The sequence below is a fragment of the Bactrocera dorsalis genome, chromosome 1, assembly GCF_023373825.1.
Source record: "Bactrocera dorsalis isolate Fly_Bdor chromosome 1, ASM2337382v1, whole genome shotgun sequence".
In the NCBI taxonomy this organism is placed as follows: Eukaryota; Metazoa; Arthropoda; class Insecta; order Diptera; family Tephritidae; genus Bactrocera; species Bactrocera dorsalis.
In genome coordinates, this window is record NC_064303.1 from 60,469,084 (window position 1) to 60,541,172 (window position 72,089).

General features: G+C 40.0%; 1 protein-coding gene and 2 long non-coding RNA genes across 3 annotated transcripts; all 3 read right to left on the bottom strand.

Moving 5' to 3' along the window:
• Positions 1-24,932: 24,932 nt before the first annotated feature.
• Positions 24,933-26,636, bottom strand: LOC125775716 (uncharacterized). Its single transcript, XR_007421323.1, has 2 exons — positions 25,891-26,636; positions 24,933-25,815 (listed from the first exon to the last, which is right to left on the bottom strand). It is a non-coding gene; the product is annotated as an uncharacterized LOC125775716 (long non-coding RNA).
• Positions 26,637-27,779: 1,143 nt separating this feature from the next.
• Positions 27,780-31,280, bottom strand: LOC125777805 (uncharacterized). The gene is made up of 3 exons (XM_049453514.1): positions 30,011-31,280; positions 28,261-29,885; positions 27,780-27,812 (listed from the first exon to the last, which is right to left on the bottom strand). Exons 1-3 carry the CDS (start codon positions 31,278-31,280, stop codon positions 27,780-27,782), a joined length of 2,928 nt encoding a protein of 975 aa, XP_049309471.1.
• Positions 31,281-61,970: 30,690 nt separating this feature from the next.
• On the bottom strand, positions 61,971-64,883 carry LOC125775682 (uncharacterized). Its single transcript, XR_007421284.1, has 2 exons — positions 62,847-64,883; positions 61,971-62,785 (listed from the first exon to the last, which is right to left on the bottom strand). It is a non-coding gene; the product is annotated as an uncharacterized LOC125775682 (long non-coding RNA).
• Between the last annotated feature and the right edge of the window lie 7,206 nt (positions 64,884-72,089).

A 72,089-nucleotide genomic window follows, 5' to 3' on the forward strand; every position in this document is an offset into this window, starting at 1 on the left:
GAATTTGTCTGTACATTTTCTCTACATCCCCATTAAAAACGTATTTAAACATGCGCCAATTTAATATTAACAGCATAAGATCAGGTTGTAAGGTTGGGCCAGTATATAGTACGTCGTTTAGTGATTTGCCTGAGCTCGTACACTTTGAGGCATTGAAAACCACTCGTACTTTTGTTTTGAGTTTTTCAGGTCGTATTACCTCGTGATGTGGCAGATAAAAAGATAAATATCTACCATTAGATACTTTTTCATATGGTACAGCTTCTTCCATATGGTTGAGGTCTAGATATTCATCCATCACATTATCATATGCTGATTTAAGCTCACTTTTTTTCATCAGGCTTTTTTCCAGGCTTAGAAATTGTTGGATTGCTGATATTCTAGAGTGGCCATAGCTCTGGTTTCAGGAAAAGTTGGTTTGAATGGTAGTCGCACAACATAACGACCATTTTCGTTTCTTGTTGTTGTGGACTTATAATAGGTTTCGCATGCCTGGTCTTCTTCTGAGAGTTGAGTAGTCTGAGGTAATTCTTCTACTTCCCAGAATTTTTTGAGTTCATCATTTAAATATTCGTTTGAAATATTTTCAACTTCAGTTGTAAAAGAATTAATTTTTTCTGTGACTTGGCCACTTAATATCCACCCAAAGATTGTATTTTGGGCTAACAATTTATTGGATATTTTTTCTATACCTTCAAGAATTATTTGAGGTATTAAGTCACTACCTAATAACAAATCGATTTGTGATGGGGTATGGCAGTTGGGATCTGCTAATTTGAGATATGAGCATTTTTCCCATTGCTTTTTATCTACTTCACAGCTTGGAAGCAAATTTGTGAGTTGCGGTAGAACGATGGCTTGTGCATCTATTCTTATATCCGCGTTTGAGGAGACTATAGTAATTGGGCAAATTTTGTTTGAATTTTGTATAATTCTTCCGCCCATTCCTGAAATTTGGAAATTTAAATTTTTGACAGGCAATTTCAGCCGATTTTGAGCTTTAGATGATATAAAGGATCTTTGAGAACCTTGATCTACTAATGCTCTTAATTTGAATAATTCTCCTCTATGTTCAATAGCGATGACCGCAGTGGGTAAAAGAATTTTGCTTTCATTCTCTGAATGAAGAGCTTGAATTTTTGCTGCTTTGGAGCAACATGGTTGTTCTTCCCTTTTTTCGGGATTTGAGATTTCGGGATTATCGCTTTTGGTTGTAGTGACTAACCCGGTGGTTTTATGAAATTGATTTTGCATCATATTTTGAAAATTTGTAATATGAAGCAATGAGTGATGTCTTCGTTGACAGTACACACAACTAAATTTGCTTTCACAGCCTTTTGTCGTATGAGCATTCGACAGACAGTTGATGCAAAGTTTATGTTGTCTGACAAGATTGTTTCTGTCAGAAACGGATAATTTTTTAAATTTCTAGCAAGATCTTATGTTATGACCTCCCTTACAAATTTCACAATGGTTGCCATTTATTTGTTTGGTTTGACACGAAAGTGTGACTTCTATTAACGTGTCTATTGTATTGCATATTATTGCTGGCTTGAGGTTTAAACAAGTTTTTACTTGAGTCATTTTGATGACTTTTTAGATTTATAATTTTTTTGTCTATTCGCTCAGCTATCTCGTATTGAGCAGTGAGGAATGCTTTCATCTGTCGCCAGGTGGGCATTATTTTTCTTTCCACTAGAGATTGTTCCCATCGTAGCAAAGCAGCATCAGGCAGTGTTTCTGCTGTTATAGAGAATACCTATACAAATACGGACATGACGACGAAACAAATTGCTCCTTCTGCAGCAACAGCAATGAAAATGCACTACATATCTTTTTTTTCTGCCCAAAATATGAAAAGGAAAGACTAGAAATAGAGAGTGTGATAAACGATCGCGTGACCCCGGAGAATATAGTGGCTTACATGATCGAATCGAAGGTGGTCTGGAACAGAATAAGAGCGTGGGCAGCTATAGCTATGCAAGAGTTAAGAAAGAAAGAGTGGCAACGCAGCGACAACAGAAGGATGAATCGGAATTAGAGCGAAAATGTGTGAATGAAGAGCCGATTGTCTAAGCTTGGTCCCACGATGTAATGCTTAACGGCAGTTCCGTGGGCCAAACACAAGCAAAGACGACGGAGTTCAGGGTTTAGTACGTAGGCGTATTGTGTCGCAAGTCCTGCTTGGGCGTGCGGCCAATACGAATCGTGCATATCGGTCCGGAAAAATGACGATATCGTTGAAGATTCCCCCTCCGAAAAAAAAAAAAAAAAAAAACGCTCATCACACAACACAACATTCAGCACAAAACTTGCATCATCATACGCACAACCCTACGCAACAAACCAACTACACTACACCCACCATACGTTATCGTTTTCACCACCAAACCGATAAAAAAGGATTGGCGAGCTCGGGGTGGAATTAATTCGCTTTTTTACGCCCGTACCGAAGAGACACGTCTCGCCAATTCGTGCACCGCCTCGCCCATTTGAACACCAGACACACGTCCCACCAATTCGTGCATCGTCGATCTGCCAGTTTTAAACTGCATAAAGGTCTAATCCAACGTTGGAATCCCCCATCCGGTCGCGTGTGTGTGTGTGCCGTGAACAGTGTGTGAAAGTGAACAGTGTTCAAGGAATTATACCTAGCTAATTATACGTGTAAATTTGAATTTAAATTCTGAAGTCTCGCCCGCAAAGGGAAATACATCCAAATAAAAAATGCTACATTGGTTTTTATACATCTTTCACATAATATTTAATTAGACCCACAAAAGCATACATAATCCAAGGGTAAGTATTCCCCACAAACGAAGTGCAGCGAACAATTGGTCCTTCGTGCCGCTCAGAAAGACACCTAAGTTAAACACCACAAAAAAAAAGAAAAAAAAGATAAGAAAATTAATATTAACAAATAGCATAAAACGGGCGCGGTATAACACCAAACAAAGGTCAATAACCTCAAAATACATAAGCGGGCGCGGTTAATACAAATTAACTAACTAAAGAAACTAAAACGAAAGTGAAGTGACAATAGAAACAATAATGAAAAGTGCTGTTAAAAGAAATACATATATGTATAAAAGAATGCTCAAAGTGCAGTGCTGAAAAACCAAGAAATACATACATAAATATATAAAAGAATGTTCAAAGTGCAGTGCAGTGCTAAAAGAACAAGAAAAATACGTACATACATACATAACGTATAAGTGACAAAACCCCAAAAACATACGTCAGAACAAACAAGGAGTACAAGCAACGTGGGAACAGACTACAAATCCAACACGGAAAACTTCAAAAAGGAAACAAAAACCAAAAAGAGGAAAACGACTAAGGAGAACACAAAGTATTGCCCAAAACCCCTTGACGGAAGAAAAAGTGAGTCCATTCCAATTTGATTTTTTATAAAATTATGTATGCGCATATGTATGCTTGATATACAGTTGAAGCTGTAAGACGGCATACAGCTATTTAGAAATAACCCAACTTTTCTATACGAAAAATCGGTTAGACAGTTCGGTATATACATATGTATGTATAGGTACCGAAATAATTGAAAAAATTGCGGTACCTGCCTGTCGCTTATTTTGTGTTTGCAAACACACTGTAATTTTTCAAAATCAAAAAAAAAAAAAAAATTTTTCCTTCCAAGTCAAGTATTATTACTTGCATATCCTGGTGATACCCCTTGGGCTAAAAAAGCAACAAGCAGGATCGCCTATAATAAATAAACAAAGGCGGGCAAAAAAAAGAACATGCAAATACATACATTTGTACACAAATAAGTAAAGGTACTCGATCGTGTAAGAGATACATACATACATATGGGCATATACATACATACAAAAATTTATGGGCAATCGAACTTTCCGCGCCAAATTTTATATGCCGTAATTAATATACATATATTCATGGACATATGGTACATACATAAATCGACTGTAAAAATTTTTTGAAAAACTGTTGTTACATAACTACCTGCCTTCAAGCTTACTTCGTGTCTCCAAACACACTACAAAAAATACCCATTGTGCTAACAAAGCAACAAGCAGGATCGCTTTAAAAATAAGCAAAGGCAGAAGAAAAAAAAATATAACAACAACATAACAGTGGATATTGTGTATGTACATATGTGCACATATGTATATCGCGATCTAACTACATATTTCGCGGTTATCTCTCTTACGTTTTCTTTCGACCTTAATATATACCAACATACCAATATAAAGGCTACAAATACATACGTACCTACATACAAGTAACAATATATAGAAAATATTTATTACTAAGGTCAACGAACTTAAACAAAAAAAAGGGAAAGGCGTCAAAACGGAACATATAAAAATCATCAAATTACATGTACATGGAGGATATCCGTATTCAAACATTGGAAAATAAAAAAAAGGAGAAAAAAAACATATTTACGTATGCGCATTTTTACATATATACATGCTTATGGTATATACATACATATGTATGTGCATACATCGTGTAAATATCGAAATTTCTTTTTCGCGCTCCTTTGGACTAACGTATGCAGATTAACGAAACATTTGCATACATACTTGCTTACTTAAATGTTGACATATTTACAAACATATAAAAATTTTATACTTATTTAGTATTATTATTCCGCACTTTTCCCTATATTGCACATTCGTATTATATACATACATATGCATGTACATATGTATGTGACAAGTGTACGAAACTATAAGGAAAACGAAAGCTCAAACAAACATTAAGCATAACTAACTATATGCATATAATATATACATACGTTTATTTTGCGTCATTATTAATTTCTTTCCTTTTGCGTTCTTATCACCAAAGATAGACGTACTAAGGAATAATATACAAATTAATCGCGAGTATATCGCAGATACTTTTAACCAATACACGGTAAGAAAAAAAAATAAAATAATTATATACAAATATTTTTTGATTTGACTATTTATGCGGTGAATACGTGTTCGAAAATTTATATAATTCAATTAATTAATAATAAAAGATTCAATTCTATTATTCTTCTCATTTTTAATTACACATTTGCTCCTATTATCAATTTTTTAATTGTATTTTAAAGCAAAACAATTTTAAGCTCAAAGCTTACAATTTAATTCTATAAATGCAATCTGATAAATCTAAAGAGGTTAAACCAAGAACACCTCAATTACTGGAAATTCCAAAAATGGCTGATGATGATAAATCACAAAGCACACCTGCAGAAGCTATACGCTCGAAGCAGAGTATAAAACAAAAAAGATCAAAAGATCAGACAATATCTAGATTCATCACTGAAAGTGACAGTTTTATAAGATATTGTACAAGATTTCAAGCTTCCCCTATTACTGACATCACAGAATCAGTTTTGAATATAAAACTAGAAAGTGTGAACAATCTCTGGGGTCGCCTTCTGGCAGCGTACGATACAGTACTAGATACTGACGACGCAGAACTCCCAGAAAACGCAAAAGCTTAGGCGACAGCCAAGTGCGATAACTGCCGCGATCAGTATGAGTTAACAAAGGGAATGAAAACTGAACAAATAAGTTTAGTAAGGCCAAGTAGAGCCACTACTCCCCCTCCCAGAGTAGTTACAACACCAAAAGAAGACCTAGATAAAGGCATGTATCTCAAAGTACCAGCTTGTGATACTGAAGTTTTTAATGGATGTTATGATCAATGGCCGTCCTTCCGGGACATGTTCACTGCCGTCTATATAAACCATCCTAAACTCTCACAAGCACAAAAGTTCTACCATCTAAGGTACAAAACAAAAGGGGAAGCAGGCAGTATCGTCAAGCGATTCGCTTTAAATGACGAAAATTTTAAGCTGGCTTGGGAAGCACTAGTCGAAAGATACGAAAATGAAAGGGTTATGATAGAAAACCCAATAAAAACTTTATTGCATTTGCCAAAAATTCAACAAGAAACTAGCCAGGAGTTTCAAAACCTATACTCGACAGTGACCAATTGTTTATCTGTGTTAAAAACACAAAATATCTCCACAGAATCGTGGGACCCTATGATAGTAACCATTTGCGCAGAAACACTGCCTGATGCTGCTTTGCTACGATGGGAACAATCTCTAGTGGAAAGAAAAATAATGCCCACCTGGCAACAGATGAAAGCATTCCTCACTGCTCAATACGAGATAGCTGAGCGAATAGACAAAAAAATTATAAATCTAAAAAGTCATCAAAATGACTCAAGTAAAAACTTGTTTAAACCTCAAGCCAGCAATAATATGCAATACAATAGACACGTTAATAGAAGTCACACTTTCGTGTCAAACCAAACAAATAAATGGCAACCATTGTGAAATTTGTAAGGGAGGTCATAACATAAGATCTTGCGAGAAATTTAAAAAATTGTCCGTTTCTGACAGAAACAATCTTGTCAGACAATATAAACTTTGCATCAACTGTCTGTCGAATGCTCATACGACAAAAGACTGTGAAAGCAAATTTAGTTGTGTGTACTGTCAACGAAGACATCACTCATTGCTTCATATTACAAATTTTCAAAATATGATGCAAAATCAATTTCATAAAACCACCGGGTTAGTCACTACAACCAAAAGCGATAATCCCGAAATCTCAAATCCCGAAAAAAGGGAAGAACAACCATGTTGCTCTAAAGCAGCAAAAATTCAAGCTCTTCATTCAGAGAATGAAAGCAAAATTCTTTTACCCACTGCGGTCATCGCTATTGAACATAGAGGAGAATTATTCAAATTAAGAGCATTAGTAGATCAAGGTTCTCAAAGATTCTTTATATCATCTAAAGCTCAAAATCGGCTGAAATTGCCTGTCAAAAATTTAAATTTCCAAATTTCAGGAATGGGCGGAAGAATTATACAAAATTCAAACAAAATTTGCCCAATTACTATAGTCTCCTCAAACGCGGATATAAGAATAGATGCACAAGCCATCGTTCTACCGCAACCCACAAATTTGCTTCCAAGCTGTGAAGTAGGTAAAAAGCAATGGGAAAAATGCTCATATCTCAAATTAGCAGATCCCAACTGCCATACCCCATCACAAATCGATTTGTTATTAGGTAGTGACTTAATACCTCAAATAATTCTTGAAGGTATAGAAAAAATATCCAATAAATTGTTAGCCCAAAATACAATCTTTGGGTGGATATTAAGTGGCCAAGTCACAGAAAAAATTAATTCTTTTACAACTGAAGTTGAAAATATTTCAAACGAATATTTAAATGATGAACTCAAAAAATTCTGGGAAGTAGAAGAATTACCTCAGACTACTCAACTCTCAGAAGAAGACCAGGCATGCGAAACCTATTATAAGTCCACAACAACAAGAAACGAAAATGGTCGTTATGTTGTGCGACTACCATTCAAACCAACTTTTCCTGAAACCAGAGCTATGGCCACTCTAGAATATCAGCAATCCAACAATTTCTAAGCCTGGAAAAAAGCCTGATGAAAAAAAGTGAGCTTAAATCAGCATATGATAATGTGATGGATGAATATCTAGACCTCAACCATATGGAAGAAGGTGTACCATATGAAAAAGTATCTAAAGGTAGATATTTATCTTTTTATCTGCCACATCACGGGGTAATACGACCTGAAAAACTCAAAACAAAAGTACGAGTGGTTTTCAATGCCTCAAAGTGTACGAGCTCAGGCAAATCACTAAACGACGTACTATATACTGGCCCAACCTTACAACCTGATCTTATGCTGTTAATATTAAATTGGCGCATGTTTAAATACGTTTTTAATGGGAATGTAGAGAAAATGTACAGACAAATTCTAGTACATAAAGATGACCAAGATTTCCAGCGAATAGTCTTCCGTAAATCGAGTAATAGTCCAATCAGCGACTACAAACTTAAAACCGTCACCTTTGGCATCAATTGCGCTATTTGGCGATCAGGACACTGCATGAAGTGGCAAAAACGTGTGAAACAAATATGCCCTTAGCAACAGGTAGCCACAGTCTGTCCTTAGCGTGCGAATCACTATCTCAAGTGATCAAAGCACTAAATTCAGCGGGATTCCCCTTAAAGAAAATTACATCAAATAATCCCGAAATAATAAAAAACATAAAAAAGGAGACTTATTAGATACAAATTTCCTTAAATTTGAAATGGCCAGTACAACAAAAACCCTAGGGATTCAATGGAATGCGATAACAGACCAATTTTCATATACAATTGAGTCAATATCCGCAATGTCCGCCATAACCAAACGCCTAATACTTTCCTCGGTGGCAAAACTTTTCGACCCCGCAGGATGGCTTTCGCCAATAATGATACAAGCAAAAATCCTCATTCAAGAATTGTGGCAAGATGGCACTGAATGGGATGAACAGGTAAAACCTATACGTTTAACAAAATGGGTACAATTTGCTAACAATTTGCATACTATAGCAGAAATTCGAATCCCTCGATGGATAAATTAACACAGATTTACACGATTTCTGTGATGCCTCTGAAAAGGCTTATTGCGCAACAGTTTACGTACGCACACAGTACGATAACAAAATATCTGCACACCTCTTGGTAGCCAAAGCCAAAGTTGCACCTTTGAAGACACTCAGTCTGCACGGCTTGAACTGAATGGTGCTCTTCTGTTAGCAAAATTAATTTCAATAGTTCAAACCCATCTGAAATTAACCGATCATAAAACATATCTTTGGTCAGACTCAGAAATAGTTTTAGCATGGCTAGAAAAACCACCCTATTGCTGGAAGACCTATGTATCTAACCGAATATCCCAAATTCTAGACTTAGTTGGCCCAGCAAAATGGCAACATGTTGCAAGTGCGGATAACCCAGCGGATCTTGGGACAAGAGGTTGCAAGCCACTGCACCTCACCAGCACTACACTCTGGTGGAATGGTCCAACATGGCTAACAGAATCACAAGAATTCTGGCCAAAGTCTCCCGCTCGTAATATAATACCTCCGGAAAGTCGGAAAATTGAAAATTTTCATATTACTCCCGAAGAGGATGATATTCTCCACCGATTTTCTTCATTTCCTAGAGCACTAAGAGTAGTCGCTTACATGCACAAATTCACTCAAAGACTTAAACAAAAAATGAAAGGGATACCAAATGATCCTTGCGTGCAACTAACGCATACCGATTTGCAACATGCCAAAGTTAGTCTCATTACCTACACCCAAACTCGCTATTTCAGTCGAGAGAAAGCAAAGTTGGTCGAAAGACGACCACTCGAAAAGGGAAGCCTTCTTCTCGTGTTAAATCCATTCTTGGACGCTAAGGGATTAATAAGGGCAAATGGAAGATTAGCGAACTCCAGCCTTAGTTATAACGAACGACATCCCATTATAATACCTGAGAAATCCCGTTTTACTCATTTATTCCTAATATACCTTCACCAGCTTACACTACATGGTGAGCATCGCTTGATGCAGCAAATGGTCCGACAAGAATTTTATATACCGCGACTAAAGCCACAACTTAAAAATACGATTTTTATGTGTAAACAATGTACCTCGTACAAACATAAAATGCGTACGCAGATCATGGCAGCTTTACCACCTGAACGCTGCAATTATGCTCTACCTTTTACTATTACTGGGGTTGATTTTGCTGGACCTTTCCAGATAAAGGCCTCAATGTTTGATCATCTACATTTAGAAAAGGGTATGTGGCTGTTTTTGTATGTTTTACGACAAAGGCAGTACACCTCGAGCTTTGTTCAGATCTGACAACTGCGGCTTTCCTCGCAGCATTCGCACGCTTTTTCGGACGACGCGTATTTCCCTCAAAGATTATGAGCGACAATGGGAAAAATTTTATCGGAGCTCAAAGAGCCACCGAGAAAGAGTACATAAACTTTATGAAAGAAGTTTCCCCTGAAATAGTTAAAAAATATGCACCTCAAGGGATCAATTGGCAGTTTATACCTCCATGTTCTCCACACATGGGCGGACTTTGGGAATCAGCAGTCAAAAGCTTTAAGTCCCATTTAAAGAAAACGGCTGGTAATCATAAATTTAATTATCAGGAGTTTACTACACTACTCACCCGTATCGAAGCCGTATTAAATTCAAGACCTATATCACCACTCTCGCAAGATCCCTCCGATTTCACAGCTCTTACACCTGGACATTTCCTTAGAGCTCCCCTTCTCGCCATACCTGAGACAGAAGGAGACTCACTCACTTTAATAAATCGATGGGAAAGAATCAAGATTCTCCATCATGAATTCAGCCACAGATGGAAGGAGAACTATCTTAAAGATCTTCATAAGAGATATCGATGGAAAACGATCCAGAAGGAACCTAGTACAGGCGAATGCGTCATCATACAGGACGAATCCCTCCCCCCAACCGATTGGCGACTAGGTCGCATTGAAAAGGTACATCGGGGACGAGATGGTCATATAAGAGTAGTAGATGTGCGAACACAAACTGGCCTACTAACTCGACCATTAGTGAAATTGTGTTTTCTTCCCAATACCGAAGAACCGATTACCGAACACAAGCGAACGCAAACGCATACATAAAGTCAAACAATAAGTCATTAAAAATACACCGTTTTACAATCCGTACGTACAAACCAAAAGCATAATGAACGCGGTTAATAATAAACATTAAAATCCGTATATACATAATATATAATACAAAAATACACATATCTATATATACACATATATATAATGAGTAGCTTACTCCATACTACTAGCAAAACCATATTTAATATCCCTATTGCTATTCCATAAGAAATGGACGTAGAGGACATACGCAAGAATCCCCAGTCGGTGAGGTCCGCCGTCACCGCAAATACTGCATCCGCTACACCCGTCGCTGCACCAAGGAGACAACAATCATCCGTTCCACCAGTCAGGGAAGCAGGCGAGGAGCACTTCGAGGAATATGTACCGCCACGATGTAGCCTATGCCATCGACCCCATTTCTTAAAGAAGTGTACGATCTTCAAGACAATGACGCCCGCTCAGCGCCAACAAATCGCTAGAGCCCACGGCCACTGCATGACATGCTTGGCAGACACACACGCTACCTCGGAGTGCATGTCAGACGGGTCGTGTCAGTACTGTCACCGACCGCATCATACACTGTTTCACCGTTTTCCTCGACGCTCTGATCATTCAACGCACGCCAGTCACCGGCTTGGTCAACCGCGGCACAATCAACATAGAGATCAGGTTCAACACCGAAGAGCCCATCGCTCTTAGCCATCCCGTGGTGCACGTTCGCATACACCACCACATCATAACCATCGCAACCCGCGAAGGTCGACGGGTTTCAGCGCTGTAGTGAGCACCCTACAGAAACTGCAGCGGCTTCTAGGCAATTAATTCGCCTAGGGGGCCGGGATGTCTATGCGACTTCATGGCATCTCACCCTTCAACACAAAATTCATCACACCACACAACATTCAGCGCACATAACATTTGTCACACAACTCACACTCATCACACCACACAACATCCAGCACACATAACATTTGTCACACAACTCACACTCATCACACAACACAACATTCAGCACAAAACTTGCATCATCATACGCACAACCCTACGCAACAAACCAACCACACTACACCCACCATACGTTATCGTTTTCACCACCAAACCGATAAAAAAGGATTGGCGAGCTTGGGGTGGAATTAATTCGCTTTTTTACGCCCTTACCGAAGAGACACGTCTCGCCAATTCGTGCACCGCCTCGCCATTTTGAACACAAGACACACGTCTCGCCAATTCGTGCACCGCCTCGCCCATTTGAACACCAGACACACGTCCCGCCAATTCGTGCATCGTCGATCTGCCAGTTTTGAACTGCATAAAGGTCTAATCCAACGTTGGAATCCCCCTTTTTTTTTCGGAGGGGGAATCTTCAAAGATATCGTCATTTTTCCGGACGATATGCACGATTCGCATTGGCCGCACGCCCAAGCAGGACTTGCGACACAATACGCCTACGTACTAAACCCTGAACTCCGTCGTCTTTGCTTGTGTTTGTCCCACGGAACTGCCGTTAGGCATTACATCGTGGGACCAAGCTTAGCCAATCGGCTCTTCATTCACACACTTTCGCTCTAATTCCGATTCACCCTTCTGTTGTGGCTGCGTTGCCACTCTTTCTTTCTTAGCTCTTGCATAGCTATAGCTGCCCACGCTCTCATTTTGTTCCAGACCTCCTTCGATTCGATCATGTAATCCTCTATATTATCCGGAGTCACGCGATCGTTTATCACACTCTCTATTTCTTGTCTTTCCTTTTCATATTTTGGGCAGGAAAAGAAGATATGTAATGCATTTTCATTGCTGTTGCTGCAGAAGGAGCAATTTGTTTCGTCGTCATGTCCGTATTTGTATAGATATTCTCTATAACATCCATGACCTGTTAAAAACTGGGTAAGGTAAAAATCAGTTTCCCCGTGTTTCCGTTCTATCCATGGTTGTATGCTTCTAATAAGCCTGTGCGTCCATCTCCCCGTAGTTGCTTCGTCCCATCGTTTCTGCTATTCGTTTAGGCTCCTTTGTCTCTCCTGCTTCCGCTCTTCATTCGTTAGGCGATCGCCAGTGCTTTTCGATTTGTCGAATATCCGCTTTATTTCCATGGCCATTATGTCTGGTGGCATGAGGCCTGATATGACTCTAGCCGCCTGGTGTGATACAGTGCGGTAGGCACATGCAACTCTGATTGCATTCAGCCGTACTATCGATTTCGCCTTTTCTGCGTATGTTTTCTGTTGCGGCATACATAAGTATAGACTGACTCACTTTGACCAGGAGGACTCGTCTATTTTGACTTGGCCCACCAATGTTAGCCATTATCCTGGTTAGAGCCGCCGTCACCTTAGATGCTTTTTCACAGGCTTTGTCTATATGCGTCTTGTAGCTTAACCTCGAGTCTATCATCACTCCTAGATATCTCAAGGATTGCTGTGTGGTAATGTTATATCCGTCAATATTGAGAGTGGCTACCTCTAGTTTCTTTCTGCTTGTGATTAGTACTGCTTCCGTCTTTTGGCCAGCTAGTTGAAGTTTTGTTATCATGAGCCATTCTTTGATTTTTTCCGCTGCATGATTGCACAGGCGCTCTATTTCGTGAATTTCCTTCGTTACCACAGTCACCGCGATGTCATCCGCGTATCCGATTATTTGCACCTGCTTAGGTAATGGAAGGCGCAGCACTACATCATATAATATATTCCACAGAAGTGGGCATAGGACTGAGCCTTGTCGAACTCCGCCCGTCACCCTATAACGTTGTGGTCTTTCGTCTGTGTCGTATATCAGGACCCTGTCCGACAGGTAGTTGGAGATGATCTTCAGCAAATAGGGTGGTGCTTTCTTTAGCTGAAGAGCTCTTATTATATTCGGCCAGTAGGCTGAATTAAAGGCATTCTTAACATCCAATGTTACTACCGCACAATACTCTTTGGAGCCATACATCCATCTGGTTCCTTCTATAGCTTTACCTGCGATGTCCGTAAGTTTTTTAATCGCGTCAATTGTTGACCTATGTCTGGGAAATCCATATTGATTATCGGCCAGTCCCGGTTGCTCTTTTTCGAGATGTTGCTCCAGTCGTACGCTTATTATTCGTTCTAGTATTTTCCCCACTGTGTCTAGCATGCATACTGGTCGGTACGAGTTTGGTTCTCCAGGCGGTTTGTTTGGTTTTTGTATTAGCACCAAACGTTGCATTTTCCAAATTTTTGGAAATAAGCCCTCTCGTAAGCACTTTGCGAACAGTCTTGTGAACGGGTCAGTCCTGTGTTTAATGGCTATCTTTAGGGCCTTGTTAGGTATGCCGTCCAGCCCTGATGCCTTGCTATTGTCGAACCTTTCTGCTGCCTCTAAAACCTCTTTGTCAGTGACTGATGTAGGTATTGTTCCGGTTTCTTCTAAACGATATTGCTCTGACGGTTGCGCGGGAAAGAGGGTTTCTACTACAGTCTTTAGTAATTTGGGACAGGTTGGGGCTTGGCCTTTGTGGCCCCGGACTTTTGTCATCACTATCCTGTAGGCATCACCCCATGGATTTTCGTCAAGTTTATTGCACAGCTCTTTGAAGCAGGAGGCCTTTCTTCTTTTGATAGTTTTTTTGAGGTCATTTCGCTTCCTCTTAAAGCATTCCTGTAGCACTACGTAGTTCGTCGATTGTCGCCTTCTTTGTCATAGACGCCTTGCTTTGTGACATTCGCTTCATAGCACTTCAATTTGGTCATTCCACCAGTATACAGATTTTCTGTGCTTGCCTTGTCTTTTCCTGCACATAGCGGCATCACATGCCTTGCTGATGTTTCGTATTAATTGTTCCGCCTGTTGTTCCGTTTCCGCAGCAGCGTTGTTCGGGTTGTTATCTAATGTCAGCTTGAATACCTCTTCATGAAGGGTGTCGACTTTCCAGCCTCTGGTTTGGGCTTTCCTTGATGGACAGAACTCTTTTACCGGCGTGGGGTTGTCTATTTCTATTAAGAGGGCCAGGTGGTCACTGTGCGTGTATAAGGTGCTTACCTGCCAGTTAATCTTCCGCACCAGGGAGCTACTGGCAAAAGCTATGTCAATTACGGAACCGCGTCCGTTCTTTTCGAAGGTGTTCTTGTTGCCAGTATTTAACAGCACAATGTCAAGTGTTGAGAACGCCTTTAGGAGCGCATCTCCTCTCCTATTTGTGTGGGTGCTGCCCTATTCTATTGCCCACGCATTGAAGTCTCCTGCCACAATGTTCGTTGTTGTATTTGCGATGTCTCGTACTAGATTATCTAGAATTCTTTCGTATTCGTTTTGTTGGACGCTCGGTGGTATGTAGCAGCTGTAAAAGTTTATGCCACAGATTTTTTCACGTGTGTAGTAGGCTTGACCTTATAGTGGCTTGCTTTGGAATGGCTTGCACCCGCAGGCCCACACGGCAGCTTTTTTTGTTTGGTCGGAGCTCCAATTTTCAGTACCCAGATTTCTGTACTGCTCGCTTAGTATTGCTATGTCCACTTTTTGTTCAATCACCGTTTGCGTAAGTAACTCTTGCGCTGCTTCGCAGTGGTTGAGGTTAAGTTGCAAGACTCTCATGTTTTCGCTTTTTTGCACGCTTCAATGTACATATGACATTTTTTGCTTCCAATTTGGTGGTCTGTGCTCTCTCGACCATTTTTTTTACACGCGTCCCAGGATGGTTTTTTATCGCATGCCTTCGCAAAGTGCCCCTTTTCTCCACATTTAAGGCAGCACTGGCTTCTGTCAGCTGGGTTGCTACAACGTTTCGTTTGGTGTCCGTATTTCAAGCACCTATAGCACTTCTTAAGGGTCGGTCTCTCCCTAATCCGGCAAACAACCCATCCTATTTTAATTTTCCTCGCGTCAAGTAGGAATCTCGCCTGGTGAGTAGGGAGGCTTAGCACGGCTGTTTGCGTGCCCGCATATGCCGCTCTGATGCTTTTTACTGATGCGTTATCAATGTTGTCTAGCTCCTTTATTTGTGCACGTATAGCACTGCAGATGTCGTCTTCAGAGGTTATTTCATCTAGGTCTCGAATCTCTATCGTTGTTTTGTGAGTAAGTGCTTTAATTTTTGCCTGGTTCCCCAGAACTTTACCTATCTCGTTTGTGAAGTCGCTTGTATTTTCCTTTTGCTCTTTTAACTCTAGCAGTATTTTGCCTTTGGCCGTCTTTCTAATTCGGGTTACATTTTCACCCAGCTTCTTGAGAGCATCTTCTTTCCTAACTGCCCTGAGAATGTCGCTGTAGGTCATATCCCCTGTTCGCGCAATTATGATGGCATCGGGTCGTCGCGGATGCTTATATGTCGTCCTCTTCTTCCGTTTTACCTCGATCCAGTCATCCTTTGGAGCACCTACGGAAGGCTTATCTGTTTTTCCCTCTTTAGGTTGCATTGACTCCTCTGGGGAGTGGGGTCCGTCTTTTGGCCTGCTTTTCATCACGGGGTCTTTTTGGTGTTACCTCCGTGGTCGGGGGCATATTCAAAAAGTTTCTCCTTTCTTTCAATTTTGTGTGCTCACTCTGGGCTTTTCCATAAAGTACTCCTATGTTACTAAGGAGGTCCCTTATGTTATTGTTGATGGTCCGCTGTGGTGGACCCATCATTTCCGTTAGCTTCTTGATCTCTTCTCCTAGTTCTCTCATGTAGTCTACACATGAGAGTGTTTGCTTAGCCTGTGGTGTGCTATCTTGAAAGGCTGGTGGTGACGATCTTGCCCTCGCCGGCTTTTCAACACACAGCGCGTTTGTGGGCGATCTACCTAGCCTCGGTGCGCGTTTAAAGGATCTATATCCGTACTTGGTGTTCCCTGAGAGGAGCTTATATCTAGCTCCCTGCTAACTCCATTATTTTTAACTTTATGTCCGCTACTCAACAGAGCGGTATAGATGTTGCTACTGTTATCACTCCTGCTCGTAGCGTTGGTTGTATTATTTGTATTATTTCTCGAAAAATTATTCATTTTCTTCTGTTTAGTTTTACCAGCGCATCGTGTGCAGGGGGGCGGGCCGAAATAGACAGGAACGGGTATACCCTTGGCGTCTTTGCACCTACCCCAGTTCCCTGAGGCCTGTCCTTCGCTTAACCGGTCCCGGAAAACACGGACGGACCAGCGCTCGCCCGGGGCAACGCAGGCTACTAATCCTACGCCCAATGCACACTTCTTGACCAGAGCCCGAAGGGGCTGGTTACAGGCAAACAACGTGGCTAACACCTCGGCAGAGCAAGCTCACATCACCCTTTTCACATTAGCAATCGAACCTAACCTGGTGAACAGACGCTGACCAGGGAGCCGCCCACTATGAGTCCGTCGCGCCTGGGTTTTTTTATTACTCATCACGCATATGCATGGTGAGGGAGACACATATTTCTAAGAGGCGGTGTCGGTTCGCCACCGTCACAGGAGCTTCAACGGATCTGCTAGCTTTTATTCCGCATCCTCCACTCCTGTCGCTCATCGTCGGGGATTGCTTATTCGTTTAAACTTATTTCGCAACTAACCTGCTACTACAGGCCGTCCGGCTATCCGCGACCTGCCGACCCCCCCGGTAGCTTAGAGCCCAGCTAGAGAGCCCAAATTCGATAGAATAGAATAGAACACTCCGTCCGGGTGGTGAAAACGATAACGTATGGTGGGTGTAGTGTGGTTGGTTTGTTGCGTAGGGTTGTGCGTATGATGATGCAAGTTTTGTGCTGAATGTTGTGTTGTGTGATGAGTGTGAGTTGTGTGACAAATGTCATGTGTGCTGGATGTTGTGTGGTGTGATGAGTGTGAGTTGTTTTTTTTTTTTTTTTTTTTTTTTATAGTAGGGGGAAGCATCGAAAGCCGGAGTGCGGAACTTTAATCCGCTAAACCTAACCTACTCCCAACTCAGGACTCTCCCACGGAACCACCGATTAAGTATTACTTCGTGGGAGGGACAGGACATTTAAGTCGCCTCTATTGTGCGGACTAACGGACGCCTAACTTGTTCAAAAAATCTCAGTTTTGTCATTATGGATGCTGACGCTTCGCTGACAGCTTTCCAATTATCAGTCGACTGACACATGAGTGTCGTTAAATTATCGACCGTAAAACTACCACCTAGTGTGGTTTTTAGCTTTTCCTTGTATTCAAAAAACGAGGGCAATACAATAATACATGCTCAGGGTCTTCTATATACCCTGCACATGTCGAACAATTCGGACTGATGTCGTTGTGGAAAAGGTAGCTTCTAAAGCATCCTTGTCCGCTAAGCATTTGGGTCAGATAAAAGTCTAGGTCCCCATGTCGTCTGTCTATCCACGAGTGGATGTCAGGTATCAGTCGGTGGGTCCAACGCCCTTTGGATGAGGAATTCCGCCGCTCCTGCCACATTTTAATGCTTTTGTTCCTCTCCTCTGTCTTTGCCGATACTGTTTTAGGCGCCGATAGATGATATAAACGCTCGAGTTCATCTCCCTGGATGTCAATGGGCGGCATGCTGGCTAATACTTCAGCAGCGTCGGTAGATGTAGTCCGGAGCGCACTTATTACTCGAATTGCAGAAAGCCTATGCACTGCAATTATTTGTTTAGCATATGCTTTTATATCCATTGCCTGTATCCATACTGGTGCTGCATACAGTATTACGGAGCTCATTGCTTTCGCTATCAGGAATCGCCGGCTGGAACGCACACAGCCTGTATTGGTCATCATTCTCGATAGCGCATTGTAAATTTTGTTTGCTTTACTGGATGTATATTCCAGGTGTTCTTTAAATTTTAATTTAGAATCTAATATTACTCCCAGATACTTCAGTTGCGGCTGCGAAGTAATATCGCACTCCCCTATGGAGAGCTCTGTTTGTTCTTCTACCTTCCTGGTGCTTATGAGCAAAACTTCAGTTTTTTGCTCCGCCAGCTCCAGACTCACAGATGAGAACCAATGGCGTAGGCCATTTAAGCACTCATTGCATTTGTTTCTTAGGTCGGCTAATTGTTTGGCCACTGCTACCACCATGAGATCGTCCGCATACGCTATTAGTTTCACGTCTGTTGGTTGCTGTCTTTTTAGCACCCCGTCGTACATGAGGTTCCATAATAGTGGGCCTAACACTGACCCTTGGGGTACTCCACTCGAAATAGAGTAGCTCTTGGTACCTTCGTCTATATCAAAAAGTAGCCTTCTGTTTTTAAAATAGCTCAATATAATGTTTATGAGGTATTCAGGGGCGTGTATTTCATCCAGGGCTTCGATTATGTGTGCCCATTTTGCCGAGTTGAACGCGTTCTTGACATCCAGGGTAATCATCGCGCAGTACTTTTTTGTGCCACCTTTCCATCTTTTGCCACTTACTGCACATTTCGCAGTATCAACGACTTCTCGTAGTGCGTCAATAGTGGATCTCTTTTTTATAAAGCCGTATTGTCTCTCTGATAATCCGCCGGCTTTCTGGATTGCTAACTCCAGGCGGTTTCTTATTATATTTTCGTACACTTTACCCATTGTGTCGAGCATACACAGTGGTCGGTACGATGAGGGTTCTTCCGGTGGTTTCTTTGGTTTTGGGGGCAGAACCAATCGCTGTATTTTCCATACGTCGGGGAACACCTCTTCCTTTATACACGTGTTGTACATTTTAGCGAACAGTTGGGGTTTTGAGCTTATAGCTTCCTTCAGGGCCCTGTTGGGTATCCCATCCAACCCAGGCGCTTTGGCGTTTTTGATTTTCCTTGCTATTGCCAACAGTTCGTCTTCCGTGACTAACGGGGGTGACTCTACAGCTTCCTTTCGTCGTTTGGCATATGAAATCCGGTCGTGTTTCGGGAATAGTGTTTCAACGACCTTTCCCATAAAAGAGGCATCTTTAGGTTGCTGCTGCTTGTTTTTAAATCTAGACATACATATTTTGTATGCTGTACCCTAAGGGTCAAGGTTTGCTTCCTTACACAGCTTCTCAAAACATGATTTTTTGCTTCGTGTAATTGCCGACTTCAGGAGCCTCTTGTAGCTTTTGAATTCCTCCCTAAGGCGATTTTCATTCGTTTCGCCCCAGTTACGCTGTAGACGCCGTCTAGCTGAGTGACAAAGCTTTCTCAGCATGGAAATTTCATCATTCCACCAATATACAGGCCGCCGCTTGTGGTGATGTGACGTTCTACGCATTGTTGCGTCGCATGCTGCCACGAGTTCTTTTGGAACTGCTGATACCAAGTGGGCGGCGCTGTCACCAGATGCCTTTGATGCACTCCAGACTAGGTAAAACAGGTCTGGGTCGAACTCTTGTTGTTTCCAACTTCGCCTTCGGGAGGGGTTTCTGCTAAGAAGCTCCTGCTCTCGGGAGTACGAAATATGTGCTATAATTGCCATGTGATCGCTGTTTATGTATATGTTGGACACTTCCCACTTAATGTGTCTGCTCAACGAATCGTTTGCAAACATAATGTCGATAATGGATCCTTTGTTTCCTTTTTGGTACGTGTTTCGCGTTCCACTGTTTATTATTGTTAAGTTCGTTTGACTTAGGAATTCTTGGACTAGGCGCCCGCGATGGTTTGTATATCTGCTGCCCCATGCAGTCGACCATGCGTTAAAATCCCCCGCTATTACAATTGGAGTTTTGCCTCTGGTTTCTAAAGACAGCCGTAAAAGGAAGTCTTCAAATTCTGTAATAGTTGCGCTGGGACGAGCATAGCAACTTACAAGATATATCCCTTGTATATTGGCCCATGTGAAGCAGTTATGAGCTTCTCTGGAGCTGGTCTTGAAAGGTTGGCCTTTGCAGGACCATATTGCTGCCTTACCAGATTTGTCTGCAGTCCATGTGCTTTCCGGACTCTGGGAGTATTGTTCACTTAGTAAAGCGACATCAATGTTCTCTTCTATGACTGTCTGTTCTAGCAAATCCTGAGCCGCTGCACAATGGTTAAGGTTTAGCTGTAGTATCCTCATTTATTTAGAGACTTCATCATCTCGATATACTTTGGGCAAGTCGTGCTCAATACTGAGTGCTCTCCTTTGCAGAGCATGCAGCTCGGAGCGTTTGTGCATGCCTTTGCTAAATGTCCCGCGGTTCCACAGCGTGTACAATGGGAAGATCTGTCTGTCGAGCTGCAGCAATTTCGCGCCATGTGACCCAGGTGGAAACACTTATAGCATCTGGGGACAGACGAAAATTCTCGAAGGCGACAGATCGACCACCCAATTTTTATTTTCGCTATTTTAAGTGCGGCCTTGGCATCTTGAGCACGCATGCATACAAGTGCTATTTGCGTGCCACTGCGCGTTTTTCGCATACTTTTCACACTCGATATCTCCAGACTTTCGATTTCGCACTCTCTTTTTAGTGCCGTGCAGATTTCTTCGGGAGTTGTAATTTCATCGAGGTCCTTGCACGTAATGGTGACGTTGTGGGTCTTGGGCTGTATCTTAGCCATTTCGCCAACCACCCCCTCCAGGGCGCTTTGGAAAGATTCGGCTTTCGTCTCTGCTCGATTTTTAAGTTCAATAAGTAGATCTCCTTTTAACGTTTTACGAATATGGGTTACATTTGAACCCAGTACTTCAAGTCCGCTGTCACTTTTAATTTTCCGCAGAATATCTGCATACGACACACCATCCTTCTTTGTTATGATTATGGCATCTGGTTTTGTTTTGATCTTCCTTTCCTTTTACAACGTCTACCCATCTAGTCGTATTATCCTCTTGGGTTAATTTTGCTGCTCCACTGTACGACAATTGCGGCTTTTCGTTTGCACTTTTTTGCTTTTTGGTAGGTGGTAAATCGCCTGGTGCTTCTCGCGTTCTTTTAGGGGTATTTTCATCTCTTCCAATGGTGGGTACATGCGATGGTTTCCCTATCATAACTCTTCTCGCTTGATTTCCCAGTTTTTCCATTTTGGCATGTAAAGTCCCTATGCTGCTTACTAAATCGCGCATAGCTTGATTTATATGCCTTTGTCCGGCCATCATCATTTCTAAACCTTTGATTTTTTTGCTCAGGATGCAAAAGATGCTAGCCGTTTCATCCTTTTCAGTCTCCTCATGTTTGCCCCCTTTGCTTTCTTGGCCAGCAGTATCTCCACGCTTATTTGGTTCAGCAGCGGCGGACTCCTCCTTTTTGCCATTGGGCGGCGTTATCATTATTTTGGAGTTCCTTCGGAAAGGATTCTCCGGTGTTAGCCCAATACTATTTTCGGAGGCCATATCCTCTGCGAAAGAATAGTTTGGGAACACCCTTTGTGGTATATGTTCTGACCTAAACTTAACTACTTAAATATTTTTAAATTTAAATTTTAAAACAAAAAAGATGGTTGGCAATGCCAAAACCAAGAGAAAGAACAGCTGATTTATTGTGTTTCCGGTGGTTGGCAATTCGCAAACCAAAAGGAAAACGAAAACACGAGGAGGGGAACAGCTGATCGATCAAAAAACGGCAGAACAAAAAAAATTTATTGAGTGCGCGTTAATTGAAGGGGAAAAGCTATATTTGCACAAAATTTGCCCAGAAAAACGGAAAGGTAAGTGCAAGTGAAATTTTTATGTTATTAAACAAAATCAATGTCTACTTATCTTTTCCTTTAGATTTGGTATCCACACATGCGGTTCACTATCTGGGATGTTTTACTCGAACAACCACTATTTTTTCACCACAAAAACTAGAAGTATTCACAATATAATGAGTGTGAGTTGTGTGACAAATGTTATGTGCGCTGAATGTTGTGTGGTGTGATGAATTTTGTGTTGAAGGGTGAGATGCCATGAAGTCGCATAGACACCAACAATTTAACGTCAAAATATGCCTTTGTGTAAAATGGCAACTACAACAGGGTTGCAATTTTATTTTTACGTGACATTGCACGCAAATATACATGGGTTTTGGTCTGACATATTTTACACCCCTTGCAAATATTTTTCTGCGTGCGTTTGTTGTTGTGCCGTTGTAAATCTGCAATTCTTGCACCATGCACCGTGTTTTGCAAGAGCAAGATAATACCCCTATGCATTTTCAAAGTGTTTAATTTACTATTTTAAACATTTTATCCAAAATGACAAAAGTAAATAAGTGTGTGGTCGGATGCGGGGGCGGACAGGCAGGTTAGTTAAAAAGTTAAAAAAACGAATATTTGTAATTATTATTTTTAAATTTAAACTTTGTGCATAATATTTTATGGAGTTCATATAAGTAGTACTTTTTAGAAATATGTAATTTACTAATATACGTACAAATTATTGTAATATGTTTCTAATTAAATAAAAATAAATATTTTATGGTACAAAATATTGATTGTAGTACTTAGTTTAGAAAAAATTTCAAAAGTTACAGTATTTTGTTAAGAAAATTGTTATTAGACCGGCATATATTACTTGTCATATTTAAAAAGAAATAATAGTTTAATTAGTAGAAAAGTGTAGCTATAGGAGTATTTGCTTAAATTAAAATAAATATAAATAAGATTTTGGTTGCAAGATGTAGGGTTTCTTTATTTGTATTTTTATTAGATATTTAATATGGCTGAGTTGTTTGGGTGTGGAACAGACCAAAATAAAACATCTGTTTGCCTGTGATGGGCACTTTTCCTTCAAAATGAAGTGGGGAAAAAGCTAAGGCTAATGGCTAACCCAGTTATAATTAAAAAAATGTTTTTAGTCTCAATTCAATTATGGGAATGGGTACGGAAGATTTTTCTTATCAAAATATTAATAATGGATCAGAATTTCTCGATAACGATAATAATTTAATGCTATTAGCATCCGTGGCAAAGGAAGCCCAGAAGGAAGTAGGGTTTTAAGGATAGCTAATTCCAGGGAAATAGGAAGTCAAACAAATTTAAGTTTGATATCATGAGCTCTTAGGGAACAGAAATTGGTGAAGGTAAATTTGTGTTTGAAAAATATATTAGAAGAAATGAAAAGGGAAATTAATTAGTTTAAATATCAGATAGAATATTTTGCACAGGAATAAAAATGAATAAAGAAGGAATTTAAGGAGAAAGAGGAACGTTTTGATTTAATAGGACACTTTTACTATATAGTAATTTTAATCCACAGATAATCGCCAAAGTGGGCAATAGTATAAAAAAAAAAAATTTTTAAACACTGGTTTTAGGTGTGTACTATCACCTCAAGCTTATAGACATCTTACACCAATTCTTAGGTTTCCGGATGAGAGGACTCTGGACTAGTTTGATTTGGAATGGCCCCGTGATCCAGGATGTAAAGCAGTAGCATTAGAAGTTTAGAATTGAGAAGTCGGGGACTTAGTCAGAAAGGCACTTAATGTCATATGCAATGTTTACCTAAATTTTATAAAATCGTAGAAGTTGAGGATTACGGCGATGAAAATCGCACGAGTAGAAGGTAATAGTGCGATGACTCTGATGGTCCAAGGAATTGGTGGAGCACCTTGGTGGAGCACCTCTGTCCCTGGTTCCTGTAAGGGGGATGTAACCAAAAACTATATTTTTGAGGTGCCAGCTATAAAACATAAGTCTTAATCCGTGCCATTTTGTTTGTGTTCAGGGTTCTAACTTTCTGAATTTAGCTAGGGTCTTAGGGGGAAGATGCGGCGACTAACAGAGGGTTTCAAGACCGAAACATACTATTGTAAAATACCCATATGTGATTTAGTGACGGATGCCCAGAAACTACTAAAATTCTGGAGGGAACACTTCTCCAGCCTGCTGAATGGTAGTAAGATATGGTCGACCGAAAGCATGCTCAACACAAAAGGGGAGACCCCATAATCTGAGAACTACAGTGGGGTAAGTCTTCTAAATATCGCATATAAGATTCTTTCGAGTGTATTGTGTGAAAGATGAAAGCCCACCGTCAACAAACTGATAAGCCTTCATCAGTGTTGCTATAGGCCTGGAAAATCAATAACCGAATACGAAAACGAGCTGTCTTCATGCCGCGATGTATCTCCGCAAAACTAATACGCCTGTATAAACTGACGTTGAGCAATACCAAAAGCTCCGTCAGGATCGGGAAGGACCTCTTCGAGCCGTTCGATACTAAACGAAGTTTCAGGCAAAGCGACTCCTTTTGCGATTTCTTCGATCTTCTCTTGGAGAAAACAATTCGACCTGGTACAATCTTCTATAAGGTGTACAGCTGCTGGCGTACGGCGATGATATTGATATCATTGACCTTAACACCCTCGCCGTTAGTTTTGCATTCCCCAAACTGTATACGGAAGCAAAGCAGATGTGTTTGGCAGTGAACGAGGGTAAGACGAAATATCTCCTGTCATCAAACAAACAGTCGTCGCACTCGCGACTAGGCTCTACTTCACTGTTGTCAGTCATAACTTCGAAGTTGTAGATAATTTCGTCTATATTAGAACCAGCATTAACAGCAACAACAATGTCAGCCTGGAAATCCAACGCTGAATAACTCTTGCCAGCAGGTGCTACTTTGGACTGAGTAGGCAAATGAGAAGTAAAGTCCTCTCTCGACGACGTAACACTCCACAATGATCCATTCCCAGCGGGATATGGTAGACATTGGTAAGCGAGCAAGGTAAACGATACAGCATGATTGTATCGCTTACCCCGACCGATGAAAATTAACATGGCGATGTCCTACGAAAAGTAACAGATCACCTTTTACGCTTACCATGGGACGAAGAATTCTTCGATGCCAAAGTAAACGAGGAATTCTTTGATGCCACAGTTAACGATGAATTCTTCGATGCCATAGTTAACGAAGATTTCTTTGATGCCAAAGTAAACGAAGAATTCTTCGATGCCACAGTTAACGATGAATTCTTCGATGCCACAGTTAACGAAGAATTCTTCGATGCCATAGTTCACGAAGAATTCTTTGATGCCAAGGTCAATAGGAAAAATTGCATATTCGTATGAAAATAAGTATTATGTGTACAAAAACTCACCTTATAGGCCACTCACACTTTTTGTTAAAAAGAAAAATGCACTAGATTCAATACAATCGTTATAAAGGTTTTATTTTATGCGAAATGCACTTAAAAATTGTTATAACAAAATGTGTTTAAATGAACCGAATTATTACAAATTTAAATAGTTTAAAAACGTTAAATACATATTATATGTATATGTATGTATGTATATATAAAATGATCAAAGGTTGAAAACAGTTTTAAAAACGTTAAATATACATATATACAGACGGGTAACTAGCGGAAAGAACCGGGATGCTGCCAAAGCGGAGATGTTGGTCGCTACTCATTTAGCCATTATGGTTTTCTTCTAATTTTGTGGCTGAGTCTCTTGCCGTTTTTTTTCAAGCAACGAGACTTGAAGAAACTGCGTTTGGCGAGTTTGATAACTTTTTGAATTTGGTGAATATACTCCAATTCGGTGAAGCCTTCAACTTTCACACATTCTACAAAAAAGTTGAAAGAGTATGTTTATAAATTTGAAGCTATGTCCTTCAATGTTAAAAACACGAAATACTTACCAAATAGTAACCAACTTTTTGCTTGATGATTTGACGAAATAATGAAAAAATTTACTTATAAATTTTATTCCATCAATTTGTATTTGTCGTTTTTCACGTACTTACTTGACTTGTAAATATGAACACAGTAGAATTTAGCCGCATAGCTTACTTTTATGCATTACCTGGTATCGAAGAATTCTAGATAGAATTTTCTTCGAAGTATTCTTCAAAGAAAAATGTAAGCGGGGAAACATTATTCCGCATAGCTTACTTTTATGCATTACCTGGTATCGAAGAATTGTACATAAAATTTTCTTCGAAGCATTCTTCAAAGAAAAATGTAAGCAGTGAACCATTATCCCGCTGGGTTATTAAATGAAGCCGGAAACAAAAATAGACAACAATTTTTATGATTCCATTGGTGTTTTTAATTAATTTTAACCTTAGCTTTATTAATTACAGTTTTGCGCTCGATGTAATATTAATATACTTATAATATCATAAAATAATATTTGGTCCAAAAACCCATAGGTTTTTTTTAAGCCTTCAATCGGAGGGGCATACTTTTTGTATATTCCGTTACAAAATTGGGAGGTATTGCGTTCCAAACTTCTTAAGTCCGTTCCCACAACTCATTTAACCTCTTAGGCAGATTAGAGTACTTTGCCAGCTGCCCCTTGACATGATTCCACATATTTTCTATCGGATTCACACCCGGTGAATGTGGGGCAATGTAAGGACCGAACAATTTTGATCTTTTACACAGTCTTTTTTTTTTTTTTTTTTTTTTTTTGTGCCGGAGGGGGAATCTTACATAGATACTGCTACTTTACTAGCAGTATGCACGATTCGTACTGCTCGCTAAAGGTGCACCTCATTCGGGACCACGCCCAGTCAGTATTACCTACTGTTCTGGACTTGCGAAACGGTACGCCTACGTACTAAACCCTAACTCCGTCTCCTTTAGCTTTACTGAGGCCCTGTGGGACCGCCGTTAGGCATTTCATCGCAGGGCAAGCTTAGCCTATGGGCTCACGTCGTTACAGCGATATTCGCTGCTCTAGATTCGCTCCTTCTTTGATGTTCTGCTCTTCTCAGGTCATGGAGAATCCTGGCTGCCATCTTCTTCACTAAATCCCACACATTCCTCGAGTGCAACATATAGTTCACTATATTATCTGGTGTTATTCGGTTGGATACTTCCTTTTCCAAAGATAGTCGCTCCTTTGTATATTTCCGACAGTGGAAAAATATGTGTTCTGCGTTCTCGCTGTTGCTACCACAGAACGAGCAAGCTACTCCTTCCTCGTGGCCGTACTTATGTAAGTACTCCCTGAAGCATCCATGCCCTGTTAAGAACTGCGTCATGTAATGATCTACCTCCCCGTGTTTTCGTTCCATCCATACTTGTATGTTACCGATTAAGCGGTATGTCCATCTCCCCTTGTTTGATGTATCCCAGCGTGTTTGCCATTCGTCTAAGCTGGCTTGCCGTTCTACTCTACGCTCTGCTCCCGTTAGTTTCCGGCCTGCGCTTTTACTTTTATCATAGATTCGCTTAAGTTCGAGAGCCATTATGTCTGGAGGCATAATTCCTGCTAGAACCCCGACAGCTTCCTTGGAAACCGTGCGAAACGCACTGACTATTCTGATAGCGCTCAACCGGAACACCGATTGTGCCACCCCAGCATACGTCTTATGTATTAATGCCGGCCCCCATACAGGCGCCGCATACATTATAATTGATTGGCTCACCTTGGCCAGAAGAGCTCTCCTGCTCTGTTTCGGTCCTCCAATGTTTGCCATTATCCTTGATAAGGCCATGTTTACACGCGCCGCTTTTTCACACGCTTTTTCAACATGCATTTTGTAGTTGAGCCTCGCATCAATCGTTACACCAAGGTATTTCACGGCGGATTGTGTTGTAATGTTGTGCCCGTCTATGTTAAGCGAAATAGTTTCCAGTTTTTTCCTGCTAGTTATAAGAACTGCTTCCGTTTTGTGGCCGGCAAGTTCGAGTTTTGCACTCGTTAGCCACTGTTTTATCCTCAGGACAGTATCACTACAAATACTTTGTATTTGATGGAGCTCCTTAGCTACTATTGTCACAGCAATATCATCTGCGTATCCAATTATTTGCACTTCTTTCGGCAGAGGGAGGCGCAATATTTCATCATATAGTGCATTCCACAGGAGTGGGCCAAGCACAGATCCTTGCGGCACACCACCCGTTACCCTATACTTTTTTGGTCCTTCGTCAGTGTCATAGAGCAGGATCCTATCGGCCAGATAACTTTGTATGACGTACAACAAATAGCTCGGAGTTTTTTTAAGCACTAATGCACGCATTATATGGGGCCAATGGGCCGAGTTAAAGGCGTTTCTCACATCAAATGTGACGACCGCACAGTATTCTTTGTTCCCGTACATCCACCTGTCTCCTTCAATAGCCTTTTCTGCTATACCAGCAACTTTCTTGATAGCATCAAGAGTTGAGCGCCTTTTACGAAAACCATATTGGTTATCAGAGAGACCACCATCTCCTTCTAAATGATTTTCTAGACGGGTACAGATTATCCGCTCTAGGATTTTGCCCATTGTATCGATCATACAGAGCGGTCGATAGGAACTTGGTTCTCCTGCCGGTTTGTTTGGCTTCTGTAGTAGCACCAGCCGTTGAACTTTCCAGATTTTTGGAAACACTCCTTCACGAAGGCTACGCGTGTATAAATCCGAAAATGGCTGTGGATGGTAGCTGATGGCAATTTTAAGCGCCCTATTCGGAATACCATCCAATCCTGGTGCTTTGCTATTTTTAAAGCGCTCAGCAGCTTGAACAACTTCCTGCTCGGTGATTTCTGGCACATCTGCGGCTTCTTCGCGATAATAGTTTCCTTCTTCTTGATTTTGTTGTGGGAACAGGGTTTCTACCACATTTTTGAGTAATGAAGGGCATGTAGGCGCTTGACATTTGCCACCTTTAATCCTTGACATTACAATCTTATACGCTGCTCCCCACGGATTTTCGTCCACTTTTTCGCATAATTCTTTGAAACATGTCATTTTGCTCTTTTTAATCGCCTTTTTTAGGTCGTTGCGTTTCTTTTTAAATGCTTCTCGCAGGCTGTCACAATTTAAGCTGCCTATGTTTCGTTGAAAACGGCGCCTCGCTTTGTGACTTTCACTTCTCAGAGATTCGATTTCTCGATTCCACCAGTAAGCAGGCTTTCTCTGTGCGGCTGTCCTCTTTTTATTCATAGCGGCATCACAGGCTTTGCTAATGTGTTGTACCATTAATTTAGCCTGCTGGTCTATGTCATCACATTCGTTTACGTTTAAGTTTTCATCCAGCATTAACTTATAAAGCTCCTCATCTAGGGTTTCAATTCTCCACCCCTTGGACTGCACCTTTTGGTGGCAAACATTTCGCTGTTGCACACTCTTGCTGATACTTAACATTATAGCTAAATGGTCACTTTGGGTATACATGTCGCATATCCGCCAGTCTATATATCGATATAGTACCCTGTTGGCAAAAGATATATCTATAATAGAGCCACGCCCATTCTTCTCGAAGGTGTTTTGTCTTCCTGTGTTAAGCAGTACTACGTCTAGAACACTAAATGCTTTAAGTAATGCGCTACCTCTCAGATTTGTATTTTTGCTGCCCCATTCTAGCGCCCAGGCATTAAAGTCACCTGCAATTATATTAGGTGTAGTTGTCATCGCATCCTTTACCAAGTCGTCAAGTATTTTTTCATATTCAGCATGTGGTATACTTGGCGGTATATAGCAGCTGTAGAAATAAATTCCCCATATTTTGGCTCTTGTATAGTATGCCTTGCCAATTAGTGGTATGTCTTGCATCATCTTATCTCCGCATGCCCATATTGCAACCTTTTTTGTGGTGTCGGAAATCCACTTGTCAGAGTCTTTATTTTTATACTGTTCACAGATTAATGCAACGTCTATTTCATTTTCGTATATGTTTTGCGTCAAGAGATCCTGGGCCGCTTCGCAGTGGTTCAGGTTTATTTGTAATATTTTCATCTTTTAGGTTTTTTGAGCGCTGCTGTATATATGGGGCATCTCCGGCTTCCTATCTGATGGTCTATGTTTGGCCTTCCACTGTGTTTACATGCCTTGCAGGAAGGATTGTTAACACAATCTTTGGCGAAATGACCCTCCTCTCCGCATTTAATACAGCACTTGCTCCTGTCTTCTGGGTTGCTGCATGCTTTCGCCACATGTCCATACTCTAAGCATCTGAAACATTTCTTCAGCTGCGCTTTTTCCCTAATTCTGCAGATTGTCCAGCCGATTTTTATCTTTTGTGCTGCCAGTAAGTGCTTTGCTTCCTGTGCCTGAAGGCTTATGATAGCTTTTTGCGTGCCTGCATATGCTGGTCTGATGTTTTTAATGCACTCTACACTAAATAGACGCAGCTCTTCAAATTCTGTACGAATTGCCTGTGCTATATCCTCTTTCGTCGTGATATCGTCCAAGTCTCGCACTTCCACTGTAATTTCCTGCGTTAGCGATCTTATTTGTGCCTGATCTCCTAGTATCTTCACTATCTCGTCTCTATATTCCTTAGTACTTCCTGTCTGCGCTTTCTTTAGCTCCAACAGTATCTCACCTTTAGCTGTCTTTTTAATTCGCGAGACATTTTCCCCAAGCACTTGCAGATTTTCATTCTGCTTAACCGCCCGAAGTATGTCTGCGTAAGACATATCACCAGTTTTTGCGATAACAATTGCTTCTGGTCGAGGGCGTGGTACGGCGTTTTCCTTCTTCTTGCTTTTATTTTTGTGGGATTTACTTGGTATCGTGATCCAGGTATCTTCCCTTGTCGCGTCCTTTTCTCCTCCCCCGAGATTTCTTTCTACTGCTTTCACAAATGGTCCGTCATGCGTCGTTTTAGTCCTTTTTGGAGGGGTTCGTCGCTTTGTCTGCGTGTCACGTGGTCTCTTCGGTGTGACTTCAGCAGTCGTCTGCTCCATAACTACTCTTCTTGCTAAGTTGGCTTCCCGTTGTCTATTATGGTCATCTTGTGCACGGGTGTAGAGCTTCACTATTTCGCCAAGCAGTTCCCTAATGGGATTGTTGATAGTGCGCTGTGGCGGATGCATCATATCCTTTAGCTTTTTTATCATATCTCCCAGTTCACACATATGATCACGTTTCGACTCTGCTTCTTCCAGTATCGGGGTGTTCTCCTGAAGCGTTGGAGGTGACGATTTCGACCTCACTGGTCTTTGTGCGGAGAGCACCTTCACGGGCGATCTAGCCAAACGCGAGGCTTTTTTAAAGGGATCTACTCCTGTCATCGTAAGTTGGCTTATGACACCGCTAAACTTGTTGCTGCTATTGTTGTTGTTTTGTGTTTTTTCATTTATTGTCTCCATTTATCAGTTTAACCAGCGCATCGTGTGCAGGGGGGCGGGCCGAAATAGACAGGAACGGGTATACCCTCGGGGGCTATGCCCCTACCCCAGTTCCCTGAGGCCTGTCCTACGCTTTACCGGTTCCGGTAAACTCGGACGAACCGGCGCTCGCCCGGAGCAACGCAGTCTACTAGTTCTGCGCCCAATGTACACTTCCTGACCAGGGCCCGAAGGGGCTGGTTCCTGATTCACATCGTGGCTGACACTTCGGCAGAGCTGACTCACATCACCCTCTCCACACCACCAGTGAAAACAGCTGGTGATGCTTCTAGGGACTCCCAGTGCGCCCCGGTATGGACCGGTCTTATTTACAGCCGCACCTAACATGGTGAACAGACGCTGACCAGGAAGCCGCTCACTTTGAGTCCGTCGCGCCTGGATTTTGATCGGTCACCTATATTAGAGAGGCGGCAACTATTCGCCTCTGTCGCAAGAGTTTCATCGGCTTGGCTGGCTTTTATACCGCATCCTCCACTCCTGCCGCTCCTCGTCGGGGGTTGCTTATTCGTTTTAACTTATTTCGCAACTAACCTGCTACTACAGGCCGTCCGGCTATCCGCGACCTGCCGACCCCCCCGGTAGCTTAGAGCTCAGCTGGGATGCCTGATCCCGTAGGATCTAAAATCCTACCAACGGGTTACACAGTCTTGTACAAGGCGATCCGTGTGTCGTTGGCTTGCTGAAATATAACTTTTTCAGCACAAATCTTCGATGAGTGTCGGCAAATTTTGTTGTACAATGCTTGGATAGTGCATGATACTATCAATGCGTATCAGAGGACCTACACCATTTCTGGTGGTTCACCCCCAAACCATGACTGACCCGCCACCATGCTTTACAGTGTGGGACACATGGTTTGGTTTAATCGTGTTTGGGTCTCATGTATAGTATCATCAACTCCATGAGATTGATAAAGATTAATTTTTGTCTTTTCCATGAAAATAAAAAATAAAGTAAATATCTTTATAATTAAAAAAAATTTAAATTTACTATGTCCCAATCTTTTTCAGTCCAATCCTCATGTCTTGCAACAAAATCGGGCCGTAACCGTGCATGTATTTTTGTCAACATAGGTTTTTTTTTCTTTTCTGAGACTTTAGGATCAATTTTTTTATGAACAACGTTTTTTTCGTCGTCTTCAGAGTTGCCGCGGGTGTTACCGCATTGTCCGAAGTGACCAATTGCGCGAGATAGTGGCATTGTCGGTCCTTCCTTTGTTGTTGAACGTGGTTTTCACGCATTTTAACTTATACGGTCATATATGTACATAGATTGCTCCTCCTTTAATAACTTTAATATTTTCTGCTTAATTTCTGGCTGCTGTGTCGCGTTTGTGACTGTTCAGCTCTATTATCACATAACAACTAAAAAAATTCCCGCGTTCTCATCGCAATTACAAAAAATAGCGGTAATAAACGCTCACATGACGCGCGAGGATAACTGGAACATTTGAGTTATTCCTAATTTTCGCTATGCACACTAGTTTATTGTTGTTTGGTACTTTTACAGTACAGGAAAAATATGATGTCTACACACAAAATTTGAAAAGAAAAAAATTAAGTTACAGTTCTAATTGGTGGAATTGGTGGACTTAGTTGAAATCAAAGCGCCTTTAACTTGTGACAGTATTCCTTGTCACTGTATAAAATTGCTTGGATTTCGATCATTTGGTTAAAGTTTTACACCTTGAAGTATTTCCCTGGCATTGATTCTTGCAAGTTGCAAAAGTATAAAATGTTCGGTTGAACCCGAACTTAGTTCTTTCTTACTTGTTTTTAATAAAGAATGTTGCCAAGCCTGTCAGTTTTTCTTTACACTTTGCCGCAAATAAATTTAGAATGGTATTACTGCATCGAAAGCCTGGATCCCAGGTCAGTGTGGAACTTGAATCCGAACTAAACCTCCTACCGTCCTGTACCGTTCCCCCCGGTCCCACCGTCAAGTATTACGTCGGGAGGATGGTTGAGTGACACTCATATGTACGTAATGGTCCAAATGCAGTCAGTTAGAAGTTGCATTTACTTGGCCCCACCTCTGTTGGTCTGATAAAGTCTCATTGTACATTGTTCGTCGCCAACCCTTCCCGTCACGTCAATGTTAGTGTGTTTGGGTCGTGGTTGTTCGTCACATTTAACCGCTCTCTTCTCCGCCGCTGTTCGCTACCACGTTGGGATTTCATAACCCTGGCTGCCACTTCGCAAGCAGCTTTCCACTTTTCTACCGATTCACCGATTCCATTTGGTTTACCAAGTTATCCGGAGTTGGGTCTAGACCGAAAGCATTTTTTAAGTGTTGCCTCTCATGATTATATTTCGGGCAATAGAAAAATGTGTGTTCTATATCGCATGTGTCGTTGTTTTCGTGTCCGAATCGTTTCAAATATGCTTTGAAGCAGCCATATCCTGTGAGGATTTGAGTTAATAGAAAACCTACCTCACCATGCGGTCTGTTTAACCATGGTTCAACGTTGGGGATCAGTCGGAATGTTCACCGCCAATATTCGGTTTCTTGCCAACGATTTTGCCATTGATTCACCGTTTCTGCTCTTGGAATTTTTTTCAGTGTATTATGCGGTAACCTGTCATTTGTAAGACATTGAATTTCGCCTCGATCTTGCTCTCCGCTAGGGTCAGTCCGTTAGTTTCGAGCCAACCGCTTATTAATGTTATTGCCCTGTTGGTAATCGTAACTAAATCGTGTATGTGCTTTGCTATAACCACAACAGCGATATCGTCTGCGAACCCAATGATGTGTACGTTTTCCGGTACTTTGAGTCGCAGTACTCCGTCATACATTATATTCCAGAGGAGGGGCCCGAGTACAGATCCCTGTGGCACTCCCTCGGAGATTTTATATTTTTTGTAGCCCTGGTCTGTGTTATAGCATAGGGTCCTATCGTTGAAGTAACTGACTATCAGGTTGTAGAGATATGCCGGTATGTGGTAGAAGTTCTTTAATGCACTTAGACTACTTGGCCATGATGCTGTATTGAAGGCATTTCTGACACCGAGGGTTGCAACCATACAATACGGATGGTGCCATCTTTCCATATTTTCCCACTAATGGCCTTTTCTGCCAGTATCTTCACTAGGGTCACCGCTGTGATTGTTGATCTAGCCTTCCTAATTCCAAATTGGTTTGGGGTTAAACCGCCGGCGTCGTCAATGGCCTTACTTAAGCGTTGATAAATGATCCGCTCAAGAATTTTTCCCGCAGAATCCAACATGCAGAGTGGTCGATAGTGAGACGGGTCTGGCAGAGGTTTGTTGAGTTTTGGCAGTAATATTAGGTGTTGCCTTTTCCAGATTGTTGGGAAACAGCCATCCTGCATACATAAATTGAAAAGAGCTCTAAATGGGTCAATGTTCCTAGAAATCGCTGATTTAAGCGCTATATTTGGGATGCCATCTGGTTCTGAGGCTTTACATGGGTCGAGCCGGTCGCATGCCTCTATGACCTCTTCGTTCGTTACTTCTGGTAACACCCCTCTTTGTTGCACCACCACGATCTCTCGAGGTGGTTGTGGTCGGGTCGGGAAAAGAACTGAAACAATTCTGTTAAGGGTTGTAGAGGAGGTTGGCATTTGACCTCGAATGCGTAGTTTCCCCATTACGGTCTTGTATGCGAGCCCCCAGGCATTGTTTTCAGCATCGTCACAGAGTTTGAGAAAATATTCCTGTTTACTGTTTTTGATAGTCTGTTTCAACAGCTTTCGCTTGGCCTTGAAACTTGCTTGTAGAGAGTTGTATTCGTGTGTTTTTTTTTTTTTTTTTTTTTTTTTTTTTTTTTTTTTTTTTGGTTTATAGTAGGGGGAAGCATCGAAAGCCGGAGTGCGGAACTTTAATCCGCTATACCTAACCTACTCCTAACTCAAGACTCTCCCACGGAACCACCGATTAAGTATTACTTTGTGGGAGGAACAAGACACTTAAGTCTCCTCTATTGCGCGGACTGACGGACGCCTAACTTGTTCAAAAAATCTCAGTTTTGTCATTATGGATGCTGACGCTTCGCTGACAGCTTTGGATTTATCAGTCGACTGACACATGAGTGTCGTTAAATTATCGACCGTAAAACTACCACCTAGTGTGGTTTTTAGCTTTTCCTTGTATTCAAAAAACGAGGGCAATACAATAATACATGCTCAGGGTCTTCTATATACCCTGCACATGTCGAACAATTCGGACTGATGTCGTTGTGGAAAAGGTAGCTTCTAAAGCATCCTTGTCCGCTAAGCATTTGGGTCATATGAAAGTCTAGGTCCCCATGTTGTCTGTCTATCCATGAGTGGATGTCTGGTATAAGTCGGCGAGTCCATCGCCCTTTGGATGAGGAATTCCGCCGCTCCTGCCTCATTTTAGTGCTCTTGTTTCTCTCCTGGATACTTGCCGATTCTGTTTTAGGCGTTGATAGCTGATATACACGCTCGAGTTCGTCTCCCTGGATGTCAATGGGCGGCATGCTGGCTAATACTTCAGCAGCGTCGGTTGATATAGTCGGGAAAGCACTTAGTACTCGAATTGCAGAAAGCCTATGCACTGCAATTATTTGTTTAGCATACGTTTTTATATCCATTGCCTGTATCCAAACTGGTGCCGCATATAGTATTACGGAACTCATTGCTTTCGCTATTAAGAATCGCCGGCTGGAACGCACGCAGCCTCTATTGGTCATCATTCTCGATAGGACATTATAGATTTTGTTTGCCTTCGCGGAAGAATACTCCAGGTGTTCTTTAAATTTTAATTTGGAATCCAATATTACTCCCAGATACTTTAGTATCGGCTGCGAGGTAATCTTGCACTCCCCTATAGTGAGCTCTATTCGTTCTTCTATCTTCCTAGTACTTATGAGTAAAACTTCTGTTTTTTACTCCGCCAGTTTCAGACTCACAGAAGAGAACCATTGGCGTAGACCATTTATGCACTCATTACATTTAATTCTCAGGTCGGCTAATTGTTTGGCTACTGCTACCACCATGAGATCATCCGCATAAGCTACTAGTTTAATATCTGTTGGTTGCTGTCTTTTTAGCACCCCATCGTACATAAGATTCCATAATAGTGGGCCTAACACTGAGCCTTGGGGTACACCACTCGAGATAGAGTAGCTCTTGGTGCCTTCGTCCGTCTCAAAAATCAGCATTCTGTTTTTAAAATAACTCGTTATTATGTTTATGAGGTATTCAGGGGCCCGTATTTCATCTAGAGCTTTGATTATGTGTGCCCATTTTGCTGAGTTGAACGCATTCTTGACATCCAGGGTAATCATCGCGCAGTACTTTTTTGTGCCACCTTTCCATCTTTTGCCACTTACTGCACATCTCGCAGTATCGACGACTTCTCGTAGTGCGTCAATAGTGGATCTCTTCTTTATAAAGCCGTATTGTCTCTCTGATAATCCGCCGGCTTTCTGGATTGCTAATTCCAAGCGTGTTCGTATTATACTTTCGTACACTTTACCCATTGTGTCGAGCAAACACAGAGGTCGGTACGATGAAGGTTCTTCAGGTGGTTTCTTTGGTTTTGGGAGCAGAACCAAACGTTGTACTTTCCAAGAGTCGGGGAATACCTCTTTCTTTAAACAAGCGTTGTACTCGGGGTTTTAAGCTTATGGCTTCCTTCAGAGCTCTGTTTGGTATGCCATCCAATCCAGGCGCTTTGGTGTTTTTGATTTTTCTTGCTCTTGCGGGGGTGACTCTGCAGCTTCGTTTCGTCGCTTGGCATATGAAATCCGGTCGTGTTTCGGGAATAGTGTTTCGACGACCTTTCCCATAAAAGAGGCATCTTTAGGTTGCTGCTGCTTGTTTTTAAATCTGGACATGCATATTTTGTATGCAGTACCCCAAGGGTCAAGGTTTGCTTCCTTACACAGCTTCTCAAAACCTGATTTTTTGCTTCGTGTAATTTCCGACTTCAGGAGCATCTTGTAGCTTTTAAATTCCTCCCTAAGGCGATTTTCGTTAGTTTCGCCCCAGTTACGCTGTAGACTCCGTCTAGCTGAGTGACAAAGCTTTCTCAGCATGGAAATTTCATCATTCCACCAATATACATCCCGCCGCTTGTGGTGATGTGACGTTCTACGCATTGTTGCGTCGCATGCTGCCACGAGCTCTTTTCGAACTGCTGATACCAAGTGGGCGGCGCTGTCACCAGATGCCTTTGATGCACTCCAGAGTAGGTCAAACAGGTCTGGGTCGAACTCTTGTTGTTTCCAACTTCGCCTTCGGGAGCGGTTTCTGCTTAGAAGCTCCTGCTCTTGGGAGTACGAAATTTGCGCTGTTTGTGTATATGTCTGACACTTCCCACTTAATGTGCCTGCTCAGCGAATCGTTTGCAAACATAATGTCAATTATGTATCCTTTATTGCCTTTTTGGTAAGTGTTTCGAGTTCCGGTGTTCATTATTGTTACGTGCGTTTGACTCAGATATTCTTGAATTAGCCGCCCTCGATGGTTGGTACATCTGCTGCCCCATGCAGTTGACCAAGCATTAAAATCATCCGCTATTATAATCGGTGTTTTGCCTCTGGTTTCCAATGAATGTCTTAAAAGGAAGTCTTCGAATTCGGTGATTGCTGCGCTGGGACGAGCATAGCAACTTACAAAATATATCCTATGTATATTCGCCCATGTGAAGCAGTTATGAGCTTCTCTGGAGCAGGTCTTAAAAGGTTGACCTTTGCAGGACCATATTGCTGCTTTGCCAGATATGTCTGCAATCCATGTGCTTTCCGGACGCTGGGAGTATTGTTCACTTAGTATGGCGACATCAATGTTCTCTTCTAAGACAGCCTGTTCTGGCAAATCCTGAGCCGCACAATGGTTAAGGTTTAACTGTAGTATCCTCATTTACTTAGAGACTTCATCATCTCGTGATACTTTGGGCAAGTCGTGCTCAGTACTGAGTGCTCCGCTTTGCAGAGCATGCAGCTCGGAACGTTCAAGCATACCTTTGCTAAATGTCCCGCTGTTCCACATCGTGTACAATGGGAAGATCTGTCTGTCGAGCTGCAGCAACTTCGGGCCACGTGGCCCAGGTGGAAACACTTCGTGGGTACCACGAGACCTTTGGTATAGGCGTCTTACTTTTTGGCATTCTTTTCGCAGTTTAGCAATTGAGTCGTTCCACCAGTAAACGGGGGGACGATAATTGCGCCGTGGAAGCTTCGACATATGTCGCTTGCACTCTTAATGCGGCTCGTGATCAATGAAGTCGCCTGGTTAACCGAGTGCAAGTTATCCAGTAGAGTAGCGGGTCCAAAGGCTTCATCGAAGAGGTCTGGGTCGAATGTTTTGGGTCGCCGTGAACTTCTTGTTAGGGTCCGTAAGTGGAGCCGTGTTTGCGAAGCATTTACCTCAAATTTAATGGCATAGTGATAGCTGAAAGTAGCTATCAGTAGCTAATTTGCCATTGCGCTCTACGAACTTGACTTGAGTTTACGAAATCTATCACTGATTGTCGGCCGCCTTTGTTGAACGTGCATTGGTTACTTGTGTTGAGTAGCTCAAGATCCAGGGAAGCAAAAGCTTCTAGTAGGGCTTTGCCCCTACTGTCAGTTCTTCTGCATCCCCATTCAATGGCCCAGCCATTAAAATCGCCAGCTATTACCAATTTAGTTCAACCTCGGGCATCGGTTACAATGCTGTCGATAATATTGTTAATTTCTTCATCATTGATGCTGGGGGTAAATAGCAACTATAAATATGTATGTCGCTAACTTTCTTCTTCTTTACTGGCGTAGACACCGCTTACGCGATTATAGCCGAGTCAACAACAGCGCGCCAGTCGTTTCTTCTCTTCGCTACGTGGCGCCAATTGGATATTCCAAGCGAAGCCAGGTCCTTCTCCACTTGGTCCTTCCACCGGAGTGAAGGTCTTCCTCTTCCTCTGCTTCCCGCGGCGGGTACTGCGTCGAATACTTTCAGAGCTGGAGTGTTTTCATCCATCCGGACAACATGACCTAGCCAGCGTAGCCGCTGTCTTTTAATTCGCTGAACTATGTCAATGTCGTCGTATATCTCGTACAGCTCATCGTTCCATCGAATGCGATAATCGCCGTGGCCAACGCGCAAAGGACCATAAATCTTTCGCAGAACTTTTCTCTCGAAAACTCGCAACATCGACTCATCGGTTGTTGTCATCGTCCAAGCCTCAGCACCATATAGCAGGACGGGAATTATGAACGACTTATAGAGTTTGGTTTTTGTTCGTCGAGAGAGGACTTTACTTTTCAATTGCCTACTCAGTCCGAAGTAGCACCTGTTGGCAAGAGTAATCCTGCGTTGGATTTCCAGGCTGACATTGTTGGTGGTGTTTACGCTGGTTCCAAGTTGGACGAAATTATCTACAACTTCAAAGTTATGACTGTCAACAGTGACGTGAGAGCCAAGTCGCGAGTGCGACGACTGTTTGTTTGATGACAGGAGATATTTCGTCTTGCCCTCGTTCACTGCCAGACCCATTTGCGTTGCTTCCTTGTTCAGTCTGGAGGAAGCAGAACTAACGGCGCGGGTGTTGAGACCGATGATATCAATATCATCGGCATACGCCAGCAGCTGTACATTCTTATAAAAGATTGTACCTGCTCGATTCAGTTCTGCGGCTCTAATAATTTTCTCCAGCAGCAGATTGAAAAAGTCGCACGATAGGGGGTCGCCTTGTCTGAAACCTGGTTTGGTATCGAACGGCTCGGAGAGGTCCTTCCCGATCCTGACGGAGCTTTTCGTGTTGTTCAACGTCAGTTTACACAGCCGTATTAGTTTTTCGTGCTGAAAGAACGAAAAGCCTGTCAAGTGCATAACGAACGAAGAGAAGACATTTGAATGACTACTCGTATAATGTGCTTACATGCAGAAGAAGAAAGTGTCAATAAGCAATTTGTGTTTTGGTTTTGTTTCGTTTGGATTTTGCAAAATGAACAGAAAATTAAAATATTTAAAAACAATTAAAATTCTTAATTCGGTTTTAGACGGAATACGCATACTGACAGAAATTAATGAAATTACAAATAAAAGAGTTCGGTCGTGTTCAGTAAGGGAAATAAACAGAAAGAGGAAGAAGGATGGTTTTTTTGTACGATTCTTGGAAATGAAGAGGATTGGCCCCTGATTTTTTATATACACGCGAATGATGCCACAAGTATATGGACTTTTGCTTACTCTGGTTGAGCTCTTTTTAAAAAAGAATTCGTTGAGGGAGCCTGTGCAACCGGAATGTCGATTAGCTTTGACATTAGAGTAAGTTTGTTCATTTTAATATATTTTTATTATGACTTATTCTTTTTTCTTTTTCTTAAAGATATTTATCACAAGGAACTTCGTTTCAATCGTTGGCATGGTCATTTCAACTGGGGAAGGAAACGGTTAGGCGCATTATTCTGGAGACAGCTGATGTCGTTTGGACGAAGTTAGGCGCTGTTTATGTATCTGAGTCTAATGAAGAAGATTTCAAGCAAATTTCTCAAGACTTCTGGGAACTGTGAAATATGCCCAACTGTGTTGGATCTATTGATGGGAAGCATATCGCTATTCGATGCCCACCTAAAAGTGGTAGTCAATTTTTCTGCTACAAAAAATTTTTTTCCATTGTGTTGTTAGCAGTATGAGTATCGGTTTACCTATATAGATATTGGTGCATATGGAAGTCCGAGTGATGGTGGTGAGGACTTTTATATTTGTGCATTTTTTTTTTTTTTTTAATTAATATTATTGTTTCCCTTTACATGTAAAGGCATTTTTCAAGTGAGTCGATTGGGAAAGAGGTTGCTAAATCACAAACTTCCCATCCCTCCAGCGAAAAACTTACCAAATACGCAACTAGAAACTCCACACTTCTTCGTTGGTGATGCTGCCTTTCCTTTAGGGATAAATTTAATGCGCCCATACTCTGGGGGAATGCTACCAAATGAAAAAGAGGTGTTTAATAAAAGGTTATCAAGAGCTCATCGCACATTTGAAAACTCTTTTGGAATACTAGTAGCGCGTTGGCGAGTTTTACTAACAACATTACATTTATTTCCGGAAAATGCAGAAAAAATTGTTTTGGCGTGCGCTGCCTTACATAATTTTATTATGTTTAATAATGAAAATGCATCTTCGTATATTGCAAGCAACTATGCTGATTGGGAGGACTCTAATGGTGATTTTCATGATTTCCCATCGATTATGCAATCTTCCAATTTGCATCATTACGGTGTACGGTGGAAGAAGTTCTTTGGAAATTAGATATAACTTCTGCAGTTTTTTTAACACTTTTTAAAACATATTCTAAAATCACATATTTAACATCATTTCAAACTTGTTTATTTCTTTTTTAATAAAACTAAATGGGGTTTAATTAAATTCATTCAATTGTTTTTATTAAATTACTCAAAAGAGTTCAGGTACATGCATTTTATGCATCTTTTTATAATAAATATATTTGTTATAATAAATATAAAGTATACTAAAAAAAAGCTCCAAGTGTCACGCAACAAAAATGCGCCTCTGAGCGTATTTGCCACAAAATACGCCTCTGATTTGATTGTGACAGAAGATACGACTCGGTGTGAGTTGTTGAAGAGAAGTCGAAGAGCAGCAACCATCGAAGTCGATCCGACTGCTTTATTAATTTATTCTCTTTATTAATTGTTTCTTTATAAATAAATTTAATTTGTGTTATCATAAACGTATCGTTTGTACTGCTCATGAGTATCGTGTCAACATTGAAAAAGAATCGTATCTTTACGCTTAAGTGTGCAATGACAATATTCAGAAGTAGGATGACAATATTCAGAAGTGGAATTGTACCAACACGCTTAAACGTACACGTCTAGTAACGTTTGATATATAAGTACATACATGTGTACGTTGTGAATTTGTGAAATCATGATATGCAATGTGGTTGCTGTGAGATCTACGATCGTTAAAAAGTGTTAAATGAAAAAGTGAAAACGATTATATTTGGCTAACACGTAGCCATCGTATATAATTTAACATTTGTTGAGACTCCCGTGAACATCGGAGCTGGTGACATACGCTTTGTCGCTTTGCCCAACAGTTCAAATTCAAATTTGTAGTGTCGCATCATTACTTCTTTCATTTCTTCATTTGCACATTTTCGTTTCCCACATTCGCCTTTGTGGCAGCAACTTTGCTGAATGCTATTCGTTTTCAAACGACTAATCGCTGAAATATCCTAATTAGACTAATACGAACCAAGTAATAAAACAAAGAAATGCCAACGTTAAAAGAGCTAAGAAGCAAGTGCAGGAATGCAGGTTTGCCTACGTCTGGCACCAAAGTCCAACTGGCGCAAAGATTGGATGATCATGGGAATAAAGAAAATCAAAGTGAAAGTGTTTATAATGAAACAATGATACAGCGTTTGTCAGCTCTCGAAAAAACGATTGAGAGACTCGTGAGTGTGCATGAGCTACAAAATAATGTGCAAAATACTCCGTGTGCGTCGAATTTCCAACCAACGTTTATGTCATCACCCGAACGAACAATGTATACAAGCGCGACAAATGTCCAATATACAACAACGCCGGCTACGCGAGTGAATTTCATGCCACAACATATTCCAATTGTATCCGATGTACGTTTACCAATTGGGAATAACGGTCCAATTAGTAATTCTTCTCATTATAGCATGAGAGACATTGTCGAGTTGTTGCCAGAATATAACCCAACAAGCGAAACGTCACTAAACTCAGTTCAATTTATAAAACGTATCGAAATATTAAAGAACGCATATAACTGGCAAGAACAAATTTTGATTTGTGCGGTGCAACAAAAACTTCGAGGATCTGCAATATTGTGGATTGATTCACAACAATGTGTTTTTGTAAATTGGCCACAGTTTGTAAATAAATTTTTAACTGATTTTCCGTGTATGTTAAATGAAGCTGATACGCATATCAAGCTATCGCGAACAAAACGATTTCAAACAGAATCACCGGTCGAATATTTTTATAGAATGCTAGCACTTGGTAACAAAGGCGGTATAACTGAAGCTAGCATCGCGCGACATATTGTGAACAGTGTAAACGACAATAATTTGAAGCGTAAAATATCAAATGAATACAATCGGTGCCAAGACTTACTAAAAGATATCATGAGTTATACGAGTAGCGTGTATAATAATACTAACTGGTCATCCAAATAGAGAAACGCGTCATCCACAGTGAAACTTCAAACTCTAAATCCGAAAAGTGTTCCATCGTCAGTAAATACCAGTATTCAACGTTCGTTAAGTGAAATAAAATGTTACAATTGTGCTAAATTCGGTCATTACGCGATTGATTGAACCATAGAAAAAACCAAGGTGTAGTAAATGTCAACGTACGACACATAAAACAGACGAGTGTCCCGAAAAGAAAAACGTGAAAGTAAATAACATATCGAATAATAAAGCTCATAAGCCTAATGTAAATAATGTACATAAAGAAAGTGGTAACGAGGGTATAGTAAAAGTAATTTGTGTAAATGGACACGATACAAATACTTTTGTCGATCCGGGTAGCACTCGCACCCTTGTGCGCAAAATATTCGCTAAGAAAATCGGTAACTTGAAAAACGAATTGACGATCCTATATGGTTTTGGTGGGGGAGAATACGTCTCCACCCATAAAATAAATACAATGCTAAAAATTGATGATAATAAACTCGAAGTTGACTTGGTGGTAGTAAATGATGACCTTATTTCCGAAAATGTACTTCTCGGCAAAGATGTACTATGTGTTACAAATACGTGGTTCATAATCGAAAGCGGTGAATGTCGTGTTGAACAAACCCGTCAAATTAATTCCATTGAAAGTTTGAATAATACCGAAAACGAACATTTTAAAAATGTATTGTATAAGCCCGTTAACAGTCTCGAAAATATTGTACATCGTCAAGGTAGTCGCTTACAGCATGTCGATGCTTTAAGTCGAGCGCCTGATCAACCTGCAAGCGAAGTCGATCCAGCAGGTTTCGTCTTTACAGTATCCAATAATGACAACGACTGGCTTCTCACGATACAATTCCAAGATGAAAAATTACTCGAAATTATTAACGTCTTAAAGGGTAACGTAACATCACCAAATAATTCAACTCTAAGCTAAGCTGAGTACCAGCCACGCAATCATCGTTTATATCGCAAAGAGCCCGATGGACCAAAATTTGTGGTCCCAAAAGGGATACGCTGGCGCATTGTACAGTTCTGCATGACCAGACAGAACATACAGCGCTAGAAACGACTATTCAACGTATCAGACAGACATATTGGTTTCCGAAAATTAGGAAATACGCTAAAAACTACATAGCAGCATGTATTAAGTGTTGTTATCAGAAACAACGCTCAGGCAAACCCGAAGGTATTATGCATTTTGATTCTATGAAGCCAATTCCGTTTCATCGCAGTCATCTGGATTATATGGGTCCATTTATACGCAGCAAGCAGGGAAATTCATATGTATTAGCCATTTCTGACCGTTCCAGCAAATTTGTAATAGTTAAAGCCGTACGTGATACAAAAACTAGTCACGTTCTAAAAACGCTAAATGAAATGTCATCCTAGTTTGGCCTACCATCCCAAATAGTAACTGATAGAGGTACATCTTTTACGTCAAACGCTTTTGAAGACTTTTGCAGTAATCTTAACATTCAACACACGAAAGTTGCCGCACGTACTCTACGCGCTAATGGTCAAGTAGAGCGTGCGAACCAAAACATTTTAACATTTCTCAGAACAACAACTGAAAATCCGAAAGATTGTTTTCGACTTTCCGTTACGAGATATAGTCACCAATCAATTACTGGCAGCCGTACATGATGATATTGACGACGACAATGTCCTCTGAACAGTAAACATTTCCAATGAACGTGAAAAATGGAAACAAAGATCCGATAAACGTCACCAAAATCCCAAAACATATGTTGAAAACGATTTGGTAGTCATCGAAAACGAACCAGCTTGTACTGGTGAATCTAGAAAACTTGAGCCTAAGTTTCGAGGGCCATACGTTGTTCGAAAAGTTCTAGGTAACGATCGCTACTTGTTGGAAGATATCCCAGGGTACCAAATAACCAACAAGAAATTTTGTTCCGTTTACGCATCAGACAAAATAAAGCCTTGGTGTAGAAATTGTCCTGAGTTAGAACCCGACGACGAAATCGAGGACGATTTAGGTCAGGAAGGGCCGACGTAAGGGATATAATTCCAATATCTTGCACCAGGCACAAAACCGTCGTCATAAAGGCCTCATCAGTTTCACATCTTTCAGCTGGCGTCGCCATCTGCTTTTCTAAGTTCTCCATTGTTGCGCCAAGTTTCTGGTAGAGACTTTTTAAGTCGAGACTTTTATTTTTCTTCCGAGGTGGCGATGAAATTTCATTAAAGCTATCATTCATTGATGACTCCAAGACTGAGTCTGTATTTGGTTCTGCATTATCACGAGTGCTGTACAATGAAAAAGTTATATTTAAGAACATTAAAATTTATAGAAAGTACCTACCGACGCGGTGTGACGGAGTCCTTCAGAAACATCAAGGGTTTTAAAAAACGCCATTCCTCTAAGTAGCTCATTCCGCTACCTGATGGAGCTTCTAATCTTTTTATCTCCTTGCAGAAGCGCTCCCGGAGTAGCTTCCATCTATGTTTGCATTCTAGATCTTTTAATTGAAACAAACATAAAATATATATAATACAAAAATATATATTTCTATAACAGTGTTAATACATACCACTTTTGCCGCATAGTTCAGCGATTACTTTCCATGCCTTTTCTTTATTTATACGATTAAAATAAAATGCATCTCTTTTGTCGTACAAACATTTCTCTTTTTCAACACTATCTATAAAAGTTTGCATAAAACATTCGTCGTCCTCCATATTCAAATTTAAAATGATTTTAGCGGTTGACAAAACACTCTTCTTTCTTTTCGTTTTCAAATTCAAAATGGTGTATCAGTTGACAAAAAGCGAAACAGCTGATTCCGTACGGAAAATGCGATCAGTTTCGCATTTTCCTCAAGCAAATGACATTTGATAAAACTTAACGAAACTTGATGTTAAGTACATTATGGTTGCAATATACAAATTGTGTGCATTCGGATAGTTAGGCCTTATGTCGATCTGCTTTTCAGCGATCCTCTGTTTTAGCAGGTTCCGTGCCGCTTGACAATGGTTAAGGTTGAGTTGTAATAATCTCATGCGACCTGTTGTGCTGCCTTCTTATATACCGGACACCTGACGCTTCCAGTGAAATGCTCAGTTTCTTTGGATCCTGCTTTCAGGCAGAGTAAACATTTCGGCTTATTAGTGCAGTGCACTAACCATTGGTTTTCGGAAAGTGCAAAAGAACAGCTGGTACGACGAGGAGTGCCGTGTCGCAGCGGAGAGAAAACAGGCTGCCTACCTCGCAACGTTACGATCGACCACAACACGTGCGGGATGGGATAGATACAGAGAGTTGAAGAGGGAAGCGAGACGCATTTGCAGACAGAAGAAGAAAGAGGCCGAAATGCGTGAGTACGAACAGCTTGATAAGCTGGCCGACAGGGGTAATGCTCGAAAATTCTACGAGAAAATGCGGCGGCTTACAGAAGGTTTCAAGACCGGAGCATACTCCTGTAGAACCCCCAAAGGTGATCTAGCCACCGATGCCCAGAGCATACTTAGATTATGGAAGGAAGACTTCTCCAGCCTGCTGAATGGCAGTGAACACATAACACCAGGAGAAGGCGAACCCGATTCCCCAATCGATGACGATGGAGCAGACGTTCCATTACCCGGCCATGAAGAAGTTCGAATAGCAGTTGCCCGCCTGAAGAACAACAAAGCGGCAGGGGCCGACGGATTGCCGGCCGAGCTATTCAAACACGGCGGCGAAGAACTGATAAGGAGCATGCATCAGCTTCTTTGCAAAATATGGTCGGATGAAAGCATGCCCAACGATTGGAATTTAAGTGTGCTATGCCCAATCCATAAAAAAGGAGACCCCACAATCTGCGCCAACTACCGTGGGATAAGCCTCCTCAACATCGCGTACAAGGTTCTATCGAGCGTATTGTGTGAAAGATTAAAGCCCACCGTCACCCGTCAACAAACTGATTGGACCTTATCAGTGTGGCTTCAGACCTGGTAAATCAACAACCGACCAGATATTCACCGTGCGCCATATCTTGGAAAAGACCCGTGAAAGGAGAATCGACACTCACCACCTCTTCGTCGATTTCAAAGCTGCTTTCGACAGCACGAAAAGGAGCTGCCTTTATGCCGCAATGTCTGAATTTGGTATCCCCGCAAAACTAATACGGCTGTGTAAACTGACGTTGAGCGGGACCAAAAGCTCCGTCAGGATCGGGAAGGACCTCTCCGAGCCGTTTGATACCAAACGAGGTTTCAGACAAGGCGACTCCCTATCGTGCGACTTTTTCAATCTGCTGCTGGAGAAAATAGTTCGAGCTGCAGAACTCAACAGAGAAGGTACCATCTTCTATAAAAGTGTACAACTGCTGGCGTATGCCGATGATATTGATATCATCGGTCTCAGTACCCGCGCCGTTAGTTCTGCTTTCTCCAGACTGGACAAGGAAGCAAAAGAAATGGGTCTGGCAGTGAACGAGGGCAAGACGAAATATCTCCTGTCATCAAACAAACAGTCGTCGCACTCGCGACTTGGCACACACGTCACTGTTGACAGTCATAATTTTGAAGTTGTAGATAATTTCGTCTATCTTGGAACCAGCGTAAACACCACCAACAATGTCAGCCTGGAAATCCAACGCAGGATTACTCTTGCCAACAGGTGCTACTTCGGACTGAGTAGGCAATTGAAAAGTAAAGTCCTCTCTCGACGAACAAAAACCAAACTCTATAAGTCGTTCATAATTCCCGTCCTGCTATATGGTGCTGAGGCTTGGACGATGACAACAACCGATGAGTCGATGTTGCGAGTTTTCGAGAGAAAAGTTCTGCGAAAGATTTATGGTCCTTTGCGCGTTGGCCACGGCGAATATCGCATTCGATGGAACGATGAGCTGTACGAGATATACGACGACATTGACATAGTTCAGCGAATTAAAAGACAGCGGCTACGCTGGCTAGGTCATGTTGTCCGGATGGATGAAAACACTCCAGCTCTGAAAGTATTCGACGCAGTACCCGCCGCGGGAAGCAGAGGAAGAGGAAGACCTTCACTCCGGTGGAAGGACCAAGTGGAGAAGGACCTGGCTTCGCTTGGAATATCCAATTGGCGCCACGTAGCGAAGAGAAGAAACGACTGGCGCGCTGTTGTTGACTCGGCTATAATCGCGTAAGCGGTGTCTACGCCAGTAAAGAAGAAGAAGTGCAGTCTTTGGCCTGATGTTCACCTTCACCACATCTTCTGCAGATCCTAGACCTATACTCGTTTGTGCACACTTTCGCTGTGTGTCCATAGTCACGACACCTGAAGCATCGCTGCGGCTGCCTGTGTTCACGAATACGGCAGATTACCTACCCGACTTTAAGCTTTCTACTTTGTAGAAGCTTCCTAGCTGACTCAACTGGGAGTTTTATGAGCGCAGTTTGAGTGTCTCTGTAAGCCTTTCTTATGCCCTTAATTGCTGAGATAGCCGACTCCTTGACTTCCAGCTCTCTTTGCTGAGCATAGAGAACCTCTTCCTTACTGATGATTTCATCCAAGTCTTTACACTCAAGTAAGATCTCCTGGGTCAACAGTTTAACGTTTGCTTGGTCACCAAGGCATTTCTTCATATTTTCGTGCGAGTCTGTTGGTATCACTGTACCACTTAGTTGTAGCAGCATATCTCCGCCTTGTGTTTTGCGTATTTTGGTTACCATGTTTCCGATTGCGTTCAGATTAGAGTCAGTCTTAATCTTGCGTAGGATTTCAGCATAGGTAAGATTCCCATTTTTTGAGATCAATATATCCTGTGGCTTTGTCTTCGGAAATTTCGTAGACTTTTGGTTAGTTTTCCCAGCTACCATGTTCCACGGTTCCTCCATTGGTTTCAGAGAGTAGCAGTTAGCCTCTTGTGATGATTGCGTGCCCAGCTGAGTTGCTGGGAGCAACTTTGTAGTGCCTTCTACATTATTGGCACTGACACAGTCCTTCATCACGATTGATCGTTTAAACTGACCAATCAGATTTGTTCTCGCCCGGGTTTTTGGCGAATTGAAACATGTCCGTTTCGTTTGTTGTTGAGTCTGTTCCTCTGCTATTAGTTCATCAGAGCTCTTTGCGCGGCCTCTTTTCGGCTGGGTAATCGGGAGAGATGCCGCCTCTCTAACTTCTTTTGTTACTTGCTTTTGCAGTTGCGCTATTTGATCTATTAAATTTCGCATGTGGTGGTTGACATGTCTTTGCTTTTGGCTGTGCGTGAGAGAGATTAGCTCATCTGTTAGCACTCCCAGAGCAGAGAGCACGTTCTTCATTGTTACCATCAGATCACTGCTATTATCTTAGTTTGATGCAGACATTTTCACTACGCTGAAGTCATTAGTCGAAGCTAAGCCATTGTCTACAGGAGTCACCTCGCAGGCAGATGGTTTAGCAACTTTAATTCTCTGCAGTATGGGCATTGTTGGCTGACGGTCCGGCGATCGGGTAGTCTTATTGCTCCGAGTGAATGGGCTAACATCCTCCTTATTACCAGTAAAGGTATTTGCCTGTTTGGCTTTAGCTGACATTTCCTCAGCTACGCCTACAGCAATCCTTTAGTGCTGGTGATCACGGAAATTCCTCAGGAATAAATCCCTCGGTAATTTCTTTTAATGTGGAACGTGGGTTGTGGGATGTGTTGCTTTTTCGCTCTTTGCGAATTCTCTTTTCTGTGTACCTTCGCACAAGAAAACAATAGTTATTTGAAATATATTTGATAACTTACATGCTACTTTGCACAAGAGCACCTGCTCAGTTCTGTGACTTGTCTTAGATGATGTTGGCACTGTGTTTTTCGTGCACTTGGAAAATAATATTGGTGTAGTTGGTGCCATAAGCGGAGCACCAGAAAAACGCGTCACTTTCACTTCACTTCACTTTGTATATTTCCTTCACTTTGTACTTGGTAGCATAAATCTGTTGAATTCATTATATTTCTATATTATTACAATGTACAAAAATGACAGTGTAAGTAAAAATTTGAAACTGATAAATATTAAATAACTTTCAAATATTTTAATAACTTGCCTCAACGAATCATATCTTCTATTGACTGAAGACAATGCAGTATCAATAAGAGCAAAAGTAAAATAGAATTTATTTTTAAAATTTTGCCTAACATTGCGAATTGCCTCATTTTCCCCTCATAATTGATCTGTTTTTTCTGTTCTCTCAAGCGATTTCTGATTCAAATGTACAATGTACTCTGCCATCCACGGCTAATCACTTTTCTCAAATATTTCAATACATTTACACATTTTTCATTGTCAATAGTGCCAAAATAAAATCTGGTGGAATCATAGCCCCCTTCTTCTTCCTCTTCCTCTGCTTCCTCCGGCGGTTACTGTGCCGAATACTTTCAGAGATGGAGTATTTTCGTCCATTGGGACAACATGACCTAGCCAGCGTAGCCGCTGCCTTTTAATTCGTCGTATATCTCCGATATTGTCATCGTTCACCCCTTTGCACCATATAGCAGGACGGGAATAATGAATGACTTATAGAGTCATATATCAGAGAGAAAATTTATAAATTAAAAGTTAAACGAAAAACATGACTTTAAAAGGAAAATAATAACATACTTTTACATACAAAAATATAAATTTTCATAAATAGTGACTTATAGAGTTTTGTGCACATGACTCCATCCTCCGAAATTACCTATTATCAAATGATAATAAAGTTAAGAAAATTTATAAATCACAAGTTAAACGAAAAACATGAGTTTAAAAGGAAAATAATAACATACTTTTACATAAACAAACAGCCACATGCATTTACATGAAATGCGCATCTAATAAAAATAAAAATACATGGGGACAGAAGTCATAAATTTACAGATGAGATAACATTGAACACACAAGCACATGTATTGAATTGTACACTTAATAACAACCCCATATCAAACGGCATAAACCATATGCTGCAATACATACAAACATACATATATTTAGTTATTTAAGATAATTTTCTAAAATAGTTTCCTAAAATAGTATATAAGCAATGAAAATTTCAAAATAAAATTAGATTTAAATAATTATCAGCTCAGTGAAGGTCTTTTCATTTTCCGCCACCAGTGGTAAGGCTTGATGAAATATTCATTTAGTTTACACGAAAATCGAAAAACTCAAACCCTCCTCTGGTACCTACCCATGTATCCAATTCACTCACTTAAGTACATATATTTACTTAGTTACTCACTCTTGTAATACATATATGTATATATATACATATATTAAAAACTACCGTTAAAGAACTTGCGACATATCATCGGCATATGCCAGCAGCTGTACACTCTTTTAAAAATTGTACCCGTGCGATTAAGATCTGCAGCTCGAATTATTTTCTCCAGCAATAGGTTCAAGAAGTCGCACGACAAGGAGTCGCCTTGTTTGTAACCTCGTTTGGTGTCGAGATGCTCGGAGAGGTCCTTCCCGATCCTGGCGGAGCTTGCTCAACGTCAGTTTACACAGCCGTATTAGTTTTGCGGGGATACCAAATTCAGACAACGCGGCATAAAGGCAGCTCATTTTCGCGCTGTCGAAAGCAGCTTTGAAATCGACGGAGAGGTGGTGTGCGTCGATTCTCCTTTCACGGGTCTTTTCCAAGATTTGGCACATGGAGAATATCTGGTCGATTGTTGATTTGCCAGGTCTAAAGCCACACTGACAAGGTCCAATCAGTTTGTTGACGGGTGACGGTGGGCTTTAATCTTTCACACAATACGCTCGATAGAACCTTATACGAGATGTTGAGGAGGCTTATCCCACGGTAGCTGACGCAGGTTGTGGGGTCTCCTTTTTGTGGGTTGGGCAGAGCACACTTAAATTCCAATCGTTGGGCATCACCGGCCCCTCTGATTTGTTGTTGTTCAGGCGGGTAATGGCTATTCGAACCTCTTCATGATCGGGCAATGGAACGTCTGTTCCATCGTCATCGGTTGGGGAATCGGGTTCGCCTTCTCCTAGAGTTATTCTTTCACTGCCATTCAGGAGGATGGATCGGTTACTAGATCACCTTTGGGGGTTCTACAAGAGTATGCTCTGGTCCTGAAACCTTCTGAAGCCGCTGCATTTTTTCGTAGAATTTTCGAGAATTACCTCTGTCGGCTAGCTTGTCAAACTGACGCATTTTGGCCTCTTTCTTTTTCTATTGGAATGTGCGTCCCATTTCCCTCTGCAACTCTCGGTATCTATCCCATTCCGCACGTGTTGTTGTCGACCATAACGTAGCGAGGTAGGCAGCCTGTTTTTTCTCTGCTGCATTTTCCGAAAACCAATGGTTTCTGTAGCAGCTGTACGTAAGGAGTTTGAAATGCCGTCCCACAGTTCCTTTATACCGAGTTGTTGACGAGTGCTCTCAGAGAGCAGGAGTGCAAGCCGAGTGGAAAATCGTTCGGCTATATGTTATAATTGCAGCTTAACGACGTCGTACCTTCCTTGTGTTTGTTAACGTGCGCTCTTTGCTGCAGAGAGGCGGGTGCGAATCTTGGCTGCAACAAGATAGTGGTCCGAGTCGATGTTAGGAGCTCGAAGCGTACACACGTCTAGAACCCTGGAGACGTGTCTTCCGTCTATCACAACATGATCGATCTGGTTGGTGGTTTTTCGATCCGGAGACTGCCAGGTAGGTTAGGTTAGGTTAGATGGCTGATCAAGAGATCGCACATGGACTAGTAGAATTAGCATTCAAGAAGGAAGTGCTGGCTAAATTCTACTGCATCTTCTTCCAAGCAGCTTCTGCATGCGGCGTCCGGTAAGATTCCCAGTCTTACAGCATGCATGCCAATAGGGCAGTGGCCCGTCAGGAGCCCCATCATTAATGAGAGGCCAGCCTTACTGAGGGCAAAGAGATCAACAGATCTTCTGCGGTCTATCTTGGGCCAAAAGGCCTTTGCGACCGCACAGGTACCAATGCTGGACCATCGCTGATCGAGCAGGCGCGAGGCCCAGCCATCCAGTAGTAGAGAACGGGAGGATGCAGGAGCACCTACCCATTCCCATTCTACCGATAGCGATTCTAGGGTGCCTTTCCTTGCCAGCTCATCAGCCTTGCGGGGACTTGAACGGTTTGAACGAATTTATCGCCCAAGTCAAGTGACGCTCATCCAGAAGGTCGAAAAGGGCCGTGCGATCAGCATTCAACGCTCCGAGAGATACCTCCATGGAGGACGTGTTACTAGGGAAGTGAGCATCAAGGAGCAACTGTAGTGTCTCTTCACTTCTCAGCGCCCAGTTCCCATTTACATCCTTAAGGTACCCCAGGGACACAGGGTATTTCGCGAGAATTCGCCTGAATCTAGAGGACTCGTGAAAGCTCTTCCACGAGATCCTCTTAGCCCCTCTTAGCTCGGACTTGTATATCGAAAGTCCTGTTTTATACAAGACCCAATCATCGGGTAGCTCACTTCTACGGGCCTTGCTGAATAAGCGTCTACAGGACGCCCTAATTTCCGAGAGCTCCAAAATCCACCATTGAGGTTTACCTCTACCCTTCGGTGTTTTCAATGGACAGGAGCTCTCCAGTGCAGTGTTGCACGCCGAGCTGAAGGCTTCGACCCATCCATCCACCGTGGAAGAGTTTGCCGAAGCCTTCTGCGGTAACCTTCCCAGTCCGTGTTTCGGGGATTTCTGAAAGATTTCCTAGGAGGACCTTCTCCGTCAAGACTACACCCGATATATCTATGATCAGAAAAGGAGTGGTCATCGAGAACCCTCCAGTTCGAGATCGGCGGGGCAATCCTGTGTGAGGCTTGGGTGAGGTCGAGAACCTCCTCCCTGCCTGCGGTCACAAAAGTAGGAGAATTTCCCCTATTGGAGATGCAAAGATTTTCGCTAACAATAAAATCAAAAAGCGACTCACCTCTAGTGTTGGTATCCGAGCTCCCCCAGATCAAATGTCGCGAGTTGGCGTCCGAGCCGATGATGCCATCAGCACCATTCCGGGACGCTTCATCCAAGGCCCTCCTTTGTAATGCGGGAGGTGGCTCCACCTCATCGTCGTGAGGCATATACGCAGCGAATAGCCAGATACTCCCGGTGTCGCACTCTAGTTTTGTTGTAACTACGTCAGCGTTGCTGAAATTTAGTAAAAGAAATACCGTTAGATCGTTTCTGACAAGCACACAGGCTCTTTTTCTACCTGCATCCTTGGCCGCCAGCAGCTTGTGGCTCTTCGTCCTTAGTCCCGATATTCCGTTGCTAGTTAGCCACGGTTCTTGGATCAGGACCACATCGGTTTCGTCTTGCTCCAGACGAAGCAGTAGATTGGTGGAGGCCGCCTTTGCGTGATTTAGGTTAATCTGGAGGAATCTCATCCTTCAGACTATCCTCTAGTAGCGCCAGTTCAGCGCTTAGGTCACGGTCGACCCTCACCTCCTCAAACAATTGTTCGAGGCTGAAGACGGAGTCGCCGATCGACGCCACGTCCGAGAGGTTTGGGTCGTTTTCCCTGGTAGGCGCATAACAGTGATATGTTGAAGAACTTCGCTTTAATGCGGATTGTGCCTAGACGTTCATTCATAGGAGTGAATGATAGTACTCGGCGATGGAGTCTCGCTCCCATAACGAATCCCACACCAATCTGGCGTTCCTTTATATGGCCACTGTAGTAAATGCCACAAGGACCTACTCGTCCCTGTCCTTGTCCCGTCCATCGCATTTCTTGGTCGGCGGTGATGTCAGCCTTTTTTTCACGAGGACATCAACCAGCTGGCCAGCGCCCCTTCCCAATTAAAGACCGGACATTCCAGGTGCATGCCCTCAAATCATAATACTTATTTCGTTTGCAATGTCGTCACCAAAAGTAGGGTCTCTCATCCGAGGCTGGCTGTTCCTTTTCATTGGGGAAGGTTTTTTTACTTGACGGGATCCAGCGCATAACCTTATGTAGGGTATGTTTCGCCTTCTCACTTTAGCTCGCTTTCAAGCGGATGTTCTCAGGCTACCGAGAGAACTTTCCTCACTTGCGTGAACTTATACACATGACTCCTTCTTCTTAATTGGCGTAGACACCGCTTACGCGATTATAGCCGAGTTAACAACCGCACGCCAGTCGTTTCTTCTTTTCGCAACGTGGCGCCAATTGGATATTCCAAGCGAAGCCAGGTCCTTCTCCACTTGGTCCTTCCAACGGAGTGGCTTCCCGCGGCGGGTACTGCGTCGAATGCGGAGGATTGAGTCATGTGTAGAAGTTCACGCAAGTGAGGAAAGTTCTCTGATTGCCATTCTCTTGGGAGTGGCCAGAAACGATTCTTTTACATGTACCTCAAGCAGCGCACGACTTTCGGTCTTTGACCAAGTATCCTCTGAGTAGCCTAAGAACATCCGTTTGAAGGCGAGCTAAAGTGAAAAGGCGAAACATCCCCTGCATAGGGTTGTGCGCTGGGTTTGGGACCCGCCACGTAAAAAAACACCCCCAGTGAATAGTTATACACATGACTCCATCCTCCAATAAAGTATAAGTCCATGTATATTATTTGCATAGGAAATGCTGGGGTTTTTGTTTCTTAATAAATTAGTTTTTGTATAATCGATGGTTAATATTAGTATATTACTTTTGTATTTCTTCATTAATTCTTCTACAAATGTAATGTCTTTCAATATTCTGGTAACTCTTACAATTTTATAAAGATTTTCTGGTAAGAAATATTGTTTAAGTACATATTGAATGATCTCAAAAATATCATCTGTGGCAAAAGTAGCGCATACTTTATTTGGTTTTTAAGTTGTTTTATATACATACATATCTATTCTTATTTTATTTTTGGAAGGGGTTGAGTGCATAATTTGAAAATTTTTATCGACTCTAAATATATTCTGCATTTAAAGGGATCGTCCCATAGTAGAACTAGCGAATTCCGCTCCGCTCTTCCTTAGTTGCCGCCCGTAGTGAACAGGATTTGTCAAAAGTTAAGCCCGTACTGGCAACGTAGAAATAAGCTGTCCTCTTATGTTTTTATTTGAACAATGTATAGTCTTGTACACATCTAACTTTTCAGTTATAATTTTTAATAATATAAAATATCAAAACTGACATCAAACTAATAAAAATAGTTTATATGGTATATTTATAAATAATCGCATTCAAACTAATTTTTAGTTTGTTTAAGAAAATTTCAAATGTATTGCAGATAACAATATCTCAAGACTGGCAACCCTGCGTTGTAAGAGAGCAATCAGCTGACTCGTTTCTACGGGAAAAATCGAAGTCGTGGGAAATTCTAACGGTAACGTACGGTAAAGTGAGCGGTAACAGATATGTTGCCTAATATTTTACATTGCGCTCTCGTAATCTCGTATCAGCTAATTCGGGCTACAGTTTTGCGGTGTTCGCTAAGTGATCTATCAGTGTGAAATTTTCGAGAAATTGATGTTTGCATTATCGGATAGTATACACTGTAATAACATTAAACGCGTTTTTCTTAGAACGGTGGTTTTCAAAAAGGTTTCCACTCTCAAAAGAAGATTTTTGAAGATATGTATCTAGTTCCAATTTGGAGAAAACATTTTTTTCGTCATTTGCTATCGCGCTATGGAAACTTTTATTATTATTTTTTTTTTGAAATCTCCCTATTTTTTTCTACGAAAAACTGTCGAGAAAAGGACCAATTTCGATACATTTTGTTTCAACCGCTGTCATTTTGTCAAAAAAAAAAAACAAAAAAAACTAACTAATCTTTCTGAAATTTTTTTAAGTGTTAATATTTAGTTAATTTGTTTGTTTACGGAGCATCTCGAAAGGTAAAATATTACGGCATACTAACTGTCAAATCTACTGCTATTGGCATTGCCAAATCTGTATGTGGGCATTTGTGAAAAGGCGTCAGGTAAGTAAGTTCGAGCTGATGTAGCGCATGTTTTGAGCTCTTGAACTGTGGAAAATAAAAAAGGAGAAAGATTATTTTTTACAAATGCATTTCTGGAAAATATTAGAATTGATATTTTTGGACTACTACATAATAATTGTGGCATAAATTTTATATTTTGGGTTGTCAAAAAAATCTTGCGGTATTTTCGCTAGTTGGGGCTGAAAGCGCGTAGTTCTAGTTTTATTCGTCGCATCGGGTCATGTACCTTTTTGGAAAGCTCATTTTACCTGCTAACACGTGTTTGCTTGATTGTAGTTTCTTTTAAGTCGTTCGTGAGTTATAGCGTCATAAACATGGAGCAAAATAAAGAGAAAATCCGGCATATTTTACAGTACTACTACGATAAAGGCAAAAATGCATCTCAAGCCGCCAATAAAATTTGTGCAGTTTATAGACCCGATACTGTTTCCGTTTCTATCACACAACGATGGTTTCAACGTTTTCGTTCTGGTGTAGAGGTGGTCGAAGATGCGCCACACTTCGGAACGCCTGTCGTCGAAAATTGCGATAAATCGCCGAATTGGTCGAAAGAGACCCGCATAATAGTCATCAAACCGTTGTAAACCATTTGAAGAAGCTTGGAGTCACTAAGAAGCTCGATGTATGGGTGTCACACGAATTGATTCAATAAAAACACCGCAAAACTTTTTTGACAAACCAATATATATTTGTATAAATGGATTAAATTTAAGAGATGATCATAGAGATCATAGAGATGAAAACTGCGCTGTCAAACTGCTGAAGTGACAGCTTATAACTTTCAATATATGGTATACTAATTGGTATTCCATATATTGTTTTTCATAAGCAATATGGAGTTTCCACAGGCAATAGGCCCGGCAGTTCGTATAACATAAATTTTATCTTGTCGAGATGCCCCGATAAAAGTGCCCATACAGGACACAGAAGTGCGTTCGATCGGTATGTCTCATTTTTCTCGTGTCGCCGACTAGTGAAGATCGCGGACAATGGCAAGCGTTAACGGGAGAGCCTGCTTAAGAGACTTCAAAAAAATCGATTTTTTTGCGAGTGAAAGAAATAATTGATTCAAGTGAAATTTCTAGGCTTTATAGTTATATATTTGAACATCTTTCACAACTTTTTTGGATACGAAATCTTTGATATTCTGCCTTTGGGAAGCAATTTCCCCATTGCATCTCGCATGTGCATTTTTCGGACGGCGAGCAGGATGCAGGTCGCAATTTCTATCGGAAACAAAAAATTCAAAGAGATTTATGTTTTTTAATAATTTATCTTCTAGTTAAAAATTTTACAATTTTTTTTTTTAAATTGAAAAAAAGTGGTTTTTGAACACAAAGAATTTTACTTTATGTTGTTTAAAAATATGTTCAAAATTTAATTTTCTTAGTTTTTTTTCGCTTAAAAAGAAGATAATTTTATGCCAATGATAATAAACCCTAATTGCATACGATGTTTAGTTTCTTTTCTATCCTGCCTGCCAATTAAGAATAATTGAAAAAATTAAAAACCGATAAATCGCGCTTCAAAATTTTCGAGTTTTGCCCAAGAGCGCATATACTTGCTAGACGGTCGGTGACTATTTCCCTTCTAGCTTCGATAATATTTCGAATTCCCATCTATAACTTTGGGACATATTCTTAGATAATTTTTAAAGAGATTTAAGCAAACAAAAAAATCGATTGTTTGAAGCTTCTAAAAATTTCGCATCAGAATTTATTGATCTAATAAAAAATGAAGTGGCAATTTGGCAAACGAAAAGTGATAAATATAAAATTCAGGAAAATAAAAGTTGGAAAAACTTATTATCGAAATACAAAGAAATAGATAAAAGTGCTACATTAGAAATAAATTCGAAGAAATATTCCGCTTTCCTGTCGCACATGTTAACTCTGTGAAGAACGAACGCAAAATGGATTTGTGTGTCGTGGTATGGGAAAACGAGTTCACACAGATCGAACGCACATGTGTGTCGTGTATGGGCCCTATAAGGTTAAAAAGGTATTTGTCGTCTCTACTATACTAATTCTTGGTAGTCGAAAAAGTCTTTTCGTATTTTGTCAATAGACGTCGCAGAAGTCGTATATCTCCAGAACCTACCACATTGTGTCATACCATATAGTGTTGGAAAGGTGAGATCTTAAACATCATTTAGTTAGTCATTAGTAAAAATAATGAAGGAGTTCACTGTATTTTGAAATTTTTGTATAAAAAAGGGAAAAATGTTACGCAAGCTACAAATAAAATTTGCGAAGTTTACGGAGACGATGCTGTATCAGTTCGTGTAGCACAACAATGGTTCGCTAGCTTCCGTTCTGGAAATTTCGATTTACACTGATGAAAGTTTTACACTGAAGTTTCTCTAGCGGAAAAATGGCAAAAAGTGATCGACCAAAATGGTACATATTTATTTATTTATTATTATAAATATAAAATAGTAAGTTAAAATTTGATTCGAAATACGATTAGTCTTTTTGGCCTGCCAATATTATAAAGAGACGAAACTAACTACTTGACCGATTTGAAAAATGTTTTCATTATTGGGACCACTATCTGTGGTGAACATGTATTAAATTTTCAAAAAAAGTTAGGGATCCATACTAAAACTTCAATAATGTAACCCAAGAAGTGAAAAAATGACCAAAAAACTTTCTTAAATCGCGTGCACTGCGAAAACTATTGGTTATAGAACAAAATAATATACATTTGCAGATCATACTGTGGCGACTCCATATGTCTAGCTTTATAGTTTTGTCACAATAACAGCCGGTTTCACGAAAATGATTTAAGTGAAAATTAATTTATTTCAGTTTCACCATTTGACTTAATTTGTATTTAAATGGTCACCCTTTGCCATTTAAATATTAATTAAATACTGTCATATGCAACTATGTTAACGTTTTCCAATCAGCTGATTTGCAAGTAGCAGAAGATAAATACTTATATTGTAAAAAATGGAATTTGACGACGAAAGTGATATGGAGTGCGAGGTTTTAATAAATATATTTATAAATCGTCGCTCTCGTATAATGAGGGAAAGAAAAAATTTTTTTATATATTATGATGACGTTGATTTTCGGGATAGATTTCGTCTAACTAAACAGTCTGCTTGGATGATGCTCGAACTAATTAGGGACAAAATCCAGCACAAAACTAAGAAGTAAGTATACAAGAAAGTATTTCCAATTAAAAGTTATGTTATTCTTTGGAAAATATTGCAGAAATGGTGCTATGTCTCCCGAATTAATGCTTTTAATAACATTGCGTTTCTTTGCAACTGGCTGTATGCAAAGAACTGGCGGTGACCTATGTGGCGTTTCAAAAAGTTCTTCCTGTCGCGCAATAAGGAGAGTGTGCCACAACATTTCATTGTTAAGAGAACGCTTTGTAACCATCCCATTGGAATTAGAAAGTCAAAGAGAAATTCAGAGACAATTTTATAAAATTGCAAAGTTTCAGTACAATTTATTTGTTTACATAAATCAGCTGTTATTCTTACTAACATCTCTGCTTTGTCATTTTTGGGTTGCCAATTATGAATAATGGTGAAACGCTGCAAACTTAAGTGCAAAGTTAAATAAAAATCAAAATTAAAATCAAATGAAACTTAATTTTCAATTAGAAAATTTCGTGAAACCGGCTGTAAGTGTTTTTATCATTTTAAAAAATATATATAAATGCCATCGCTAAAAAAGCTTTTTGATTTATATTTTGGAATTAATCCTTATCACAACAAAATACTTCATGTTTAAGTGTGCTTCAATACAATAAAAAAAATGTTTAGAATTATTCAATTTGGACATTGTATTAGAAAGATATCACAAGCTTAAAATTGTAAGCATGGTATAGAGGAGTAGGGAAAGCATTGGACTTTCACCATAGAAAAAAAGCCATTCACAGTCCTTAACTCTGGTGAATAAGGGTGGCGAGAGGTTAAAACGGGTTGCAGAAAGCGAAAATGCTATAATATTAAATTATAAATTTATAGTACTATATTTGTACATTTATAAATACTATTTTCAATTTTTGTTATAGAGTAAAGTTTTTAGCTGTTATAACAAAAATTAAATGTGCCTTCATGATATAGAAAAATATGCCATATATTTTTAAGCGTTTTAGTTAACTTATTCATGGACAAAATGGAAATTATATTTGATAATGAGTGGACCATAAGAGATAACTATTGTGAAAAATTTGATATTACGTACCATAACAATTCGTCTGAACAGTAAAACACATGTTTTTATTGTAAGATAAATCAGGAGATAATTATAATAGCCATGTTTTCTATATTTTAATTATAAATTTTTGTAATCACAAACTACGTACACGTTTTAAATGTCAGAATTTAGCTATACGCCGCCGATCAGGAATCCTACTCATTCCCAAATGGAGTGTTTGATTATCCTAACAGATTTACCACACTATTTTTTAGTTCTAAGCTAAGTTTTTAAATAAAAAGGATTCTTAAAGAAATTATTTTTTGAATTTGCAATATCTATATAGTAGTAAAAAGTAGTTTAAATTAGCTCACGCAACACTATTTTGCCATGCTCAGTAGTATATAGGCATAGTATTTAAAAAAATAAATGATTGTTCGAAATATATTCCGTTTGAAGTTATTCAAATCGATAATAACTTGTTTGGCCCAATTAAAAATACAACTCAAATTCCTTAACTTTTAATAGCGGCTCATTATTAGCCAAATTACATTTATTTGTTTTTTAAAGTTTAAATATCAATATTAGCCAAATTACATTTATTTGTTTTTTTAAGTTTAAATATCAACTTCCACACCATTCATAATCGACCATAATTCACTAGATGTAAAGACGAATTGTAATTCGCGTAGATGCAAATGTTTCTTTTTCAAATCGCTGCTTAGTCACCAACGCTGCCAACTTTCATTTGATGAGTGTTGTTTATTATTTGCGTAGTTCATCCCGATGTTCTATCGGTTTTGGTGGAGCTGGTTCACCCCACTCCCCAATTCGGCATCATGATATTGCGCAGCACGATATGGTCATAATTCTCATGGTACTTGCTCTTCCATGGATTGTACACCAAAATTCTACAACCACGGTATGTTGGAGAGAACGACATCGGTAATATATTCGTGAACTTGGCTTTCAATAAGAAGGTAGGATCACAACACATGTCTTAATGACGGTATCCCCACCATTTTTCATCTTTACGCATAACACGATGAAACCAGTCAATTAATTCGCTCAACTGGTAACGCTTTGGTCTGCAAGGTGGGTGTTTAGCTATTAGAAAGTATGTAAATTCAATTTTGCTCAAAACCTCCCCAACAGCCTGATAAACCTGACCAGCAGTACCGGGATTCTAAGCGCAATTTACAATAGGTTATGCAACATCCGAATGTGCTCACCGTAGTATTTACTCTTCAAAAAGTTGCTTCCACCCTCAAGCACAAAGCTCATTGGTTTGGGACTAGCGTTCTACACCAGCTCCTTTGCTGATTCTATAAAGAATTTAAAAAATACATGGTAAATCTTTTGATATAAAGTTTAATTTAAGCTTACCTAGCAATGCGATCTCTTACACGAGAACGCCATTGAATTTAAAATTTTGTCTCGAATTCACGACCAACTAATTTGATAACTACATTTGAGTATCTCTTAAATCATAAAATTGTAAGAGCACCAGACCCATTACGCAGCAATATTAACGTGGCCATGTTTGGTTATTTCGTACTTTTATTGGAATAAAATCGCAGCCGATCTGATGTTTATCGTCCCATGAAAATTGTAAACACTTTTTATAGATTAAAATAACTAAATAAACCATCGCAAAGGATTTAACCATGAAATAAACTAAAACAAATTGTCTTTGCAAAAACCTTCGTTACGATGGCAAAAATGTAAATATGGTTGTGAATGAGCATAATCTAGACCCCACTATTCCGCATGGTTGCTTATTTGTTCGTAACATTTTTCAGTGGTGAACATTTATTGACTTACCACAGTTAAAAAGAGGCATAAATAAAAAACTTAATTTTTCATGTATTTGCTCATATTGTTCTCATCTTTAAGAATATATATTAAAATAAAACAATTTTCTTTTGAAAATATATTAAACTTTTACATATAACCAATATTTTTAGGACAACTTTTCCATAAATTTTAAGAAAATAACACAATGCAACCATTTTCCGGTTAAAAGTCGGCCATCTTGGATTCAAATAGAAACTCAACCCCGGACTACACTTGGCGTTTCTACAGTGGCACCTCTCAGCTGTGCCTTTGTTTACATAACATCAGCTGATAGTGACCTTACTCCTCCTCTACCTTGCTTCTATTCCAGAGTACCTTCAAATAATATTTTACTTGTCGAAATGCCCCGTGGTAATAATAAACGATGTGGGTGTCATGTACTGAACACATAGAGCGCGACAGACTACAAGCGACTTCTGTCAAATATTAAACTACGCACGTTCTTATGGACACAGTTATGTAGACAGCTGCACAACTACACTACTGCAGACTCTCAGTCGTCGCTCTCGCTAATAGAGCCCATACACGACACACAAGTGCGTTCGTTAATAAGTTATTCCAACTGTTATTTTTCTTAATTTTATTTTTATATTTATCCCTTTTCGTTTGCCAAATTGCCACTTCATTTTTTAAAAGATCAATAAATTCTGATACGAAATCTTTATTAAGGGGGGAGACTGCTTTAGATGCTTCAAACAATCGATTTTTTTTGCTTAAATCTCTTTAAAAAGTATCTAACAACAAACAAAGTTATAGATTGGAATTCGATATATTACCTATTTACTTATTTTTTGCATAAAATATTTCACTTTGAAGAAAATATTAAAATTTAATTAAGGATGACAACAGCGAAATTGTGTACATACAAAATGGACAACTGTGTTGATGGTTTACATGCCGGCCATTGTTATGCCATTTACAGTTCACTGTCGTGCTGCCATGTCGTGCTGCTTTTTACGTGTTCAGAGCGTCAATGTCAAGAAATAAAATGGGTATTCTCTTGCTCTTGCAAGATTGCAGATTGCAAAAAAACTACACCGAAATATACAAGGGCACGAGAGCACCCATTGCAGAATCTAGTGATATATGAGCGACTGATTCAGTCAATTTATTGTAAATTACTATTGTGCGTGGCTATTGTGAATTGGCACACCTTCTGCATGCATTTTTAACAAAAAAAAAACTGTAACAAAACTTTATAATTTAAATAGAAATTATAAAATATAATTAAAATTTACCTTTCTCAACAGTTTAACGACGTAATATGTCTTTATGTAAACTGGCAACTACAACAGGGTTGCAATTATATTTTTGCGTGACATTGCACGCTAATATACATGGGTTTTGGTCTGACATATTTCACAGCCCTTGCAAATATTTTTCTGCGTGTGTTTGTTGTTGTGCCGTTGTAAATCTGCAATGCTTGCACCATGTACCGGGTTTTGCAAGAGCAAGAGAATACCCCTAAAGTGTTTTTTTTTTCATTTTAAAAAACATATGTACATATGTATATTTATATGTATAAATGCCACCGCTATACAAGCTGAGTCGTGCGGAGAATCCACTACGCAGAAGTCGTGTGTGAAATTAAATACATTTTGCTAGAATTATTGTCTATACTTACGGTGACCATATTTTCAAAATGAAAATACAGTACACCTTTTTGAACCCTCATTTTATAAGAAACAAAAAACAGATACATTAGTTTATATTCATTTATTTTGAGAAATACATGTACATATGTTTTTTTCATTTACAATATACATAAATAAAAAACATAAAAAAGTCTTCAAACATAACAGAAGTATTCGTGACTAGATAGTAAATATTAATTAACACAGTTTATACATAGTTTTCAGCGGAATGTATTTTTTTAATCAAATCAAAATTATTTTTTAAATACTCTTTGAATTCTAGGCAGCTTAACTCGTAGTTGACTTTGGTAATTAAAATCGATTTTATTGTTTCGGTTTTAATTTTGGTTTTTTCACTTGTCCACATATTGTTAAGAATTGAAAACAGCCTTTCCATAGGGGCATTAGACCCGGGCAAGCACAAACAAAACTGAACAACTTTTATAATATAAGAAAAAGAAATTTTATTTTCTTCAAAATGTTTGAAAATTTCCAACCACCTGTTTTGAACATTGGTTTCATTTTCGTTCCATTCATTAAACTTGCTAGGTGTTGTATAACTTTTAACGCAAGAAAATTCATCAAATAATTCGTTATCTTTTATATTGATGCCATTTCTTTTTTCTAAAATATATGAAAAACTGGCCTCCACTTCATTCCATGACGGTACTCTGTGGAGTAGTATCCATTTTAAAACCTGAACTTCTATGAATGCACTGTCCCACAGGCTTAGGTAGTTAACACAATTGATATACAAGTTTTTTGTGCATGTTTGGAATTGATTTACATCAATTAAACCTTTCTGTTGTAAGACTGTAATAGAGTTTTTAACTTCTAATGGTACAAAGTTTTCTTCTTTACGTGCAATAACTTTGTTTTTTAGTTCATTTATGAGGAAAGCTGTTTCTATCATTGAAATTACTTGCGACTCAATTTTTAAAATATAGCTGTGAAAGAGACATGCTTGGTAATGCCGGAATAAAAGCCAAACTTCAGCGCAAGGATTTTCAAAAAATTGTTTTAAGACAGTTGGACACTTTGGTTGTAACAAAAAATATTTTTTGAAAGGATCGAAAAGTTTCAGAATCCTCTCTATTGATGGCTTCAAAGTGAGCCACATAGTTTTACTAAATCCCATTAGTTTACAATATTCGAAGTTTAAGTTTTCACAAATATCTTTAAATTCTGCCACACGGACTGTGTAAATATAAAAGAAAGAGTAGATCTTTACAACAATGACTTCGATGTCAATTGGAAGACATTCCACAGAACATTGTATGCAATTATTTAAAATGTGGGCAGCACAATTAATTCCAATTAATGTTTTACCAGTGGCCTGTTGAAGTTTTGTGAAAAGGTTGTTTTTACCCCGCCTGGATGCACCACCAAAATTTGCGTTCGTATTGTCTGCACATTAAGCTAGCAATTTTCTTTCCAATTTAAATTTGTTTAACAGCTTTAGAATATATTCACTCAATATGTCAGACGTTTCGCCAGGAATCTCATCAACTTCCAGAATTTTTACTTGAATTCCTTTGTATTGAGTGAAGTATCGAACAAGAATTGGACATATTTTTGTACTTCCATGGTTTGAGCAGTCAGAATATATTGAAATGAAATGTACCCCTTCTAAATCCTTCTCCAATTCCTTAATGGCATTGGGTGCAAGCACATTGCTAATAATGGCTTCGCACTTGGTGCGTGCGCATGAATATTTTTCATCAAAACAGCTTTTGATAAGTTTATTTGTGCAATCATTTGAGCGAAAAGAATTGTTGTGTTGAATCGTATGGTACGCCCATGTTCCTTCTGTGATGCATGTCACTTTTCGACAACCATCAAGCGATTTAGATAAGTAAAATGCAGAAATGGTTTTACTACTGGCTGTAGAAATATCAGCGCGTTTGCGTTTATTAGTCCTTAAATTTTGCAGGATATCCAGTTTGCCGCTATTTGCAATGGAAAAAACTGCCATACATTTAACGCACTTTACTTCACTGGCTCTTATTGCTTCTATTAAGAAGTTGAATTCTTTTCGAAGTTCTGTATTAAAAACACACTTTCTCCTGGGCGCCATTAAGCTAATAAACAATTACATAAATTTGATAAGTCCACAGTTACAAAGGCATTTTTATTTCAACAAATTTACCTGAAATGGAAGTCCAGCTACATAAAATTTGTGCAGATTGCATGTGCTTGAAGCCAGTTTTAAATTAAGCATTGCCAATTTCTTTTTAGTTGTGGGATTTCCATGATAAGTTTTTAATAAACAGCTGCTTTTGTTTACGTTTTGCATGCATCGCATTGCCAACCATAGTCACCAAACCAACGTAGTGCATTCTAATTTTGGCCTTGCCATAATTTTGAAATAATGAATATATTTTTACAAGCGAGATGAGAAAACGAAAATACTTAAATGACACTTTAAAGTGAGGAGCAATTTATCTGATAAGTTAGTACAGGCAACTTACTTGCTTTTCGCATTTTATCGTACAAAATAATTTACACAGAGCAAAACTTCCAAAAACAGTACTGTCCTATATAATACAGTTCGTATGGTCACCGTATCTATACTGAATGTATATATGTAAATATACTTTAAATTCTTATAGCACGTAATTCAACCCAAAATAAAAGTGATTATTTTTATATCTTATTCTAATACATATCCATATGAACCTTTTCGTGTTGTAATGAAAAACTTTATTGTAAGAGTAGCAACATTCATCATACAAGATTTTCGAATATGTAAGAATGAGGTGCACATATTGAAAATGAATTCGTTAAAAACTACCGCCATTGAATCGCCATTCGAAGAAAATTTTGAAGCCTTGGAAATTGTTTAAAGTTTAAATTCTTTAGCAGAGTTTTTATTCCAACTTAATAGTGATTGATATTGACAAGTCATTCTTACAAGCTCTATTCGCATGTCATTCTTACAAGCTATAATTCAATAACGAATAAGGAAGAGTAGGGAGAATATTGATGGGAAGTGTTGCCTTAAAAAAAATTCAAACTTTATTTCCAACACTCTTTCTCAACACTTTACATCAATTAGTTAATACATATATACCCATCTCTTTTGAAAACTTTACAAGCTTTAGCTTTTATAAGTTCATAGTTAACATATCTGACATCATATTACAAGTTGAAATATAATTTAAATCTATTTCATTATTGCAAAACATCTGACGAATGTGATGATACTTGATGTCGATCCTTATTCCTTGCATGATAGGTTGGATTTCTCACAAGGCTTTGTGAACTTAGATTGTCGTTGTTTAACATCATTGATCCACTCTGCTCGAAACCCATTTCTTTATGAAGCTTTTTAATATACGATGCCTCTTTCGCTGCCGCAGATAACGCAATATATTCGGCTTCTGTACTGCTTAAGGCTACAACGGTCTGCTTACTGCCTGAATACGATTTTCAATCACTAGGGTCACTTCCCCAATTTGTGTCTGCAAGCCCCTTAATAGTTTTGCATAACCGGTAGTGTAATTTATAATTTGCTGACTTCTTCAAATATCGTAGCACATGTCTTACTACTGCTTCGTGTTCTACATGCGAATCTGTATTCCGCTGTGATAATTTACTCAACGATTACAGGATATCCGTTCTCAAAGAAATCGCAAATACATCAACGCACCTATGATAGATTGATATTCTACCCTGTCGACCTTCTTGCATTCTTTGCTACTACAATGCACCTTAAGCCCAGCATCTAATGGAGTTGCGGCCTCTCTACAATCTTGCAAGTTGTAATCTTTAAGTAGCTTTAAAATGTACTGTTTCTGAGATAATGTTACACCACCAGTTTCGTCGTCACGCTCAATTTCCATACCCAGGAAATGTGTTAACTGTCCACCATCTATTACATCAAATTTTTCTGCTATCTTGGCTTTTATCTAGATGAGTTTTGGCTTACTGGAACTCGCGATGATCAGATCATCTACATACGCGGCTATCAAGTTCATCACACTTTTTGAACTCTTGGTATAAATGCACAGCTCACTGGGACATTGCTTGAATCCCAATTCTTGAAGAGCGGTGTCTAATTTAGCATATCACTCACGCACGCATTGTTTTAGACCATACAAAGCTTTCTCCAATTTTAACACGCGATTTGCATACTTTCTATCCGTGAAACATTCTGGCTGCCGCACTAAACTTGTAAATCGCTGTTCAGATACGCTGATGACACATCCATTTGGTGTAGATGTAGTTTATGCTCTACTGCCAATGCGTATATTACAGGAGAAATCGTCTCTAAATAGTTTATGCCATACTGTTGACTACAGCCTTTAGCTATTAAACGTGCCTTATATTGTTTCATTACGCCGTGTTTATCACGCTTAACCACGAATACCCACTTGCAACCGATTACCTTTTGGTAAATTTACAATCGTTCACGTTTTTTCCACAATTGTAACTCTTAAACTTTTTTCTGTTCTTACTGTTCTTGTTATTGGTATTGTTTTTTGTACAGTTTGTAACGTTTCCTTTGTTCTGGAAATTTCCACGCCCGTCTGACTTAGCATGCATAAGCGTTTCTGTGTTTGTTTCACACTTTTGCACACATGCATATTGTCGCGCACCTGCTTCTAACAATTTCACTTTTAAATAATGGCAATAAATCTCTAGTCTCCATACCAACAACAAAGTTTTCAAATGCTACTGGTAGACCAGATAGTAAGACTTTCATATTCACATTTCATTGAAAAAAAGTATTAAAAATTAGTACTAGATTTCTTGAGAGCTGCGTACTAGCACAAGTAAATTTATCGCAGGAAAGTTTCTTGACCGTTTCTTAAGCGTTTTTTATATTTCTTGAGAGCTGCGTACTAAGCTTAAGCTAATCACACCGACGCACAGTGGTCGGTCTTCTTTGGAATCAGCGGCGAAAAATACTTCCATTGCCTGTATAAAAGTGAAACTTTTGCCAACCCCCGATGGTACCAAATTTTAATTAATTAAATTAAATTAAAAAAGTTGATAAACGAAAAAATGATTTTTTTGAATATTATTCAAGTAAATCAAATACGGATTTTAATAAAATTGATTTACTTTAGCATGATAGTTTTCTTTGACTGGTGAAGAAAGGATCTGAACTCAAAAGCAATCGGCTTAGCAAGTCCTGATTTGTATTGATCCGTTAGTTCTTTCGTGTATGATGGAGTCGATACATCTTAACATCCTTATTGCTTGACTCAGCAGATTCTTCTGAGAGCCTCCTATTGAAACTGGTACATATTGAATAACATCGGGAGCGTGAGTTAAAATTTTACGGACCGACGAACGAAGATAATACCTGGAATATTTTGAAGTTAAATCCTTTTTGCAAGATCTGGCGCAAATCTAGTACATTTTGAACTGATTCCTTGTAATTGAATTTGAACGGAACGGCAATTTTTCCAAATTTGTTTGTGGTCTTCATCATTTTGCGATTTTATTATTAGTTGTATAGGGAAAAATAAATTATTGTCTTCCCAATTTCTGTTTATATATGCTCTGCCCAGAATTGCCATCTAAGCCACATATTCTTATTGATAATAGTTAATTAGAGGACTCAATAATCAATGTGGTCCATTAATTTTTTTATCTGAACTTCAACATCAGATTCTGAGACCTTTATTTGCTCAGGATAACTGGTTTTCCTTTAAAATATTATCATAGCAGGGTAAAAAGTTAATATTAAGTTAACGAAGCTTCTAACGAAGCTTAACGAAGCTTCTAAAAGGTAGATACTGAGGCCTTATTAAATTTGCTTCACACATTTTCTAAACACCAAAATTCAAAAGTATGAAGGCGTGAAAGTTTACGCCGATATGATGTGCCTAAAAGTGAGAAAATTATAAAATGAAAACTAAAGCTCAAATACTTATGGCGACTAAAAAAACATAAAAAACAATAAAAAAATACAAAAAATTATAAAAAATAACTTAAAAAATTGAAATCCTGGTAGAATAACATGAATAACAAAGAGAAGTGCAAAATGTTGCAGATGAAATTAAAAGCATAGACTAAGAAAACATTAACTAGTATAAACAAACCTGATTCATTTGAGGGCGAGACAGGGAGTGGTATGTTTTTCTTTATACATCGATTTAGGGTATACAAAAAGTTGTAGTATACCTTAAATCGATGTATAAAGAAAAACATACCACTCAAAAGGGCACTATAAAACAACATATTATTATATAAAAACCACTTTGCTATGTAACATATGTATACCTTTATTCTCAATATTCATTTCGATTTATGGCGATTTATATTTCAATTTAATTTATTATAAGAGATAATTTTTAAGCTATTTTAACTGCACAGTCCGTGTGTTTCTATTGTCTCACTTCTCTCGTTTTTGGTAGCGAGTACGAACGGAATGGAACAAAAATGTATTTACCGTTACTTTTATTAGTTTTTTAAGAAATAGCTTTGACACAAACAGCGGTAAATTTCAAACAGTTATTCTTTTTTATTTTTGGCATATGAAATAGACCAGGGTGCGTCGTGTAGTGAAATAGGAAAAATTTTTACTTTTTTCTCGAGGCTAGAACAAAAACAATCGGCGGATGGAGTCATGGAAGCTCACGACATCCGGTCTTTGACCAAGTCTTCTCTGGGTGCTTATGAACATCCGTTTGAAGGCGAGCTAAAGTGAGAAGGCGAAACATCCCCAGCACAGGGTTATGCGCGGTCAAACGAATTAAGGATTACTATTTGAAAGTAAGCACCTTCTTTGAGCGCTTGGAGCGCACATATGAAACCTGCCTTGCGACGATATCAAAATCGTGTTTGGCGACTTTAACGCCAGGGTGGGCGAAGAAGGTATCTTTCGCACTACGGTCGGTACACGCACGTGAACAAAGACAAGGAAGGTTTGACGACGAGAAGATGCAACCTCAACAGACTTGCACTCCTGCTATCTGAAAGCACTCATCAACTCGGTATAAGGGAACTGTGGGACGGCATTTCAAACTCCTTACGTACAGCTGCTACCGAAATCATTGGTGTTCGAAAAACGCAAAAGAACAGCTGGTACGACGAAGAATGCCGTGCCGCAGCGGAGAGAAAACAAACTGCCTACCTCGCAACGTTACGATCGACCACAACATGTGCGGGATTGGATTGATAC

What these genes read in the sequence shown, in the direction of transcription:
- LOC125777805 (XM_049453514.1), bottom strand. Translation starts at nt 31,280, where the DNA reads ATGGAGACAATAAATGAAAAAACACAAAACAACAACAATAGCAGCAAC. An exon ending in CAATCCTTCCTGCAAGGCAT is followed by an intron (nt 29,886 to 30,010) that starts GTAAACACAGTG and finishes ACCACTGCGAAG; the next exon opens with CGGCCCAGGATCTCTTGACG. An exon ending in GTGCGGTCGTCACATTTGAT is followed by an intron (nt 27,813 to 28,260) that starts GTGAGAAACGCC and finishes CGCTTAACATAG; the next exon opens with ACGGGCACAACATTACAACA.